The sequence below is a fragment of the Cynoglossus semilaevis genome, chromosome Z (assembly GCF_000523025.1).
Source record: "Cynoglossus semilaevis isolate Cse_v1.0 chromosome Z, Cse_v1.0, whole genome shotgun sequence".
In the NCBI taxonomy this organism is placed as follows: Eukaryota; Metazoa; Chordata; class Actinopteri; order Pleuronectiformes; family Cynoglossidae; genus Cynoglossus; species Cynoglossus semilaevis.
In genome coordinates, this window is record NC_024328.1 from 19925830 (window position 1) to 19997918 (window position 72089).

General features: G+C 40.9%; 2 protein-coding genes across 2 annotated transcripts; one reads left to right on the top strand and one right to left on the bottom strand.

The window, feature by feature from the left end:
• Positions 1-12306: 12306 nt before the first annotated feature.
• setbp1 (SET binding protein 1) lies at positions 12307-55868 on the bottom strand. Its single transcript, XM_017043100.2, has 7 exons — positions 54866-55868; positions 42969-43562; positions 26546-26955; positions 24341-26332; positions 24046-24250; positions 22906-23965; positions 12307-17950 (listed from the first exon to the last, which is right to left on the bottom strand). Exons 2-7 carry the CDS (start codon positions 43401-43403, stop codon positions 17445-17447), a joined length of 4608 nt encoding a protein of 1535 aa, XP_016898589.1. The 5' UTR covers positions 43404-43562; positions 54866-55868; the 3' UTR covers positions 12307-17444.
• An 8270-nt stretch (positions 55869-64138) lies between these two features.
• On the top strand, positions 64139-71574 carry cdk7 (cyclin-dependent kinase 7). The gene is made up of 12 exons (XM_008336836.3): positions 64139-64271; positions 64425-64484; positions 64577-64610; positions 65978-66045; positions 66210-66278; positions 67491-67601; positions 68115-68233; positions 68448-68547; positions 68647-68733; positions 68819-68968; positions 69088-69229; positions 70643-71574. Exons 1-12 carry the CDS (start codon positions 64206-64208, stop codon positions 70669-70671), a joined length of 1035 nt encoding a protein of 344 aa, XP_008335058.1. The 5' UTR covers positions 64139-64205; the 3' UTR covers positions 70672-71574.
• The last annotated feature ends 515 nt before the right edge of the window (positions 71575-72089 follow it).

Sequence of the window (72089 nt, forward strand, 5' to 3'; positions counted from 1 at the left end):
ACTATCCTTACTCTGTTCATCACCCTGTACACACATCATAGGTTTATTGTATTGCCTGAGTTGTATTTTGAAGTTTACTGAAAAAAATGAAAAAAGAAAAAAATTGACAGCTGGGCTCCTTAGGTGGCTTAGTGGTTAAGGAAGCGCGCTTGGGTCCGGAAGGTTTCAGGTTTGAATCCACCAGCTGCCAAGTTACCACTGAGGTGCTCTGAGCATGGCACCGTCCCCACTCACTGCTCCCTGGGCACTTATAAGCTGCCCACTGTTCACTTTGGTGATGGGTTAAAAGCAGAGGTCACATTTGGTTGTGTGTCACAATTACAAGTAGTTCACTTTCCACTTTAATTTGGCTAAATTATGATTAATAAGTCATATTTATAGTCACTATATCTGTAAACACAAATATGCTTTGGGGCTGACAGTATTAACTTTTGAAAAATGTAAATGTTTAATATGAGTGCAAAGGCCCAAATAAAAAACAGGCAAAGAATGCCAACAGGAAGACACTGACTCGAGTCTTTTGGCCCAGGAGCTATTGCTATTAAAATGCTTTTAAACTTAAACAAAATAAAACATGCTGTCTTAGATTATTTGTAAATAATGTTAATGCATAGATCAGCAGCAAAGTTTAATGTTGCCTGTCATGCTAAGAAGCAGATAAAGATAAATCTGTACTGGTTATGGTTTATTTTTTATGACGATGGCACAACAAACAGTAGAATAACACAGTCATTGGATCACTGTTAGTTTTCTCTCCAGAGGGAACTTGGTGAAACTGAACAACAGCCCTGTGTGTGGGAAAATGCTGCACTTCTCCTTTAAACTGCCTGGAGCCTGTAGTAATTATAATTTCTCTGCTCTATGACATCGTACACACACAAACACAGTGACGATGTGAACATTGAAAAGGCAGAGATAGCTCAAAACCACTGGGGTCTGTGTGTGTGTGTACCACCACAATAATTCCTCTCCATCTGCTCTCAGTTTACATAAATTAATGAGGTGAGTTGGTTTCTCTCCCTTTTCTTTTCTGCCCCCTCACTGCTCCACTGTGCTGTGAGTCTCTGAAGCTTTGCTGATTCCTGTGTCTGCGGTGACTGCACATCCTGACCTGGGTTTAAATTAATTAATGAAGAAGGTCATAGCACATTCTTCGTCATATGAACAACATCGTTTACGTGTCCCGCCTGGATTTGTGGGTTTTTCATCCATAGTGGCCACTGACTCCCATCCTCAGCTCATACAGTATCAGTATCCAGAGGGAACACTGCTCTGTCTCCTACAGTGTGTATGTGTGTGTCTGTGTGCATGTGCCTGTGTGTGTGTGTGTATGTGTGAACCAGGGCCCGTGTGTAAGTACCAGAGGGTTAAATTCACTCTTCAAGCATGCACATTTACAGATAGAGTGTGTCTGTTAAAGGCAGCACTCCTCCCCAGGCTATGTGCATGTACCTGCCAGTGACTGCAGCTCGTCCTGCAGGACGCACCTCTGCTCTCCCAGGCTTTTAAAATGTTCCCCTGGAAGCACGGAGGAGTACGGCTCCTTTTTATTAATGCTACACCTTTGATTAATCTGAGCAAATCTGTTCTCCATCCAATGGCTGACAGCTCTGGGGCTAAGGCAGAGACCCCAAAACACACACACACACACAGCCTCGGTGAGTGTTGACACAGTCCAGATGTTGGCAGCTCTGCTCCAAATGAAAGCAGGGCAGCCGGCCAACAACCTGAACTACTCTCCCCATCAAATGATATGTTTACAATAACACTGTTCTGAGACTCACATATGCACGTGTGCACACACAGACACACACACACATTGCAAAGTGCATGTAGACACGCAGACATGTAGCACGCAAGCATTTTTTTTTAGAGCAAGAGAAATGAACTAATGGAAAGTGAGCAGATCACCACATTTGGTGCAGAAATGATCTAAGGCGAGAGTCGCGTGAGCAGAGACAGGGAGGGAGAGACGAAGGGAAAGGTAGAAAAGGAGATAGACGGTGTGTGATAAATGGACTGATCAAAAATAAAAAGCCGGGCCATTATCATTGCCTTGTTTGGACCTGTCTTTATCCTGTTGTCACAAAGAGGTGCAGTACAGGGGAGAATAAGAATGTCGTTATGTAATGTTCCACTGAAGGGCTGAAGAACAGTGGCAGTGGTTCCACAGTGAGGTGCAGCAGGGGTCAGACTGTACCTGTAAACAGCCACTTCTAGCACCTTAACCTCAACAACCAACATGACCTACTTCTGCAGGACATTACGTTGTTTTATTATTATATAATAACTGGAATAACTGATGCTCTGTCGCTCTGCCATGAAACGTATCAACATCCAAAACAGTATTTTTAGATTTGCTTCTAGCATCTGTAATGCCAACACTGTACTAATGAGCAATACTTTGATCCATAACCAGCTAGTGCCTTTGTCCTGTCCGGGGTGAAGGTTCATACTACAGGGTGATGAAAAGATTTTTATTTAACCGTGACTCCCACTCTGGCTGCAGAACATGCCATAGTTCTTTCCTCTCTGTCCTCCTTTTTCCATCCCCTTGTGGTCAAGCGTGACTGTAAGTGGCAGGTTGGTGAAGAGGGTGTGGTCCATCCTAATTCTACAGCTGCCGGTGGTGCTGCACACCTAAAGCCAATTCCTGATAAAACCCTGCTGCACAAATACAGCGCTGCCACACACGTCTGCTGCTGAGGTTTAAATGTCCATGTTATTTTTATTTTCTGCTGACTTCTTAACCTGGTCTACCAGCCTGTAGGTTTCCAGAAATATTTAAAAAAGCCTTAAGTGTTGAATTTTCTGTTGACGCAGCCATGACTTTGTGACCCTGTAGCCTTTCTTTCACCTTTTCTGACTGTGTCTGTAGCTCAGTAGGTAGTAGAGGTAGAAAAGCAGTCTGTAAGTGCAGTTTAGTCAAGCTGATGTTACACATTGACTCTGGCAGTGTTAACAAAACCATAAAAGAATAATTTCACTTAAATTTGTACGTGATACATCGCTAAAATAGACAGCCAGATGTCTCCTTTCAGCTAATATTGGGCCCTTTACTGTTGAGGTACTAGCAGTTAGCAAGATGGCTAGCTAGAAATAAGCCACTGTCTTATAGTTTGTGCTGTGACATTCATAATGGTTTTGCAGCTAGACGCATGATATGCTTTATGTTTAAGTCAAAGCACTTTCAAGGTGTTTGAATAAAGTTTTTTTTTTTAATTCTGGGGGATGTTAAATCAAGTTGATTACATTTGTTTTTTCAATTTCATTTGTTTAGCCCAAATTTAAAAAAAACATCTCTTAATGGTCTTCACAGTATTAGATTGGTAAAATAATTAAAATGATGCACCTAGAAAGGCCACATCAGTTTTTCTAGGTTACAACCTGCTTCTTTGTCTTGTCTAAGAATTAAAATCCAGTTTGCTTAAAATGTTCTTTCAGGTTTTGGAAAGAGAAACAATTTGGGCAAAGCTATCTTAAACCACGATGCAAAGCTTTAACAAGTGTCTGTTCAAGTTTGATTAAAAAATATGATGTTTGATCTGATGTTTTTTAATTATCATAATATATAAATAGTATAACCAGACATTAAAATATTCAATTTGGACACCTTACATACCTTATAACATTGTCATAAACGCTTTACTTTTGAACTACAAATAACAAACTAAATATTTTTGCAGCATGTAATATTAAATCTATACACATATACATATGTGTTGATAGATATGTGTCATTAGGTCTGTTCCAGTTCACTGTATTATTATTCTATATATTATTTTTTTATCAAACATCCTTGACAAGTTTGACTGAACCTGTTTTAAATGCTTTTAAATATATAATCTTAGGATTATTTTTTCATTGACACAGTTGAGCTAACTAACTAACTCTAATACTAAGTAAGTTATTAAAATTTGTGACCCCAAAACTCTTATCATTAGATAACTTGCATTGCATTGTAGAACACAAGTCCTGAAAGTTCATGCTACCAGAGTCAAATCATTGACAGTAATTCTTAGTCCAGTGGTCATTACCTTTTACATATTTTTCCACCTTAGGTGCAACTGCATTAGGCTGCAGTCCGTAAAATAGAACACACCCTATAGATACTTGTCTGAGGGTTGTTTGCAGCCATGTCTTGCTGGGATGGTACACTCCAAATCGGAGTGCTTTCTATAAACAATGCACCTGAGTCATTCAGCATCTGTCAAAAACACGACCTGAAAACCTGTGTTTGTTGCATTCTTCACTCTCTGCTGTAAAATCATTTGACAAACATCAAAGCCGCCTGAGGGCTGGAAATTAGATTTTCGTCTCTATTCATATTTTACTGAGCTAGTGTTTACTCTCATATGTTGACATGTACCACAGTGTTTGTGTCTAATGAGTGCCTGTAAAATGTTTCTATAGGTTTCCCTGGCACACACTTCTAATGAGCAGCCACTCAGTTGTTTCTGTTCAGTGGTTTTGATCAGTGTGTGTTGTCAGTCTGTCACACGGCGTCAACCCTACGACAGCACCTGTCTGACGGTCCACAGCTTAACTTGGACACGTCTACCAAAAGGATACAATACGCACAGAGGCATGTGCACCAGGCCCGCTTCACATAAATAACTAAAAACACCTGCATGCACAGACACACAGGTGACAACGGTATAGATATCACATTACATTTGTTACTCTGCCCGCAGCAGTGGAAATCTGATAATACCGCCATGTCGTCAGCCAAAGAAAACATGTTACTTTCCAATTACACTGTCAAAACTCTGTCACCGTACAACACTGTCAGAAATATCTTAATCCAAGCATCTGCTCCTGCAAGACGAGAGGTGATGGCAACTCTGTTAATTCAAAAGTCTCGGGTTGCACTCGGTGCACCAGGTGATACAGTGGTCGTCGTCACAGTGGCCTTGTTATAGCTCCCCTTTACTTAATGTTTAATTAAAGCCCTTAGAAATATATTACTCTGTACAACAGCGGTAGTAATATTCAATAATCTGTTTACTGTGAAACAGAATATATTGCTATATGTTTAATGAACCACTGAGAACGGGCATATAATGAAAATGCAACAATTCATGAATATGTAAATGTGGAAAAAGTGAAGGATGGGGGCTGCGGGTGACTCCTCTACTATCCTTCAAGCTAAATGTCTGCTGGTGTGTGATCTGCATAAGGTTAGAAGATCCACAATTTAACACATCAAAGCAGCAGTCAGCAGTATCCTTGTGGAAAATAGTTAAATTGTTAATTTTCCATTTGCAGGTTGTTAAAATATTCATGTTTGGGGATTTTAGCTCTTTGTCCTGACTTCCTTTCATTTGATGTGCAGGAACAGATGTATTCAGATACTCTATGTTTCTACCCGTATATGAACTGACCTGGTTCATGTTGAATATTCAAATCCAGTCCAGAAGATATATTTGTACTCAGTACTGGTGTATTTTATTGTTATCAAATGTCGTACATTCTTTTGTGTAGAAAGTGTTGTTTCCTCATCTGCCCTCATCAAAGTGCAAAAGCTGGCGTTAAGCTTTTTGAACATTTTAAATAGCTATACTGTTTTGTTAAATTATATTGCAGTTCTTGAAGTTTGCAAAAAATGTATAATTGCACCCAAAGCTTCCTGTTCCCATACCTTGGATTGTTCAAGTCTGAGTTTAGTTCCCGCTCTGATGCTGTAGTAGAAATAAAGATGAAACAAGTCATTTGAGTTTAAACATAAATAGCAAATAATTAACAATAAAGTGCCAGAAGTGATAGCAAATTAACAAAGATAACTGGAGAACTTAGTTAAACTGACTTCTTATAAATTCGTTTGTAATAATTCTTGCAGTTGATGATGCATTAAATCTTTTGCCGTCTCTTTTGTCTGTTGTTTTTAAACCAACATACAAATCTTGCTAAGTTTAGAACTCGTGACCAGCCACAACACAGGCTAACCTGCATGGACACAGCCTTTGGTGGATGCTCCTTTTATACCTCTTCTTACCTTTTCAAAGTTTGTTTTAAATATATTTTAAAATTTACAGCTAGATTTGTTTGTCTCAAGTTCAAGTTTTTTTTGGCGAATACACAGGAATATTCACCTTTGTCCTTCTGCTGAATAAAGGTTACATACAGGACTAGGCTTTTAGGGTTTTATGGCTTTTTTTAGTGAGTGTACTAACTTTCCTGGAAATGGGGTTTGTAGTTCATCACTGAAGCAATATAGTATTAGAGTAAATTAGTTTTGGAGGAGTACGCTTGACCGCAGAACTATAAATGCCTGGCACGGCTGAAACATATGGAATGAATTATCAGTACAGCACCGAAGCAGAAAGAGAGAGGGGGAGTTAGAGTGGACTTTTTGGGGTAGAGAGGGGTGCGGGGGGAGGGTGTAGGTGAGAAGAATATTTCCACCAAATGTATAACTCCATAATTGAACGTTGTCTTTATTTTTGCTGTTTGCAGCCTTTTGAAGATGCATGGTTGTGCACTATCAGCATGCTGATGGAAGTGTAATGAAGTGTGCAGAAACAGTGCCAAAATCCAGCTAAAAAAATCATGCATCTCTGCCTTCAGCTTTCAGGACTAACAATGGCGCAAGTCCTTTCAGACCGTCAGTAGTGCACAGTGTGCATCCCATAATCTCATCCACTGAGGTGTGCGTGTGTTCGCTGCAGGGGTCCATTAATAAAATATGACTGTATCATATAATAGACTCATCTGCCAAATTACAGGAGACAGAGAGACAGCTTATTAGGAGAATTGAGGGGGAGGTGTGAGTGTGCATGTGTGAGTGAGTGTGTGTGTGTGAGAGAGAGGGAGCTTGAATAAAAAGATTAAGTGGCCCACTCTCATTGAAAGGCACATTACCTCAGTGTTGGCATCAGTAACAGGACACAGGCTGAGCCAATCTGCTAACAAAGGCTCCAACAGTGACAAAAAGAGACACAGAAAAGGGTTTCTTATACATTTCTACTTTTCTTTACACACTCACACAAATAAATACACACTCACACATCTTCCACTTCATTAGGCACATCCTGCAAGTGTGATGTTCCTTTGCCTTCAGAACTGCCTTAAAGGTTTGTGGTATGGATTCAAGAAAAGGTAGGTCTGTCTGCTGTATAGTTACCAGCACGTTCCAAAGGTGCTGAACTGGTTGGAGATCTGTGATTGTTTCAGCCAACTGCAGTGGCCCTCAGCTCATTTGAGTATGAGACCTCTGATCTAGAGGAAGGTCACAGCACCTCAATTACACATTCATTATTTTTCTATAATTTCCCCAAAACATTTCTCCCAACTGAGTCTGGAAAAGACGACAGTACAGTGTACAAGAAAAGACAGGGCAGCGTTACAGTGTTTACTATAATCAGCAGTCATAATATCTTCAATGTCAATAAGAATCCCTTAAGACAGACTGATCCTTTTTAGGACGTTTTGTAGGTCATTCCAGGTCATAGTCATGGTCGTAGCATTTACCATCTGCTCAGCTGGTGCTATAGGAAGAGGGGGAAGTTTACTGCAACATCACAGAACAGACCAGGTGAAGTTTCTCCATCCTTCTGGACGGACAGTTTTGTTGAACACTTTCCTGTTGGCAGATGATCTTCTGCTTCAGTCTTAAATATGTTGTGCATTCAACATTGATCTTGTGAATTCTTCAATTTAAGTCATTTGTAAAATGAATTTTAGGATAAACTCCCACAATACAGTTGGTCTCAAATCTCAGATTGAGCTACCTTAGGAGGGAAAACTATCACCTAAACCATTATTTGTCTTTTGTTGTTGTTGTTGTTTTTTGGGTTTTTTTTTGGGGGGGGGGGCAGGGGGGGTTCAGGGCATTTTTATGTAAATCATAGAGATAATCATGCAGGAAAATCCAAGCAGATCCATAGTTTTTAGATGATTTTATGCCTCAATGCTTTAAGTTGTAACCATGTGATATGAGAAGGAATCAGAAAGAAGTATTCACTTTTTCACATTTTCTGGTACATTCTCACATATCCTTGATTCACAGACTGATTATACTGACACAAAAAGGGTCCACTGCTGAAATTCCCACTCAGACTGCCATGAGTCACACTGTCACCGTGGCAACAGTGGCTGCTCCATGCAGAACACATTCTGTCACATAACTTTTTTTTACGTTTTATTTTCTCTCACTCCCTCATCCGCTCTGCCACACACACACACGCGCGCGCGCGCGCACACACACACACAAGCAACTTTCATCTGTATCAGTGAATACAGAACTGGAGTTGCACCTTTGACAGTTTTTTTTTAACCAAATCCAATGTAAAAACGTATACTTTTAAAAAAACTGCATCCGTCATTCAGTCGTTTTGAGACCAGTGAGATGAGATACGCTGTCAACTGTGGCAGCACTGACACCTTTGACCACCAGGTGGAGTCTCCCATCAGTACCATTACACTGTAGAGGAGAAACAGGGGAGGAGGAGGTGTGGAAGGAGGTGGTGGGGGAAGCCTTTCCTTGTTGCCTGCTCTATCCATCTCCATAAACACAAGCAATAGTCATTCTGTAAAAAACACCAGCAAAGATAAATGGAGGAGCTGCCTGGTTACTCTGCAGGCTCCCTGGTTAGTCGCCCTGGACTGGAGCACCAGCTGCTGTGAATTTATGACTCTGTCTGAAGCTGCTGGTCTGTCTGATTTTGTACATCACGTCTGTTACTAAAGATGGACTCTTGCATTTGATCAGCACATCAGTACTCAGAATGAAGTGAAAAGTACACATGTTGATTGAAATGGTACACAAAAGGATCTGTATAAGTATTTTCAATTCATATTCAGTCATATTTGTTTTTCATTAACACGTACTGCAGCACTTCATAAAACCAGAGATGGCTCTAAAGAGTTGTGGTACGTGGTAAGTGTTCCCTGGTAACATGTTTGTGTGTTGTTTTTTTAACAATTTAATGCAGCCTTAAAAAATTAAATGCAAAAGTCAAGCTTTTAAGGGAGATGTCAGGCTGAGTTTAACACAGTTCAACACAAATTCATTCCTAAGTCTCATTTCTGGCATTGGCTCTAACCAGACGAGCCTGGAATTGAACCCCAGACTTTGTGATTGAAAGACATCTGACTTCAACTGAAAAGCTTTATTACCTGTTAAAAATCTTTAGCAAAACCATTTCTTACAAAGCTGACATAGATTCCTTTTTAAAGACGTGGGATTTGTGATTAAAACAGTAAACTTCTACCATTTAAACCATTAGAATCAATTTGGACTTGTTATTTGCACAGAAATTAAACTATTGGTTTTACAAGTCGTTAAAATTAAACAATTATTCAGTTATTTATTAACAATTAAACAGAGCTTTTGAGTATGCGCTGTTTGTTTTTATGCGGCTGCTGAATGAATTGGTCTGGTCTGTTAATCATTTCTGCGGTGTTTGGGAATTAATTCAGGAGTTACATTAGGGCTTGACTTCAACTGTGTCTGAATTCATTGCAGCATTTATCAACAAAGGGACAGAAGTGAACTCTTCACTTCATTTACAAGATAATAGTGTAACAGAATAGACACCATCCTGGACAGACCCCTAGAGCGGTCTCAGGGTTCCACACAGGGTTGTTATAGCGTTGTTGTGTACAATCAGACTTCTATTGGGTGGTGATGTTGTATTAAATACCACAGAGTGTGTGTACAATTCTAATGACTGTGAGCATTATTTACAAACTGTCTGTGAGTTCTACTGTAAATGACCCCACACCTGAAATTTAGACCATATATATATTTGAGACTAGTGTTCACCCAAGGTTTGTTTTGTACACATTCTCGGGTCATTACCATGAGTGTAAAGTATTTTGGAGATTTGTTTAGACATCAACAATTATCTTCAGTTAACTCACAGCTTCTGTGATTAATGTGCAAATATTTCTGAAAGGTTGGCTTTGAAATTGTTGGTTGTTGTTTGGAACGTGGAACATTTTCCTTTTCCTAACCTCCCTGAAGTCCTTCACAAACCACAGAAGACTGATACTCGTGGAAATTAAATAAGGAAAATCCTCACCCTATCCCTAGGATAATTTTTTTTTAATAACAGGTTTGTTTGTCTTGTGTGCTGAACAAGTGTTTGATAAAATTAATATTTTCTCCATATTAAAACAGACACACGTGTGGACTGCTGCACTCACACACCCTGGTTTATCTCACAGTAGGTGAAATGAGATGATGTTAAATGTATACACAAAAACAAACAAATATAACAATGCATTTAAAATTACTGGGATTATGACTGTTATTGTGTGCACATTTCAGTAGCCAGTACCGTTCATATTGTGATTCTGTGTTGTGGTTATCATTGCTGGAGGTCTATGTGCCTGAGACTGAAGCAAACCGACATATGTTGGGAAAAGTACAGAGAAAGTCCATGCATTGCTCATGAGATTGATGATTCGGTTTTCCTCCCTGTAAGTGTACTGGCTGTGGCACAACAACACATCCCTCACTGCTGATGGGTTACTCTTCCACTGTGCTGCCTCAGACCTGGTGATGTATCTCAGCCTCACTGGGTGCATAAGGTGGAGTGGAGCCATGTGGAGTCACTGTTAGGCATCAGTGGAGTGCAATTTGGTGCAGCCCCCACTGCAGCTCTCACTTCTGTCAGAGGGGAGAATTTTTCCTTATTTTTCCAGCAACATCGATGTGTGAATAGTTCTATCAGCACCACTACATACTCACAGACACATTTGGGCAGCTCACCCTGCAACCATGGTAACAGAAGAATTTTACTAGTTGGCAGCAACCAATAGTGGGACAATTTTCACTCTGCGTTATCCAATAAGAGTGCAGCCTGCAGCCCAGCCCACCTACAACTGACAAGGATGGGCTATAGGACAGGGAGGATTTAGACAGGGGCTTGGCTAATGAAGAAGTACTAGAGTAACAGTGTGCAGATGTGCAGTGTGTGTGTGTGTGTGTGTGTCAGTGTGAGTGAAGTCAAGTTGATCTGATCACAGAGGGCTACCTCTCTTTCAGAACATTGCAGAGTGTTACACTCATTCACTGAGACCCTCTGACATTCAGTAGCCACAGTGCAGCCAAAGCCCTCTGTCATCTTACTCCCACACACTTCGCACACTCACTCACTCACTTGCACACATGCGATGGCCCTGCTGGCTCTTATCATGGATTAACTTGTAGGCTTGGTCGTGTGACAAAGCAAAGCAGTTTTCAGTTCTTAGTTCAGAACTAGGTTACAAGGGGCATCACTGGTAATCTGACCAGATCTGAACCTTCAACATTGACGTTAGTTCTATTCCATTCAATCATTGCTAATCTATGTCTTACAGCTCTGCCTTAAAAAAGAGAATGCAGGCATTTACTAATACTTTCTAATTATGACATTTGTCAGAATCAGCTCATGTGAAAAAAGCTGTTGTTTTAATGCAGGGTTCTCATATCAATGGCTATTATGTTGCAAGGTTCAATACACAAAACTGTATACAGATTAGCAGGTGAAGTTTAATTACTATTTACCAAGGTCAACTGGGTACAACTGTGATTAATCAACATCTCTTAGCTGTCTTTCATAACGTCGCTCTAGATCTACCTTAGATCTACCTTTTTAGCCTAAAAGGTAGATCAGGATCTACCAGTAGATCTCAAAGAATCCTGAGCACTTACATTTACAGAAACAAGAACTAAATAAAAATGATGGATTTAATTCTATTTTAAGATGCTAATCACTAGGTCTCAAGTAAGGACCATAGAGGTATTGAGTCAGACGGTATTGTGCCATACAACTACAGCCATTTAATCAAAGTAGTAAATATATATATTTATAGTTTTTAAATGTAGGTAGATCACTTTACCCCAGTCATTTGAAAAGTAGCTCCCAAGCCGAAAAAAAGTGTGGGCACCCCTGCTCTAGAAGATGCTCGCACAGTAGTTTTGATTTTACTGAAACAGGAATGTTGTACCTGTTGTGGCCTGCTAACTAAGGTCAGGGAACATGATGTCCACAGCACCCCCTATAGGGGGGGAAGAGATAGATGGTTGGCGCAGTGGTAGCTTGGTGGTTAAGGAAGCGGACTTAGATCTGGAAGATTTCTGCTCCCCGGGCGCTTAAAGCTGTCCACTGTTGACTTTGGTGATGGGTTAAAGCAGAGATCACATTTGGTTGTGTGCTGTGTCACAGTGACAATAATAATTCACTTTAGATGGAGCTACGAGCTCTGTTCAAAAAACACTCTTACTCCAACAAGTATAAGGACAAAGATTAAGAATTTCTTTGTACGACTAGGTGCAGTAGGACTTACACACAAGTGACTATCAAACGTGCCACATTCAGCTGTCAATAAAGTCATTTATTATTTCACACAATGGATAACATGAACAACTTCAACTGTAGTTCTTCTTAATAAGTGCTCAACGTAGCCAGCCAACAGAAGGTTAGCAACCGAATGAGCTTTTCTTTCAGAGAAAAGAAATAATAATAATAATAATAATAATAAAAAAACAATAAACAAAAAAAAAAAATAAAAATAAACCTACAAGATCATGGCAGAAAAACATGACCTAAAGCATGCCAGCGGACATGGATATACATATATATTGCATGTATATATGTGCTTAAGACATATATCTGTAATTTTAAATACAAAATATATGTGTACATTGACACATACATACCGTGAAGGATATATGCATATGCATGCACATCTAGTATTTACTCTATATGTCAAATATTTGCATTTTTTTTAATATTCATACAATGTACAAAAATGCTTCATGAATTAAAAAATTCATTACAAAAAGAAACATATCAAACAATATACAAGTCTTGCTCCAAATCCAATTGAAATTCAACTTTTTTTTGTGTCTAAAATATTTATGCATACAGTCAAGTTGAACATGCAGATAAAGGAAACCCACTGTAGAAAAAGGTTCAAATACACTATGTATACAAACTAAAATATGCCCACACTGTTAGAAGAGCTCACTTTGTGCTCTGTAAAAGTACATTTATTGGTTTTCTTAATGCAATGTTTCATATGCACTTGTCAGCTGTGAACAACATTATAGCTTATAAGTGTAAAATACGCTGCTAGGATGACTGCATGTACATTTATGAGACCGTCTTACACACACCGCCTCTCACATCATTTGTAGGACATCTCATACATTATAGAATGCTACAAAGAATCAGAGGAAGGTGATCGAACCTTAGGTGCCATAACATCTCATCCTTGGTGCTGTGGGAACTGGTCTGGTTTAGGGTCAAACACTGCTGCACTGCTCTTGAAGCTGGCACCAGAAGCAACGTAAACAATCCCTACATCAGTGTTTGGAGGGGCCTCCTGTGGCCGCTGGTCCAGATTGGCTGCTAAATACAATGCATTACAACAGTGACCTTGAACCCCAACCACAGCCACATTCTCTGTGCAGTCTCTGTGTAAAATGAAAGCTCTGGATTTGGACAATACTTGTCAGTGTTAAAAGGCACCGGAGCATTGGCTGGTAGGAGAGACAGACAGGACACAAAACACCTGGGCTCTTGAACTTATACATCAGAGACCACTGACCAACCACAGTATGAAGGAGTAAGCTGCCAAGTGTTTAGTTTCTCGACACCTTATGTATCACATACCTAAACCTGGTTTTTCACTACAACAGACTGCAGACCTGCTCAAGGTCACCTGCCGAAAAAAGGTAAACCACATTAGCATTAGGACGACTGTATTTTTGGCTGTTTCCTCAGAGAACTCCCCAAACACCGCACACACAACCTTCTGCTTCTTGTTATTCACGTTACTGTATTGGCTGCAGGCAAAACTGCTGCAAGTCAGTAGAGATTTTTCTATTTTTGGTCGAATGCACTTCAGTGGGGTTTGTAAAATCAAAAATTGTGAAAAGGTGGGGTAAGGCAAATTATTTCCGCTTCCTGTATTATTAAACAGAGTGGAATTCATAGAAACAATGTGCTGTAGAATCTGGTGGGTTTTCTTGGGTCTTGAGCAGTCTTTACAGAAAGACAGGGTCCGCTGTGGTTTTTAGGAGACAGTCCCAGCATTGATGAGGCCCAACTGGTAATCCATGCAGGATGGACATTCTAACACTATTTACAACAAACACGTTAATACTGTTGTTTTACATCTGGTTAAGGCTGTACTGCAAAAAAACTGCAGTAACTATAGTTTTTGATGAAATGATAGTCACTTTCTGCACAAACTTATTACAAATTATTACTGGTATTATTCACAATTCTTGTTACATGAATTCTTCTTTTTTTTTTTTTTTTCAGAAAAAAAGACCACTTATTTTTGTCTTTGTTGAAGGGTGGACTCAGGACAGAAATTCCTTTTAAGGTCATTGCCAGGCGTGGCCTGATGCATAGCAAACAACAATGGAGGATAATGTGGTTCCCATGCTGAGCTCCTCTGATCCAGAACCTGTTCAAATGATGTATTTAAGTGGTTCTACCCCAGGCAGAGTAAGAGATCTTCAATTATACAGTGTATCTAGGACATGATCAATACAGCTGGATGGTTATTATATTGATACAGTGGCCATTTGTGTTTCCTACTACTGTGGTGAAGCAGCATGTAGGCAGTGTATGATGTGTGTCTAACACAGTACTGTCTTAGTAAAGCCCAGCCCTTTCATTTAGTTAGAATGATAAAAACATTAGCCGAGTGAACTGATCAGTGCCCAGTGACAGAGGATGCTGACTATGGAAAAAAACATAAGGGTGTCCCGATCCTGAAGGTTTCTTCAAATTTTTCATCTATGAATTGTCCAAAAATATGAATGTTTTGACACCAACTGCTCTAAACACAATACGTAATCTAAGCATGCTGTCAGTTTCAATATAGGGAATTATATATAGCGCATTTTATAGTGGACTCATCGGTCAAATGAAAAACGGTTCCGGCGCAGAGTTAAATACGCAATTAATGTCGAACAATTCAAAACGGACAGATGTTCCTCTCTGTGCGATGTCGTCACGACTGCATTAAATGATGGGATATATTGCTAAGTACATCCAAAGATTTTGCTGTGCATTGTGGGATTTATTGAGTGACCTATATAGTGGACGACTTCACTCACTATACATTTGGACACCACTATACAATGGTGTGTCCTCTATATAATGCGCTATGTAGAATGTAGGGAGCAGTTTCGGACACAGACTATATGACATAGTCATAAATTGTTCACAGCTGAGGTTTGGGGATTGTTTTTTTCCTTTTGCCTCTAATAATGCTCGAAACATGATAACAAGTGCTATGCAACGTAAACTGGCCCATTAGGAGACACCAGACATGGGGGCAGCAGGAGTTATTTTAACTGCAGTGTGGTACAATATTAGGGACAGAGGAGCAGCAGGAGAGCAGAGTGGCGTGGCACAACACACCTCAGTAATATTTGTAAGAGAATAAAGTTGTAGGTTTCAGTTACTGCCTTCTTCCTGTAGAACCTGACAAGATATGAAGTGGTTGGTTTTACTGGTTTTAAATGTTTGAATTACAGAGTTTAACTGGGACCCTGAATAATCTGATCGAGACGTCCCTCTGAAAGGGAAAAGGATTCAGGATTCAGGATTGTGTAGACAGACACATGGGTCATATGAACAATCATGGGCTTTGAAATATGGTTCAAATTTCTAAGGCAGACTTTGCCATTTGATATTTCTCTGGTTAACTGTAAATTGGTGAGAGAAACATAAGGCACAAATTTAACTGCTGTAAATGAGAGTCTGAATCGACTTAAAAAAACTGAAACTCCTAAAAAGAAAAAAAAGCTGATCCATTGCTTATGTTCCAAAACACTTGTTTGAGAAAATACAGACCAAAGCCACATATACTGGAGACAAGAGTTCAACAAATGTTTAACATATAAACAGAATGATTCAGAGACAGCTACACATAGGAATTGTTTTTGTAGAATCCAATGTAGAGTTTGTCAAAGTTAGATTCAGAATATTTCAAATGAGACATCAGTACACTTAATACTCTGACTTTGGTTTCTACACCGTAATACTGGAGTTATGCCCTGAAAATGTTTCCAGGCAAATGTTAAATCTATGTTACAGGAATGGACTGGGATCAGCTTTAAAAAAAAAAACTGACTGAGAGCCCACTTCTGCTGAATGGTTCAATTAAGATTCAGACTGGGACTTGGGTTTGACGCGTTTGGCTGCGCAGCCTGCATATACAAATTGATTAAAATGATGCATGCTCACTGGAATGGATATCCACACCATCAAAGGCCAAAAAATAAGGCTGGAACAAGCATGTAAGTGCTGCATTTGATTGATGCAAGTGTTATGTTTTGTTTTTTTTGTTTTTTTCATAGTGCATTAAAACCAATTTTAAGGTTTTTCAAAAATACACCTGATATTTCTTCTCTATGCAATGCTTCCTGCATATAAAAAAATAATGACTTTAACAATGAATGAATGAATACATGTGGTTCTTTCTGTCTGAAAACAACCTTGTCTTGAGTCACACCCACCTCTCTTTTTGGTAATAAAATAATACACAACTTTCATTGTCTATGGTACAACAATTCTACTTCCACATACTGTGCGTCAGTAGATGTCTATGAGCTGCTTCTTCAATGTACAGGCAGGCAGGCAACAGTGGAACTTGTTTCCTATGTACAGTCTGGGACAGTCTCATCCACAGTATTGCCTTTTTGTAACTGCCCAAAACAAGCCTAAGCAGGCAGGGGAAAAAAACACAAGACAGCAGGGAACACAAGCAATGGGAGATGTAAAACATGATTGGTAGAAGAAGATGAGACAAAGGAAGATGGAGGTGAGCTGCGGGAGCCAGGGACGGCTAAAGAGTTGGTGAAAGAATTGGTGAAAGTCAAGCAGGGACAAGGATCAGGGGAGTTGGGAACTGCCAGGATCTATGAAAGGGCTCTGAGCAGGAGAACAGGGTAGGAAAAACAACGAGGGCAAGTAATTAGGTAAGGTGGCTTGAATACTGCTGTATTTTTCCACATCTTTGACAGGGTTCCCCAGAAAGGCAAAAAATAAACAGAGCTGCACAGTTTTATATCAATCATTTCCCATCCCCTTGCTGGTAAATACGTGGCTAGAGCCACATTGTAGATACAGTATGAAAGTAAAGTACCGTACACATCACTGTATCAGATACGTAAAGAGTCACATATTACCCTACACTATTAGAAGTACCACGTACTTTTATCAAATAGTACTGTATAGTGCCATTTAGATCAAAGTCTACTAAACCCTAGAAAGGCTCATCCTCTGGTGGGGAAATCCAATAGACTAATGCCCCTTTAAGTGTTCCCTCCTTCTACTTCAGCTCCAACTGAGCCACTACAGTCTTTCCAACACATCAGAGAGAAGAAACAAGTCCAAAGTGCTCAGATGTGTCACAATTAAGGGCACTGCATCTTGTAGGCCTGCAGCAGCACTGGTTTTGTTCACAGCACTGCTGCTCTCTTGCGACTACTGACTGGAGGGGGCCCATAACTCGTCCATGCTGTGGCCCCTGCCTCTGCGTTTCCCTCCTTTGGCCAGTGGAGTCACCGACCGTGCCTGATGCACAACTTTCTCAATGGTTGCCGAGATAGAATCGTGATTGGACAAATCCAAAGACTCGCGGGCCAGGTTCGGCCTGAGGGTCTGCAGTCCTGACAGGTCATCACACCTCTCCAGGACAGGCATCCCCAGAGTCCTTCCATCGCCTCTCTTACTGGCCAACATGTCCAAACTCAGGCCTTCAACATGAGCCTCCTCCCTCTTGTTTGTTGGCTCTGACTCCTCTAAGGGTTGTTTCCGGGGCCGCCCGGGTCGTCTCTTAATGACGTTATTTCCCGTTTTAGCTTGTCGCTGGAGTCGCTTGGTGCGCAGGATCTTCTGCACGTGCTCGAAGTTCAGTGAATGCATCCTCCTGACATCCTTCTGAATCTGTTCCACCTCCCGACGTTTGAACCTCCGTTTGCTTGGTTCACCTAGGAGATAAGAGTGCACAAGCGTAAGTGTGGCTGGTCATAGCGAGGTAAAAAAGGAGCAGTCAATGAACAGAAAGGAGTTTTCGTGAAAAATGAGGAACCTTGAAAAATCTACAAAAGACATCGTGCCAATTAGGCTCATGCAGAGAATCTTTTTTTTGCTTCAAGAGCTTCCTGCTAATTTTGACATATTCATGTAAACCTCTTAAAGCCCAGCTGAGCCAGAAGAACATATCCTGTCCTGTAATTGTCTCTGAGAAAGGAGAGAAGGAGATCCCATTCTCCTGGCAGGAAACCCACAAAAATGTCTCCTTTAACCATTTAATATGGTGCCACACAATAACAACCCTGTGCATCTGCAGCCCAGGCTGCTAAAATGCCAAACACACACACACACAAGAACACACATGTATACATTCACATGCACATTGCACAACATGCACAAATAATGGATTTGGCAGTCCAGAGAGACTGAGTGTAAGAAACTAGAGCCACATTGTTTCATTCACAGTGGTTAACTGGCACTTTGCCCTTTGCCTGCTGTCCCGTCCTTTCTTTTTCACCTCTTTCTCCATCACACTCCTTCTATCTTCCCTCTCTCCTCTTCATGGGTGGGAGAATGCTACTCTCTATTTTTCAATTAAACTAGTATTACTTCACCACCTTTTTCCTTCTCCATTTCAGAACTCTCTTCCTGGTCTTGGTTTGTCTCTGTCATTAATTTTGTTTCCCATCTCTGTCCCATTTCTAGGCCCTGCAGCCCCCTCCTCTCTGCCTGGGCACCGTTCCCAGAGCTAAGACTCAGCCACTGCCAAAATGGAGGAAAAGCACAATCAGCCACCAGTCCCTAGGCGGTGTGCATACAACATGCTTGGTCTCCTTTTTCCAGCTTTAACTCCTATTTCTGGATTCCCCCTCCATTTTCTTTATTTTCTCCAGATTCCTGCTAATGGAGTGCAGCGGTTCACTTCAATGGGAGTGTTAAAGCACAACAGCTCTGAGTTTTAGCTACCTGACACAATTATGAGTAATGCATCCAAATTGATGCACACATTTTAAATCCAAAAATAACAGATTCAGCCTTAAGTATGCCATTTCTATACACTTAGGGATAATCTATAATTTTACTCCAGTAAATCTTCAGAAATTTGCAATGATTTGCATTAATGATGATATTTGTTCACGGCTCTGAAAATATGTGGACCTTAAGCAGCACATATTCAACATAGCTCATGCATCTTGACAGTTTATTATAATGAGATTCATTATTCAACACTCTCTTACTTCAGTTTTTCAATCTAAGGGGATCATCAACACAAGCTTTCACAATTTGTCATTTATTCCTCCCTGACAGTTTAAGTGAAATATTTTTCTGGCTTTAAAAGACAAAGGCAAACTTTTCCAACACTTTCAATGTTATTCTGTACTAAAACTAGTTTAATACGACCTATTTTAAAAATCTGAAATCAAATTGGAAATAAGCTGAAGAAGCACAAACGAAGGTACTTGTACTTGCAGCAGCTTGGATAGGGGTGGTAAAATTCTAAAAACTTCCTTTGAAGGAACATTGATGTCTGCATCAAACCATACAGAAGTCAGTAAAATAGTTTTAAACAAATAAAAAGTCAGCTAAAACTGAAGTTTTAAACATATGACCCATGGGCTTACTAAAGAAACAGTTGCTTGTGATTGCTTTCACCATTTGCAATCACATCATAATGAAAATCTGTTCTGCATAACCATAATCTTACCACAATCCACATGAATCATTCCTGTCTGTATTTATTTGGTTTGGTTGGTCAAAAAAAAAAACTTCAGTAGGTGATGCTTCCACTGTCCTAGGTAAAAGTTGTAATTCACACTTTTTCCACACTATGTTAGTGTCTCTTGATAGCTGGAGCCAATCACAGCAAGGGAGGGGTAAACCCTGGACAGTTATACACCTGTGGTCAACTTAGTGTGTCCACCTGAGCTAATCCTGCAAGTTTGGACTGGAGAGAGAAAACCATCAGCTACCACCAGGTCCCAAATTGGTGATCTTGTTGTAAAGCAAGCACACTAACCACCTGTGCACCATGTGGCTACCTGGCACTGGGATATAGAAATCAAACAGTAAATAGTTTATGCTGAGACATTTTAACAGTTCGATTTTTTAGTTTGATGTTTTTTAATGCTGCAGTTGTACAGCCCTCTTCATCGTTACTGGATAAATCGGGGTCTGACTACCTTCTCTCTCAAACCCAGGGAGTAACTTCCTCCATTGTTGCTCTGGTATTCAAGGCAGACATTCAAATTAGTCTAATGCGGAACCCGCTAAGTAGCAGTAGTTTATGAGCTGAACAAAAGTGCACACAAGAACACTCATGCGCACACACTTGTGCCTACACACACATACACACTACAAAGTAACAGAAATTTATGAGCTGCACACACAGAACATAAAACCGATGACCTTCAGCAGTGTGAGGGGCTGTATAGCACCGAGGACCTGTTCCTCAGGGGAATAGGAAGTCGCTGTACAACGAACAAATACATGCTCACTTCTGCACTGCCACTGCAGAGAAGTCACCCCTAATGTGTATCATTTGGTGGTAGTGTTTATCAGCATTAAGGAGTGTATGGGGAATGTTTGGACAAGTCATGACAGAAAGAAAACAAAAATGTAAAAAATAGATGTATAAAGATACACTTAGTCTCTTACACAAAAAATAATCAATAATGTGGTATTTCTATTAGTTGGTAGATTAGTGTGTGCCTCTGTGTTTATGTATTTCTGTATATCCGTGCTCATTAGCGTGTGTCAATGCTGCCATGTGACTGCATATGCAGGGATAGTGCAGGGTTCTGCAGCATGCATGTGTGCCGATGTTTTAATTGGACTAAAGCCGTGAAGTGAAGCAGTAAGTCATGCTAGAGGAGGGAGCAGAGGGAGTGGGGGAGGGAGGGGAGAACTGGGGAAAACGAGGGGGAGGGGAGTCAAAGCAGAAAAGAGAAATGGGAAGACGGGAAAAGAGATAGTGAGAAGGGGGAGGGGAGGCAGGGGTGAGGGGATCAGGGAAGTGTGCACACGGATGGATGCTGTGGGAGACAGCAAAAGCAAGGGAAGCAATGGCAAAAACTGCAGAAGCAGCACATGGGGGAGAGGGAAGGACGCTGTAGGTAGCAAAGGTATGACAGTCCTAGAGGGAGAGAGTGGAAGGCAGGATTGTGAGAAGGCTTGGGGGGCGGAGGGTAGGTGTGGGGGTGAGATTGTGTATATGAGTCATCCCTCCTGGATCCCATGGGGTGGCGGTAGTGTTTGGGGGGGCGGGGGCAAAGGGAGATTCGAACTGAGCCCCTGGCTTCTCCACCCCGCCAGTGGACTAGGCCCCAGTCATTAAACGCCTGGCTGCCAGCCAACTCTTTTAACACAGGCAAGGGCCTTTTATGGCATGTCTGTAGAAAATAAATCACACTGTGTGAATAATATATCTCTGGCAAAGGCATTGGCAGGAGAGGAGGAAGTGAGGGAGAGGGGGAAGAGGGAGGGAGAGAAAGAGAGAGATTGGTGAATTATAGTCGTCTCCATCCATGCATTACGTTCTCTCTATCCCCCCAGCCAGATGTGCTCAGAGACAGCAGAATACAAAATGTACCAAAATATTCACATTCAACATTCATTTGGTGCAAAAACCTTGGCTTTACTTTTTTATTTTTAAATTTTGTTCTGGATAATATACTGGATAACAACTTTATTAAAAACATTTGAATACTCTACGCAGGTAAAAATTAAACCCACCAAAACTGAAAAGACCAATTAAAAACTCTGTTTCCAAAAAGTATGTACTTTTTTCTTAACAAAACATTAACACTTAGTGTTTTTATTTTTCAGTTTTGTTCCACCTACTAATTGAACCTGCTGCACCATCCAAATGTGTTTTCACATTCTACTAGTAAGTAAGATTTTAATTGACGCCTTTTATTCAAATGAACAATTTTTGCAGGTTTTAACCCATTCTTGTTGTATAAAAGATCTGAGAAACTTAAACAATAGTCGATATTGTCGAGTTAATAGTCACTGCCTCTGACTCTCCTTACATGAGACCTTTCAGACCTTGACAGTCAGAACCTACAACAGATCTTGACAGTCAGAACCACCAGACCATCTACAAAGTTAGAATTTGTACAGAACGAGGCCAGGCATTGTCCTGCTGTGAGAGAAACCACATTTTTTAAACGTGTCAAAGATCTTTCCAATATTGTTTTTTTTTTTTTTTTCTCTTCTGTTTGGTGGACATTGCTTCTGGTTTTGGCTTTATCTCTTTATACAAAACGTTCCTCTTCCTGTTTTTACATTATTTTACAGTAAATGACTGTTTGGCAATCAAAGCTAATGTACCAGAAGATCAACTTCTGTTAATGATGACAGAAAACTTCCTGCTTGTGGTTACAGTAATTAGCTTTCAACAGGTGAACTGCGTTTTGCCTTTACTGTTCTGACTATAGTAAATCTTCCCTTCAATCAGTACTTCTCAAATAGTGGGGCTGGCTCCCCCGGGGTGGTTGCGATGAGGTGCTGGGTGGGGCATGAGGGGATTCCAATGGAATATGGCACGCTAGGCATAAGTGTACGACTGCTGTAATGCTTGAATAATAACAAGTTTCCAGTCACTAGGTGGCAGCAACTCATGCAGTGGTTTGTACAGATAAAAGTATACATGTTATTGGGTTCTCAAAAGTCTTTCAATTTGCCACTGCCTTAAGTACACTGTTAATGTCAAAACAAGGATGGAACAGGTGCTGGTCCATTTTGGACAATCTCCAATTCTTTTCCACATCATCCAAATATGCAGTGTTTTATCATGCTGCTGTTCAGGGAAAAAAAATCTCACTGTCATGGTTAAAGGAAAGAGATAAACTTGTAAATACAAAGGGTTAAAGGTTAAACAGGTAATCCTATTGTTAGAGGTTCTTACCAGTAAGGGGGGGGCTGGAGCACCGGTTCATCTGTCCTGGCTCCTGCCTAGTAGTTTGGAATGACATCAAGCCCTGATCTCCAAACACAGCGAGCCTCGTTTTCCTGCCTCTTCCACTACACTCGTCCTCTTGTGACCCCAAAAGGGGATCTGGAGCTGACTCCAACTGCTGTGATTGGCTAGCATAGCCACTCATTAAGCTGTTTATAGGCTGTACAGTCTGTCTTGTGTGTAACTGGCTGTCAGAGAGAGAGTGTGTGGACAGCTGGTCTGGCTCAAACATCTCTATGCTGGATCCTAGGCTTGAGCCTCTTCCAATGCCTCTTTGCTTCTCCAGATGTTTTGAAGGGCCCTGACTGGACAATTCCCTCCTGTCGCTCAACATACTGAGACGAGCAATGGTCTTGGCCCCACTGAAGAGCCCACCCAAGTCCTTTCTGTCCACTGCTGAAAGGAGAGGTTCATCTTTGTGCTTGTGTTTGTGCTTATGCTTCCTCTTATGAAGGTGTACCCCTGCAATCCCACCTACACTGCTCATTGAGCCAAGGCCCTCTCCTCTCACGGAGGGTCCCTGGAGTGATCCACTAGCGGTCCGAAGCTTTGGCCCTGCCTGGAGCTTGGAGTGTCCACTGGAGTGGAAAGATTTGGGAGGAGGGACAGCTGGCCTCATGAAGGGAGATGGAGGTGCAGGTCCTAGGGAGTGGTGGGGCAGGTAAAATGGAGGAGCAGGAGGGAAGTAGCCCAGACTCAGTGGAGATGCATAAGGCATCGCATAGGGTGATGCATAGAAATTTCCTCCTGCCAGTGGATAACTAAATCCTTGAACAAAAGGCAGCTTCGATGTTATTGGCTCGTTGGCTTTGGCTGGACGACCACGTCTCCTCTTAGCTTTTAGCTCGGCACTCCTGCGTAGGTATGAGCCAGAGTTACAAGCATAGGAGTCATAGGTAACTGGGTAGTAATGGTGGAAGTTGAGGCGGAAAATGGAGGGATATAGGTGCTGGGGGTAACATGCTGGTCGTCTGTGGGACACTCGTAGCTGCTTGAACTTCACAACGACCTAGAGTGAAGTTAAAGAAAGGAAATGTTAAGGCCAAGGTTACTCAGTTAATCTCTAAAATTTCTTGTATCGTTTCTTACCTCTTCAAACTCAACAAGAAAGTGGAGATGATCCCGTGTCTGTAGGCACTTCCTCTTCCGCCGATGATGCTTTTGTCTTTTCTCCAGTGACAACAAGTTGTCAACTGCAGTGACCTGTCGTTCACAGCGGGCTTTAGTGCTCCTATTTGACGTGTCTAGAGGCGCTGCCTCCACGGCCTCGAACCCACATGGATCAAAGGAATACCTGCAGGACAACAGCATCAAATATTACATTCACAATCCACTTTTGTAAACACTTACAAACCTACAGAGGTGTGGTGGTAATTTGCTATACCTGCGCCGAGAGGCTGGACCCTTCTCAGTTTGGTCTGAGGTGCTGTTATTGTCTGTTCCAATCCCACTGTCACTGGGAATTGTTTCCTCACTGTGGGACTCACTGATGGGAGACAGGGTTACCTCCTTTACTGACGCCACCTCAGATAGGTGAGAAGGTGAGTTTGCCAGGAGGCGAGGAGGAGACAGTTTCCACCCTCCAGAGAGGAAACCTCTGCTTGCTGGCTTAGAAGGCAGGGCTGAGATGGGTTGCAAACTGGGCATAGTGGAGTCAGAGTGTGTGGTTCTTACAGATGGAGCCATAGAGCTAGGAGACAAGGTGTTAGAAGGCACTACAGGGCTCTCATACAGACTGGCTGATGAGACGGACATGGTTTTGTTGCAGCTTTGGGTTTCTGCTCTTGGTTTTCGCCCTCTCTTCTTACCAATGTAGATTGTTCCTCTCTTGCTAACATTTATCTGTTTTCCCAGCCGTGCCTCAATGGTAGAGGCCATGGCACTCATCGCTGAAGTGACTGGGGCTGACGGGGACTTCAGAGGCAGACTGCCATTCTGACTAGAACTTGAGAGGATCTCATTTAGGATGCTCTGCATTTTTCCAAGCCTTATCTTATTGACTGGCCGGGAACAGCCTCGACCCTGCTTTAGTTTCAGACTGTTTGAATTTGCACTGGTGGGTGTGGATGCCATTTGTGCTAGGGTGTGTGTTTTTGTCCTGCTGTTTAGTTCTGCTGATGTTTCTTGTGAAAGAGGGCTTGGTGGAGATGTTGAGGTGCCCTCGTGGATGGTCTCCACAGTTAGCAGTGGCTGCTTCTTGGGTCGTCCCCGTTTTCTCTTAATGGGTGTGTGGACAGTCAGGCTGTCAGTGTTGGTGTAGAGAGGGCTTGAGGGGGTGATGGGAAAGGCTGAAGGTGGGTCTGTTAGGGTGGATGGGCTACTCCGGTTTTCTCTCTGGAGTGATGTGAGACTGGCATAGCTTTTAGCTTTCAGGTAGGACCACCTGTCAAAGGCCTTGGATGGTCTGCTGCAACTTGCTGTAGAGCTAGTGCTGTGGCTGGAACTTGGACTTAGGGCTAGTCTAGGTTTAGGGCTCAGACTAGGGCTGATGTTTATTCTGGATTTAGGGCTTGGACTAGGGCTGACATTAACTCTTGGACTTGGGCTAAGGGTAAACCTAGACTTAGGACTGGGACTCGGGCTTATGTTAACTCTGGATTTTGGGCTGAGGCTAGGACTGATGTTGCCCTTCAAGCTGGGATTGGGACTAGGGAGTCTGGGGTTCGCATTAAGCGTGGGTTTGTTAATCAAGTTGTGTGAAGCTTCTTTGTGTTTAAAGATTTCTGTGCTGACTTTAGGTCGACCCACCGGCTTCTTTTTTATTCTGTTAGCACTCACAGCTGTCTCAGAGTCAGGTCTGTTTGTAACCACCTCTTCTCGTTCAGCCCTGTCTGCCCTCTCCCCCTTTTCTCTTTTATCACATTTGTCTACTTTTTCTGCCCTTGCTCTACTAATATTAAATTGACTTGTGTGATCATTTTTGTAAGATTCCATCTTATGTGCTACTTTGAGTTCTGGGGGCCGTGGCTGCTGTTGTTCTGTGGTGTCAGATTCTTGTCGTAGCTGCGATTCCTCATCAACAGAAAATGACTCATCAAAAGAAGGCCGTCTTCGCCTCTTTCTTCCTTTTAGCTCCTCTGTAATCGTGTGCATTCCCCGGTCTTCTTCATCTACTCTCTTCACAGAAATCGCTTGATCTCCTTCCTCTTTTTTTCTTTCCTCTCTTTCTTCATGAAACTGTTCCGTGGTCTCCTCGTGCCTGTACTTCTGCCTCTCCTCTAAATTTGATGGGCTCTCTGGTCCTTTCTCTGCCTGTCTACCCCATGGTGAATCAGCACAGTGGGGGTTGCTGAGCATCCTCTGGGAGTCCTTCCTGCCATACTTCCTCTTGATGTTCCCAAAAAGCTGTTCGCTGACCTCTTGTAAACCTCTACCCCTGTAGAGTTGTATAAAACATGAAAAAGGAGTATTAAAACAAAGCTAGTGCTAATATTTGCTATTCATGTGTTCATTAAGATATACTTAAGTAAATGGAAAAAGTATTTTTTGTTATTTTAATTATTTTATAAGGCATTTATTTATCTCATTATTGCATGCAATATTTGCAGGACTTCTTTGACACATGAAAGAAAGAGTAAATGAACAGTACCTGCTCAGAGAGGTCAGGTTAAGAATACTGGCATCGGTAACCACTGGCAACTGCAGGTCTGGAGTTAAGGATCGCTGAGGTGAGGGGCTTTGTGATGCAGTTCGTAAGAAAGGTTGAGTGGAATCAAGCAAACTTTTCTTACTCGTCCCTGACCGTTCTCTGGATGCCTTGAAATCTGCTGGATTTGCTGCGGTTGCAGATGGTGCTGCAGTTGTAATCCGGTCTGAAGTGATTTGGTGTTGTTGCTGGAATGGTTGCATGAGAGCTTGTTGTGTTTGCTGTGTGAGAGAGAGCGTGTGTGCGGGAAGGAGGGAGCCACGAAGCTGGTGTTTGGGTGGAGTGTGATCTCCCAGTAGTTGCAGCAGGCCTCCTTCTTTCTGCTCAGGCATTCTGTACTGGCGCTCGTATGTCTAGAGAGAAGAGAAAAAAAGAGACTGATTACTAAACACACCCCACAATCACAAGACAAGCATTATATAGCTGCAGCGATAGATAAATGATATGATAATGTGGTCATTACACTATGAATCTATGACTATTCCATTTCCTGTCTACACTGTATCCTAAGTCAGTCGGTCCTTTCATGGAGATAATACATATGCAGCACTGCGTCCAGGTCTGCATGCAGCTTTTTTCCTGTCAGTCCACATTAAATCAGTGATTTGTTGTGTTCTGAAATGACATTCTTCTGCTTTCACGACAGGACTGAGGCTTTTATTACATTTTGTGTGCATGAGCAAACAGTACAGAACAAAACAAAAGGCTTGTTTACAGAGCAATTAAATTCCTGTGGCAAGGATGTTGCACGCTGTGAGAGCTGGGGGGATGGAGTCAGGGGTGGCTGACTGCACACAGTATTAAACAACACAGCTTAGTCCAGTTATATATGCATAACACTGACATATGTTATACAATATACATCACATTCTAAAATTCATACTCCAAGTTCTTTAAATTTCCCCAGTAAAAAGCCACAGCATGAAGTCAACCCTTAATCAGTTTCATGTTTACATTTGTCCAGAAAAAAAAAACAAAAACACACAAGCTCGATGTACTGTTCATCAACATCACAACATAAACCCGCTTAATGCATCACTGCTGCTTAATCACTGTACTGCTCGAGGATGAGAAATAGAGCAGCGGATGGCCTTTGTGGTTTAGCCTGTTATTAACAGACTCAGTGTGACGCAACAAGACACTGTTCTGCTGCGCTGCAGGGAGATGTAACCTAACCACAGGCTTGCCTCTCAGCATGTACACATAGGAATGTGAGCGCACACACTCATAAATACACATTGGAGACGCTGCCATTTCTGAAGTGTTAAGAAATCCCACCATCACATGTAACAGCACAATATGTTTATATATGTGCATACACGTATCATCACAAGATTGAATGCACTGAATCACCTTGTCCTACTTTCAAAAAGTTGAGTTCAAAGTCAGTCTGGGATTCGTTGCTAATTTAAATAAACCTTTATTTATTAGCTTCTGACCAGAATTTTTTTATCATCTGAAAACTGATAATAATTACTGCAACTTTCCATGTTTAACTTACTTCGTTATTGTAGATGTGTGAAAAACCTTAGCTACTTAACAGTCCATCGTCACCATAGCCTGTTTCCACTCCTGATGATGCACCAGGCATTTTTAAAGGAACAGATCTGGATCACACAAAAAACCCCAAAAAGGCACAGGCATATGTTTCTATAGGCATACATTTCTACATTGGTTAATGTCCGCTAAATAGACTAACAACCCACTTCTGTTGTTATTTAGTGTGTTGATGAAAGCAACAAAATCCTCTCATTTTGCTCAATGTAAAGGTTTAGGTGTGTCATCAAACTTTGTTTTGCATTTGTAGGTCGTGTTCTTACTTTCTTGGGAATTGGGTTTTGAATTTTAAATCACAAATACTTTTTTCTGTCATTTCTATCTGCTTTCAATCTGCTTCCTAACCGGCCTCGCTTCATCCTTTCTGCTGCCCCATCTGTAGCCAACGGTATTGTGCTTTCACACTGGCAGCAGAAGCCATTCATCAGCCTGACACAAGTCTCACGTGCTCACGAGCACAAAAACACACATGAATGCTGAGTAACACAGAGATGGAAACATGCACTCAGACAAACACTGGAGTAACTTAAATGATGAACATGAACAGAAAATAAAGGTGTTTATTAACATCAGCGAGATGTAATTTATTTTCAAAAAGCAGTCATAATGGCGTGTGTGTGTGTGTTCTTCTGTGTGCACATGCAGTGACACCAGAAAAGAAACAACGTAAGTCTTCAGAGGGATAAGATGACAGAAATCTGACACACACCTGCTTTCTCATTTAACCTGTCCTAGAATACCTGCTGTTCCAGGTTAAAGGAGGGCATAGAGACAAATATATAAAACGTATCCTCCCCACTTGCCACAAAGCAACCGCAAAGAGGTAATACAGAAAAGACGCATAGACAGTACAGCGACAGAAAAGAAAAAAGAAAGAAGAACAGAGATAGGGAGCTCACTGCCCCCCCGCCCCTTTCCGGGTTGAGGTTGGGTTATTGGCAACAGTTCAGCTTTTTGTTCGTAGTTTCCTCCCTTCTACCACCCTCTCCTCTCCTCTCCCTTTCTCGATGCCTCTCACATTCCAGGGGTTGTACACTCACTGTCTGATATTCACATAAACAGAATGGCCAAAGTTTTAACACAATAAAACCACTAGGCATAGTTTAAAATAGGGTTACATGATAAATCCTTTTGCCTTTTCAGAACACAAAAAAGAGCAGTGTTCACCCACCCTGTTTGACAACTAGTGATGTAAACTTTATGATGTAAACAGTGCATTTAGCTACTGTCGTGGATGTGATCATCATCATTTTTACTTAAAACTAAACTGTGAATCTTTGCAGAAATTCCCAGGTGCTTTGACACAAAGTCAAAGCTCTAGGGAATCCATACCGACATTGTCAGCATTGGCTCCTTAATTGGGAAAATTACTTTATTTTACTCTGCAAAGCAAAACAAAATAACTGCAAAAAAAGGAAAATACCTGTTAAAACGATAAAAACTCCTGCTCCTAAACGCCAGCAGTGGCCTGTTTTCTGCTAAATAACAAACTTCGGTAATTCAGAGAAGTTTTGGAAGAGTTTCAGGCAAAGTCTTCTGATGAATTCTAGACCATTTGGATTTGGAAAATCATTTAACTACTCTTGATTGGATAACCAGCATAACCTGGTCTTCGGTTTGCTCCTAAGATTCTCTTTGGGATTTTAGTCATGACCTTTCACATGTCAACTTCTTTTGTTTTTGCTTTGTTTCAAATAGAACACAAATCAATTTTACTCTAGTGCTACTGCTCACATACTGCAATTTTCCTGTACTCCTGCTGCCCTGCAGCAGGGGGCAGTGGTTGGGAGATCCACTCCATCAGGGACTCTACCCCAGGAGCAACCAGCAAGCACAAAAGCTGTGACAAATCTTTTTAACACTGGCCTCAGTCCTTTCACATCAAATATAGATAAGAGTCACAGAACAAATCCAAAGATGGTTTAGCCCTCAACCCATTTGATTCAGATCAGTTCCCCTGAGGCATTGAGGGCTCTATTCTGAGGTTAATGGTCGAGCTCTACAACTCAGTCAACACCAATTTCTTGGATGTCTTCCTCTCAGCCAGCCACTGTAACAACATAGACTTGTCCCAGTCACTTACCCAAAGGCTTCTCCACAGGCAGATATGGAGCTGCACATTCCATTCCCCTGATGATGTAACCACCAGATAAGGTCACAGAACAGCAGAGGGGGTCATGGGTAATATGTGACTAAGTGCTGCAACCACCAGCTGAAATAAACTTGGCTGGGGTGAGTCAGCATATATACAGTATTCATGGCAAAATGTGTGTCTGAACATGACATTTACTCCCACCAGGGTGGTTTAAATCTAGATTTGGAAGTCAACAGTTTTACTCCTCAGTTCGTCAGGGGTGATGAGGTATATGATGGCTTTTCATTTTTCCACCGTTGAATAAACGGAGGCTCAGAGAGTGGAACATCTCCCCCACACTCACATAGGCATGTACTGAGCACCCTGGCTGTACCATTACACTAGAAAAGAACACCCTACAAAGGCACACCCAAATCTCACAACCCAGTGTACATGTACACACACACACATGCTAAAACACACGCAGACGCACAAAAACATGCTGCCCTTCAAACAGTTTTTCGCAGCCTTTTATTGGCAGCACGCCCAGTGGTTAGAGCGTTTCATTTTTCCCTGTGTATGGAACTGGGCAGCTGTCCAGGCAGACACACAAAGAAAGAGAGAAAGACTGGGAGAAAGAGAGACAGCGAGGGGGTGGAGGGGTTACTGAGAGAATGAGAGCAGCAGAGAAGGAGGGAAGAAGAGGACCAACAGGAAAACAAGAAGAGAATTGCCTAGACCCGTTTACAACTACCTCCCTCCGAAACGTTATGACTAACTGATATGATCCTCACTCGCTCTCTCTCTCTTACGCACACAAACACACACACTTGTTCTTGGCTTGACACCATGTTGTCCTGTGGCCTCACTTTCAACAACAACCTCCCCCATCTGCATCCTATCTCTCCCTTTTCTTCTTCTTCTTTTCTCTTTTTGGGAGCTGACCATTCCCCCCCTGTGGGAACTACCACCATCACCACCACCACCTCCTTCTCCTCTTTACTCCCCTCTCCCCCGGCCCGCTTCTCTCAAGCTCTATTCAGAGTGAGTGCTGCTTCTTCTCTGTGATGTTTCTGACAGCTTCGCATACACACACACAGAGAGAGACATACACACACACGTAGACACACATAGCTCCTCTGCAAACAAACACCATGAATACTAACATTGCTTTGTGTCCACTACACTTAAGGAGGGGTGGAGGGGGTGCAGAGAAAAGGAGGGAAAAGCGGTAGAGGAGAAAAGAGGAGCTGTGGAACCGTGTTGATCTTGTAGCCAGTCACACACTCAGCCACCCCCCTCCAACACTGGGCCACCTCCCACCCTCCTCCTTCCTTCCCTGTTCCTCGTTCTCTCGTTCTTCTTCCCACCAGTTCTCCCGGGAATAAAGACTTCCATTCATGCGCCTGTGGAGACCCACAGCAGGGGAGAGAAAAGTGGGAGGAGAGAGAGAGAGGGTGGAAAAGGAGCCAGAGGGGTGTCAAGGTGGGACTGCTTGTGGATCAGGCCTGCGGCTTAGAACTGTGTGTACAAGTATGTCTGTTTTCACTCAGCCAGGGCTTCACTATCTCAGATATAATGGCATTCGTGCCAGCCACAGCATCTTCTGGGAAAGTTTGGAAAAAAGGCCCCTAATCAAACTTCACTTCTTGGAGCCTGTGACCACAGTTTAGATATAGTTTGACAGTACCAGACAGAATGCCACTTTTCTGCAGCAACATTCATTTGATCTGCACAAAAAATGAATTCGTGATTTACAAATGCAAGTCTGAAAAATGTTCTTTTAGAACACATGTTCACTGTATTAATCCTTCGGACTGAAGTGAACCTAAAGATGCACAGCGGAACACATGAGTCACACCCCCTTCAGACACACTTGGTTGTAGATGACTCAATCTGAACAAAAGCCTTTGATTGGCTGAGTTGAAGCATGTCATTATGCTGGGCAGTAATGACAGACATATTTACATGCCACACAAAGTATACATCTAATCCTGGTTATTAGCATTAGTGATGTGTGTGTATGTGTGTGTGCATCAGGGTACAGTTTTTTTCACTGTTTCACAGCTATTACTGTTCCTTTCAGTGGACGCAGCTGTAACGCCAGTGACGGCATTATACTCTGAAACCACATTATATGCTACACGTAAGGAAATGTAAGCCGTCATCACACCGTACCGACACACTCCCTCACAAACACACACCGTGGGGACAAAACTATTTTGACAAAAACTTGATCGGGGACAAAATTATTTTGACAAAAACTTGATCCACATAGAGCCACATTGTTACTGAAAGGATAGGATTCTTAAAGTTCTCCAGCTTAAGTGACCATAGGTTTCTCTATATGTGTTCTGTGGTGGGGTGGTGTACTTTGATAATGTGCCCAGCCCTCACCTGATGACTGCAGGGATATGTCCGATTCCGTGACCCTAAATAAGCCACAGTGCTGGAAAATGAATGACTGCAATGCAAATGTTACCAGTCAATCATCATAAGAGTATGACAAAGAAGTGTTGCACCTGCACTGTTATTGATTTACTGACATAACAAGGGTCATTTTTTTACTGCAAACACATTAAACACAATATTGATTTTCTATTTTAAAGTTCACACAACCTTCTGTACATTGTCTGAATCTTACATTAATTTTACCGTCTCTTTCTAGACACGTGAATATTTTTAGTATAATTAAGTGATCACATCTGCATTTAAAGTTAAACTGGTTTAATTAGCTCAAGATGGATAACCAGAGCATTACACTCCCCTGGGTGAATTCACCTCAGTAACATGGAAAGATTTGTGTCAACTCTGCACAACTGACACACCAAAAAATGGTTCAGAAAATAAGGTGTGAATTTGTGGGTTTTTGATAATTGCTACACCTTCGGCATATACTTAAGCTTTCCAAAATAGTTACATAGAGGGGAACTGGACAGGGTAGGTTTTTTTGAAGACATTTCACCACTCATCCAAGAGGCTTCTTAAGCTTTGTTCAGTCAAGCTATCCATTGCATTGGTAAGGAGAGTAAAAATTGATATAACTTGTATTTTTCCATAGGCTACATAGGCAAAAAATTGTTTTGTGTTGAGGTGTGTTTGTACAGTAGTTGACATCGTTTGGTTTGCACCAAAGAACAGAGTGAAAGAGTTTTCTAAATGCCATCATTCAAATTATGTACAGTATTTCCTTTGATCTGTCTGTTTCAGTGTCACAACTTGGACATAAACACAGTTTTGTTTCTGTGGGTATAACTAGTGCACAATGAGCTGTAAATGATAGTTCACAAATATTCATGTGAAATACATTAATGGAGCAACTGTACCAGATTAACAGGCATTAGCTGCTAACCGGTAACTGCTCACATTTACCACCAGAAGCATACGTAACGTGTTTCATAATAAATAATAATATTTGAATACATTGTAACTATATATATATTGACCTAAACGTCATCATCATTATCTGCCCTAAATTACCATCAACACCATTACAAGTTACAAAATAAGAACAGAGAGTAGTGACCATGTTAGCATTATCAATCATTAGCGTGTCTTACTCTTTAGGTAGGTGCCATTGAGGCTTTGACCCAAAAGGAATTTAGGAAGCAGACTCTAACCATGCTTACAATTTATTAAATAATTAGAATTTTTATTTTCAGTAACAGCATTCTCAAAAACGATATTGTGTATTTGACATGAAGACATGGATTGGACAGTACATATAAAATATTTGCAGTTGTGAAGAAAATGTTATTGCTAATAGCTAATTCAAATGCTAATCTGACTAACAGCTAGAATGGCAAGCTAAAGAGAAATCCCAAGCCCCCTACTTTGTAGAAGAATGACTTACAGCTTCAAATTAATTTAGTCACTTCACGTACATGGAAACCAAGGCAAGATATTATGGATAGTTGGCCACTAAAAATTCCTCCGTTTTAATGGCCAAATTTCTATTCATCACAGACATCAGCACTTTGGGAATCAATAGATGCAGTTTCATCAACCCTTATTTTTGGACGTGGGGGTAAAAACTCCACAGTCCACATATAATGTGAACAACAAACAGCAGAAAACTGCAAAGTAAAAATGTGCAATCCATTGTACTCTGTGCACCATATGACCCAATCGTGCCACTTATGTACAACAGGAAACAATTAACATCCAATGAGCTGCTCTAAATCCTAAGGGATGACTTCCTGTGTGGAATGATGGGTAATTCAAGACAGAAGCTGTGCTGAGATTAAACACTTCCTCTTCATTAAACTGTGGACTGCAACAATGAAGCTACACTCTAATGAATCCTTGCCTAGTTAAAGAGGCAGTAACACGTCCGAGGCTTTTATCAGAGATTTGGGAGACAGAGAGATAATACGGATGATTTATTTATATATTATTTATTTTTTATTGTTTTTTGTACTAACAAATGGATTAACAACCCCAAATATATACAGTACAAATGATAATTGGTCCATTGGGTAAAAATCTTCATGGAAATAGATTTCATTGATATATTTAACATCCTGAAGCTGTTTCAGCAGGGATTATATGAAGTCAAGGAACCTCCTTAAGTCCTTGTATTTGCAGTGGAAATGAACATGGTTCCTGGTATTGTGCCTCAATTTCCTGGTGTCCTTGTTACAGCACTGGACTAAAACTATAGTTAAAATCAACCAGGTCATTTTTTTTTCTTTACATTTGTGAACCTGTTTTACTGTTGTTTTTTTTTTTTTTTTAAAAAACATTTAAATTAATTAAACAGGGTTAAAATTGTAATTAAAACATAAATATTTAGGTAGCATTTGGGCCAGGAATTAGTGTCAACAGAAATGATGACAAGCCCATTTCTGATTTTAACTGTGTTAGGACTTAAGCTGTAATGTTTTCACACATATGACACATCACTGCTGACTCCTAGCTCTCAGTGATAGAAAGAATGGACAAAGTGAGACACAATAGTCTTAACCAATCAGACTGTCCACCTTCCCTTAGGCCTGTTCTTACCAACAGTAACGCCTTTGTGTGAGGCTGCACTTCACTCTTGCGTTCACACACACCCACACCCACACACCTTCTCAGACTGTCACAAAGAGGCAGGAGATTCTGAGCTTTATAACCAGAACTGCTCCAGTGCCTGTGAAACTATACTGCATTTGGATGTCTGAGCACCAGTGTACATCTGTGTGTTTCCTTGCATGCTGGGGGACATGACTGCAGCTGCCCCTTGCTCCCTCTTTCTAAACCAGCACCCCTCCTTGCTGTGGGTGAGAGGTCACATGGAGTAGCATTCCTCTCGGTCTGAGAGCGGGCTACAGTGAGTGGGTAGGGAGCAGTGGGGCAGATGCAAGGGCAACAGAACGGGGAGGCACAAATGCCACACAGGGCAGGTAAAAGATGAGGTGTACAGGAGTGTGTGTGTTTGTGTGGTGAGTGAGAGGGTGTATGGGCTAAAATGGACCACAGAACAGCCCTCTTGTGGCTCTTTCCTAGTTCATAAACACAGTTGTTTGTTTAGTCTGGCCTGACCCGTGGGACGGACACACAGGCTGAGGGACAGACCTACATATTTATATCATTTGTCCATGTGTGCATCCATGGTTAACAAACAAAGACCAGTAGTAAAGACAGGATTGCATATTTTCAATGTTTTGCATCCACTACACTTGCCCAAACTCACAGCATATTAGGGGAAAGTATTTTTAACTATGCTGTCAGAATAGACATGTAAGTTGTTAGCAAGCTAGCTAACAAGAAGCAATAAGTCTAACACATTTAAATTACTGCTTACTGCTGAAAATACCTCCAACCTTTAGGTTCATACAAACAGAATCAATTTATTTACTGAATAAATCTGTCTGGAATTGGCTGTTAGCAAGTTGATCGCAAATTATCCCATTCTTACAACAGCTATAAACTCTAAACTTTACAGCTTTCTATGAATTGTACATTTGAAGTAGAACACAAGCTATCCTTTTTGCCTATGCTGTTATTTGGTGGCAGACTACATTTGACTTTGGGATGTTTTTAAAACCTAAAATCTGTTTTGATGTTTGAAGACCCATATAACGATGGAATGTGCTTCTTTAGAAAAGTTCACTGACACTACTTCTCACTTGATTTTTAATACCTGTCTGTTTACCATTCTATTATCGCAATGTGTTGATTCTTTTGTAATTCAAGTGAAATTTTCCTCTCCTTTCTTCTTTTGCAAGACACTCTTAAGGCAACAGAAAGAGGCTTTTACACACACACACACCCACAAACGCACACACACCTTCTGTCAAGCACGTCCTAGACAGCTGATGGGGCCATCAGATTTCACTGACAAACACACTTACGCTTCAAGTGAGACACAGTGAAAGTCAATACTCTGCGCCTGCTTCTCCTCCAACTCCCATCGTCCCAGTGTCCTCCCCTCCCTGTACCAAACATCACTGCTGGACCTCCTCTCAAAACCACAGGATACACTCCTCAACACACACACGTACCCACAGATGCACAAGCAAACCACAGAGGCATGATGGAGCCATACTAATAAAGCAGCCACCAGAAACACATGATGCAGTGACTCAACATCATTTGTGACCACAAAGGACATCAAACATATCTGCCTTCCAGACAATCCCACAAATATGCAAGTCAAAGTAAAGTGCTGTCCAGAATCCAACACAGGCCTGTATGTATTTATATCAAACAGTAGATACACAGATGTAATGATGAGGCCATGGTTAAACCATCACTGCTCCCTGCCTTTAAATGGCTTTAAAGACACAGGGTCTGTTTATTATTATTATTGTATTTCTTTTGAAGAATTAAGAGTGCTGTGGTGGAGGCCCTTCGTGTTCACTGCTAAGTGCTCCATGACTGAGAGAAACTGCCCCAGGTCTTTATTACTGACTGTCATCGTCTGCTCGCATCTGGTTGAAGAGAAACAGCAACCCGCTGGGAGTGGACACAATAGTGAATGAATGGGTCTTGACCTTTTAGAACGGATTGAGAAGATGGTATGTGTGTGTCTGATTGAGAAATTAGCTACAGTTCCTACCAAATGGTCAACACAAACACACACAGACACACAGACACACACACACACACACACACACATAGACAAGAGACACCAAATCCAGGCCTAGGGGTAAGAAAGCAAAGGCCAGACTCCAGTTGTCTCAACCCTGACCTGCTCGCACCAACAAATGCAGAGCACATACACATACTCACACACACACACACACAGAGAGGTAGACTCAGAGGCTTACACAACTGTGTAGTCTAACTATTACCTCCACTTTTGAATGTCCAGCAGGGTCAAAGTTCACCTCTTCTTCTACCAGCGGCCAGCTTTCTTTGTGCTTCTATGTGTGTCTGCTTGTGTATGAACGCTCACTGAGAATGACCTTCCAGAATCATTCAGTGTGGATGCACTGCAGCACTAGTGCATCCACACATGTTTGTGTCTATCTATGTGTGTGTGTGTTTGTGTGTGTGTGTGTGTGTGCGTATTCTTCTTTTTGTGCCATTCTGGCACATACACTGACCTTCTCAAGACCAGTGGTCCTCATGGGAACTTAAAACCTGGCTCTAATGAGGCTGTAGTTCATGTCTGCAGTTCTGGTTAAAATGAGTTTTTGAGATGTGAATTGTTGTTGGGTTTAGGTTGTGACTAGACTTACTGTTCCAGACATATGCTGTTGTTATTCGGAAAAGTTCTGTCAACAAAATGGAACTCAAAGTAGAGTCCATTCAAGATCAGCTCTGTAAACCTCTGTGTGTGTGAGAGAGAGTGTGAGTTTGTGTATACCTTTGTGTGCAGTATGAGAGGAAGGCTAAAAACAGATTGTGTTTTGTCTGGACTTCCTTAAGGTTTGAGATACACTTAAGAGATGATCAGAGGAGTTGTGTGTGTTTGTGAGGATTTGTGTGTGTACGTGTGTGTCAGTAGAGGTGCCAGTGTGTGTTTCCAATGTGTACAGGGTGTGTATAGGGGTCAGACACAGATGGACAGCTGGTGTTTCAGCAGTGCTAAATTACTCACCCCTCCCCAGCATGCAGGCGCCCATGCACACACATACACACACACACGAACACACAGACGCTCCCACATACACATGAACACATATAGGCATACACATGTCCCTTCCCCCATCAACCACAGGGAAACGCCCCTTAAAGCATTCCCAGCTCTTACTCTGAAAGAGCACACTAAACATACACACAGACACATGCGCCAAAGCAAAAGCTGAAAAGTGTCTAGTAGAAAAGTTAAGTCAGAGCGTATAAAAGATGATCATTTCATGTTCATGCACATCCGTAAATCAGTCAAGGATTACTTCATACACAATCTAACTCGCACTCACACAATCCCACGAATGCACACACTCACACACTCTACACTAGTTTATGAGCTCATCAAGTCCCTCAGGTCACCAACCGTCATCGCAGCCAGATATAAAAAATCCACATCAAAAGGTTACACATTTCACACTGCAGACACACATGTGCATGGGATGCAATCAACCATACGCTCGATGTGACAACTCTGGCAGCATTAATTTCCTCCTGAATGCACTTGACTAACATAATAATCACAAACATTGCTGGGAGACCATCAAGCTACAACATACACACACACACGTAACACACAGCCAGGGGGACCACCAAGCAGAGGGGCTGTCGGGATAAGATAAGTGTGTGTCTATAGCTTCACTCATGGACTAATACAAATACATGTGCTCACACAGCAACACAAACAAACACACACACACACACACACACACACACACACACTTAGAGCTTGGCCTGGGCTCCTGGAAAAAGCTATGGCTTATCTCTTTCCACAGATAGTGAAATGGATTAAGAGCCACATTTGGCATGTCCTAAGAACTGGACAGATAACCAGGAAAACACTCTCTCTAACTGCAATCACTGCTCAAAATGAGTTGTGTGGGTGTGTTTGTGTGCCGGGAATCCACAGGAGTGTAAAAAAGACAGAGAGAGTCAAAGAGAAATAGACAGAGAGAGAGAGAGAGAGAGAGAGAGAGAGATGGGAAAAGAGAAATTATGTTTTTTAGCTCATGCACGCTTTCACCATTTGTAGGCATTGGACTAGTAACTGTCTGTGTGTGTGGGTTGCTTGTGTGTCTGCAGGAGTAACGCGATGGTTGAGCCAGAATCCGATCGGTTGAAACATACACATTTATCTTATGAGCAGACGCGGCATGGCTCAAACATAGAGCTGTGCGTGAGAGGACGTTCAGCATGTGTGTGATGTCAGCTGCAGACAGAGAAGGGAAGCCCATCATATCCCATTTATGCATGTATGTGGGTCCGTCCCCTGACACTGTCTGCTCGCTGACCCCCTGGTTATAGACGCCTGCTACAGAGGTGACAGGATCAAGAGACTTCAGTTGTTCTGGTTCACTGTAGAGTCTGCAGTTAACTAGAGCAGTTAGAGTGCTTTATGGACAATTAATCAGACAGTTACTATTTCAATTAATCCACCAGTCATTTGTGACCATGGACTGGAAATATGACATAATGAGTGTGTCCTCAAATGTTTCCTGTCATAAATAAACACAATATGTACACATATATTTACAATTCACTGGCTGACATCATCTAAAATTGCTGGTTTATTATGCAGTCAGCAGGTCAGTGATTAATCAAACAATCATTACAGCCCTATAGTAAACAGTAATTGCAGAGTTTCCATTATTATTCATTATTATTATTATATCCTCACTGACTGTTATAAAGTTTCAATAACTATTTAAAGAAAAAATAGATTGTTAATTCTTCGCATTCATATGTTTAATGAAATTTGGTTCTAAAAATGCCATGTTTACTGGCACCTCAGTTTCTCACATTCATCACAAAAACTTGAACTGTACCTGGCAAAGCAAAGCTTTATCAGAGGTAAGCCGTGTGATATTTAGCAACATCCTGTAGTGAAGCTAATAATTTTGACCTTATACTGTAATGTCTGTTTAAGCATGAAGGAAAACCATATGGTTGCGTTTAGTAAATACATAAAATATTTAGATTGTTTACTTGGAACTAATGAAAAAACATGGCCGCCTCTATAGAAAACCTTTGCTTAACCTTTGCCTTTGCTTATTAATACTTATGGGTGGGTTTAGATCTTTACATTTCTGATAATAAAAATTAAATAAATCACAATTTATTTAATGTTTTATATTATCTGCTCTTTCCCAGAAAAAGGAATTCTGTGTTTGCTTATTTATTTGTCTGTCCGTCTGTCTTTCTGTCTCTCCCCTTCTCTGTCTATTAGAGTCAAATCTCTGTCTTAATGGGAAGCTATTGTATCCTGCCCCTCTGTCCCTATTCAACACACTACCACACGCACACACACTCCCTCTGAGGGGGCCCCTTAACCAGGCTCTCCATATGCCTGACCCCCACCTCTTTTCTCCACCTCCTTCTCTTTCCACAACCCCCTTCTCCTCTCCCCCATCTCTTGCTTACACTATGGCTTCTGCTCTCTTGCTGCTGCTGCCCCACACTGCCATCTGCTACAAGACAACAGAGGGTAAAAAGAGGGAGAAGGAGGAAAAAAGGTCTGGAGTGATGGAAAAAAATTAGGGAGTGAAGGGAGGAAGACGAGAGGATAAAAAGGGAGCTAAAGGGGAAAAGCAGAGAAAAGAGAGGCAGATAAAAGATTAAGACAGAAAGAAGGAAAAGAGTAGGTTTGGACACAATACAAGCAGGAGTGGAGAGGCTGTCCATCTGCTCCCCCTCCTCGCCTCTCATCCCCTCCTGACACACAGCCTCACACACACCACAAAGAGAGTATTTAACCTTATGACGCGCGCACACACATACACACACACACAAACGAGGTAGACAGAAAGTGGCTCAGGCTCTCTTTTTAACCCGTTCCTCTCCAGTGAGTCTGCCTGTATTACACCCTTGGGGTAGCAGGTGATGGGGAGATGGAGGGAAAGACTGTAGGAGAGGAGGGAGGACGGGGAGGTGGATGGGGTAGTGTGATTGAGGGACAGGGTGAATGGCTGAAACTGATCTGAATCAACACTAACACATCCTTCACTCCTCCTCCTCCCAACTCCCATCTCCCTAAACCTCAATGGAGACCAGCTTGCTCCCCCCGTCACTATGACAACATGTCAATCATCATGTAGCAGTTTCCTCCAAATGGATTGATGGAACTGGATCAGGACTGGATACCTAAACATCAGAGTGCAATGATGATAGTCATGTATCCAAAGTACTTTTTGGCAGTAACTCAGGAAGAAAGTTAGATTTACAATTATGGCAGAGAGGTCGTCCAGACATTGGGCCAAAGCTGGGGCTAAGGAAAATACTATAATAACAAAGATACATTTTATTTTAGACTCACTTCCCAGATGTTGGAGTTGGCCACTGATTACAACTTTTCTATTTGTCACGGTTTCTATTAGTCATTACAGACTAAATATGTATAACTGAAATATGAGTTATAAAAAAGAAAAGAACAATTACAGTATGGAATGGGAAATAGAACAAACCACCATTACAGTACAGCTCATCAATTGAAAAACACCATAGAATATATGTATACTTTGATGTCTTACAATTGAAAAACTGGTATTTTTAAGTTAGAACTACATTTATGTAATAGCACAACTAAAATTCAGTTCTCCTAGTTTAGATTAAGTATTAAAAACTGATAAAAAATTATAACATGCAAAGACTTGTAATTACTCATGTATCTTACACTTGTGTATGATACTCAGCAAAGATTTCTCTTAATCATTTATTAGTCCAGTCACACTCCTTAAAGACCAAATTGTGAACTGAAAGACTGAAAGTGCATTGTTTATAATTAAAATTTTTGCAGCCATTAAAGCATAAGTGTTCCATGCTTATGCAGATTTAGCAGCATGTGACCCCAACAACTATTGATTTTTTTAAAAAGGAGTGAAATATTTCCATAGCATTAATATATGTAGATGTTGACAGGTGTATCATAGTTGATGTTTTTTTCATTCCTGCAGGCACAAACAGCTCTGTAAAATCCAGTCATGGTGATGCTCCTTAATACTCAATCTGCTTTCAACATGACAAAACACAGCCCCCAGCATCATGTTGACAACATGATGCTTTCACTCCTGCTGGGTCTGTTCAGCTCACTGACATCAAGAAGCCTGTCAGCTTCGGGGACACACTCCAGCATGTAGGTCAACACACAATGCAAACACTCGATTCCCCCAAGGACCTGTACGTACACAGTGTCTCACACACACACACCAAACACTAGCGCAAAGGGTGTGTTGGAGGGAGGGCATAGAGAGGCGTTACCCATGAGAGGTGATATTAGAGCAGAGGAGAGGGAAAACATGAAAAGTGTCTGTGTATATGACCACAAATGGAAAGAGTCGACACCAGCTGTCACTTGCTTATGTCAGCTCTATTCTCAGTTCCTATGTTAGAGTGTGTGTGTGTGTCGTGTGCCTGTGTATGTGTATGTGTATGTGTGTGTCACTGTGTGCTCTCAACTGGCCATGACTGGTTTCAATTACGCAGCAAACTTTGACTCTGTGTAACCATGCAAGGAGAGGAGCTACTGGCAGTAAGAGTGGTACAAAGGTAAATGAGGTACAAAGATGCTGAGATAAAAAGTCATGTGGTGCAAAGTCCAAGCTCAAACCTAGACAGAACAGACAGTACACCAATTGTCAGACATCAAAATGAAAAAAATAACTGAACTGATGGAATTACCCTTTTTTTTGTCAGGCCTCGTTCTTCGTCCTTTTGAGCCCGCCCTGCTCCTGCCCCCCTTCCTGACCGTCCCTGCCTCCCAGTTTTGCCCTCTCCAAAAGAAGGCCGGATGGTCATCCTGATCTCCGGTGGGCAAATATAGTTCTCAAGATTCTTGGGGGGCTTCTTGGTGCGTTTGGTGGTCTGGATCTTTAACTTCAGACTTCCTTCCTGGAAACTTGCTTCCTTGATGGAGAACTCCTGTTCCTCCAGAAGCCCCTCCCCTTGCTCCTCAAGCCCCTCCCCTTCACTGAGGCCGCCGATGATCACATCATCACTGCACACTAAACCGATGTCTTGTGCTCCTTCCTGGTCTTCCTCATTTGGCCCCACCCTGCCCCCCTGTAACTCCACCTCTTTGGGACGGGCCGTGCCAACCAGATCCCTAGACTCCATCCACACTCCAGCCAGAGCTAGTCCGGATGGGGGGAAGCTGTGGCAGCCAGCCAAAAGGATGCAAGAGAACAGTAGTCTGTCCAACTGGTTGGTTGATATAAATCAGCTACTGAGGTTGGGTTGGTTGTCCCACAGGAACGCAACAAAGCCAGGGACTGTCTGCAGAAAAAGAAAATAATACCATTAGAGAAAGATGGGCAACAAAAGGTGATCATTACAGATAATAAAACAGGTACCACTCAACTCTATATGGAATTGACTGTTTTTGCTATACAAAATGGAACGCTAAGGAAATAATTGTGGTAAAAATAAGCTGAAACGTGTGGGCACCAGATAGACACCAGGCTTCACCGAGAACTGTCCAAGACCATCTCCTGAAGACGGATCAGCAAAAAACTCTTTTTATTCAAGACTACAATTGGAGTCAAACATTAATATTGACCAGAACAAACCACACAGACGTGGCAAATGTTCAGAATCAGACTAAACGCTCATCTTCATTTTCAAGACTTCCTTTTGGCGCACCATCCAACGAAACAGGTTTTAACAGTCTATATTCACCTCTGCCGTTCTCATTGGATATATACCTGATGGAATCCCATGAAGAAAGACATGGTTGTTGTTTTAAAGTCTGTGTTTTTCTTCAAATTAAAAAAGTGCCAGCTGCATTTTCAAACTTCTCTGCAATTGAGACTCAGACGTTTAGAGTTTCGAGACATATTTGGAGCAGAATTTGTTTCATACCAAAATTGGAAGGAATGTTTCAGTTCGTACTCTGCCTAGACAAAATTTCTGTAGACACACAACAAATATTCACCTTACTTTTTTTCTTCTAATTCATTTCTCTACACAGTCTCTGCTAATCCTTTTTCTCTCCCCTCACCTCTATTAAACTTTAAAAAAAATGTTGGTGTACACTAAACCCAGATTAGTGAGTCAACACTAGGGCCTCAATGCGCTGTCCAGAGTGCTGGAAAATAGTCTACTATTCACTTTTTAGGCCTGGAACTTGATGCAGTTACAGAACCATGGTTCTAATTATTTTCCTCCTGAATACTGGTGCTAAACAGATAGCTCCATAACAGGTCAAGCATGCTTTATCAATACAAGAAAATAACAACATTGGAAAATATTTTTTTTGTTTCCTGGACATTTTTTGGAAATTTAATTGTATTTAAAAAATTGCATAATAAAAGTACAGATGGATGTGAAATGGAGAAAAAGAAGAAAAAAGAAATAACATAGTAGCAGAAAGGTTCCAGTGAGCCTAGTTAAGCTGTTGTTGGTGGGGTGCAGACAGAAAGCGGGACAGATAATGTGTTGCAGCAAAAACCATCTCAGAATTTATGGCTGTCAGGAGTTGGACAAACTCTACTCTAGTCAATAAATCAATTCTCTTCCCACGGTTTTAAACTGAGACAGCGACTGCTGTTCAATTACACAGTGGTAATAATTTTACTTGGCTTACTTTTAGCTACATATAATTGTACTTAACAGAGCATGTTAAACTACTAAGTGACACATCTGAAACCAAGTTGTATAGATACTAAAGTGTTCTGTGGAAAAATAATAAATCCCTCTTATTTTCCCTGAACTCTGGCTGAAGTCAAAGACAGAATCAAAAATGAAAGAAGCTGACTGTTTTTTTAACCAGAGTTGAGAAGAAGGGGAGAAATCACACAAGAGAAAAAAAGGGGGAAGGCAGTAGAGAAAGAATCTAAATTCTTTCCCCAGATGTGGTTTACGAGCTGGTCTGGTGAAACCAGCATCTGAACTGTTCTACACACGCATGCAGTGGCACCGCTACATCTGCGCATCAAAAAACTCTCCACATAACGACACACATATACACATCTACACATCATGTAGAGACCATGATGGTATGGCAGACTACATTACTGAGTCCTTCTCGGTCTGTAGAGTTAAATTCTGCAGCAGTCATTCCTCTAAGAATTCACAACTCCATTTTTTGGATCATTGCCCATGCAGATGATGCAGACCCAAATGTAAATTATACACCCACCCAAATTTACATACACATATATGCACTCAGTCACAGGTGTAAAAACAGAGGGCAACCAAAACAAACATTGGACTACACTTCTCACTACGGCTCCAGGGAATCCCATCAGTCAATGACATAAGGCATGACTGAGCTGGAAGTGGGGAATGCTGTCTCACACACTAGGCTCAGACTGACACCACTTACACTGATGTGAACCCAGGCTACCTGTGTACATTTCTGCACTGAAGGCTTACTCCAGACTGCAGACGCACAGTGACCTGAGTGAACAAAAAGTCTTTTAAAGCAAACACTGAACATTATCTCCCTCTAACACGCTCACTGACAGGGTTCCTGTAGGCACTTTAGATTATCTATGTGTGTGCGCAAGTGTGTATATGCTACTGTACCAGCAGCTGATCCCAGTCATAACACCCAACAGGCCTCACAGCACATGTCAGTGTGATTGAATAATCATATTCCACAAAAGTGCTTCAACATACTTCTCTGTATAAATCCTGCATACAAACACCATTAAAACAATGAGGTCAGAGTCAATATTTTCTTTGTATGGATTAAGTTAAAATGAAAAAGCTGGGTTCTAAAAAGCACAAAATAACTTTAAACATAAGGTTTTCCATAGAGGAAGTGGTATTTAAAAGCTGGATATTGATATACACTGTGGCGACTTTGTGGTCCTGAGAAAAAGACTAAAAGCACCACAAATGTAGTTGTGTTTATCTTTAGTGTTTATACTTGCCAGCATTTTCCTAAACACATAAATACATTTTTGGATTTAATTTCCTGTCTCTCTTAGACTTGTGATTTTGTCAATGATTAGTTCACCGAGTGAAGTGGGAGAAAAGTCTTACTGAATTGAAGCTACTTGAGGCAAGCAATTCATCATCCAGAAAAAAAAGAACTTCTGTTTCATCACTGCATTTATTGCATTTCTTAGAAGAGGCTGCTTTCAAAACAATACCAAGAAGAGATTTATCTTCCAAATCAGGCGCATTATTCTTTTTCTTATTATTGCTTGTCATTTCACTTAGGATACAAAACAACCAAGGTTATACCGACATCCTTGTCCCAAATACATTTACACAAACGTACAAAAAGCAAATTATGGTATTAGTCTGCCTGAAACTAGACTTATAGAATACATGCACAAATTCCACTGTCATACTGAAGTGATATATTCCGACCAAAGTAACAGCAGGGTCTAATTAAATTTCTTGGTAAAAAGAAAATTACTTCACCAAACAAAAATTGCTTGCACCAGCAAAATTACTGAGTGAGGCAAACAAAATATTTTATACCTTTTGTTGTGGTAAACTCACAAAAAAATCACAAAAACAAAGACATTGTACATGTAAAAATGTTAATGACAAAAAAATGTTGTTGGTATTTAAACAGATGCAAACATGACAGTGTATCACTATCGCTTTACTAGGATAGAGTTTTCCGATGGCGTCGCGCTACTACCTATAGTTCCGTAGTCCGCCATCTTGTGTGGCAAAAGAGCGTATAGATAGATATTAAATACAGAAAAGAACACCGTTAATGGTAAATACTTGTGTTGCGTGGGCTTCTACCAACCGATCTGGGAATGGAAATCGCAAGATGAAGATTTTGACATTAAGCGATCTGTTACCGAGGGAAGCTGACGGATGATATTTTGACACAAAGAAGGATGCTATGGCTTTAACCATGCTAATTTCAACCCAGATCCAAGCAAAACGCATTACCAAGACTGTTCTGAACACTTTATTTCAGGTAATTACATTCTACTTTTATTTAATTCATATGTTCAATATCAATAAAATTAAAGTATATCAAAATGTACTTTGCATACATGAGAAATGCACACAGTGCAAACGTAAAGCCTCAGCTGACCACAGTTCATATCATTATCAGTATTGTCTATGTACATGTACAATCAAACTATTTTTATTTAATGAAGAATGTAAAAAATACATATTTTTTGTGATTTGGGAGAAAGGTACAATCTAATCAATAGTAAAACATGATTTTTCATGTAAACTGTTATTCTAATGATGTTCATAAAAGACATGTCACTGTGATTTTTACATTAACACACTGTATTATTTGGGTGTTAATAAATACCGTATTATATACATTGTCTGGCCAACTTTCAATGTCCGCCCGTTTCCACTCAGCTTTGTTGACTCTGAATGGGTCTTTTCCATCGATTATTTTCAACTTGTCCAAGTACCTTGCCTTTCTAATTGTGTCTAGTGAATCTCTATACAACAATTTCGTCTGATCTCCCAATGGCGATTTAATATTCTTGTTGTCATTATCGATTGTTTACGTCTACCTATTCACGTCTTTTGCCACACAACATGGCTGATGGTGCGCATACAAAGCATACAAAGCACTCCTAGTAACAATACCAAAAAGATTCTCCTCAGTTTCACACAACAAAGAGGCAGGTGACTGAAACCGTTCTGATGGGGACCACAACGACCCATCAGACTCTTAACGACTGTTTACACTTGGGTCACAGTTGACCCCTAGGCCCCACCTAACAGGGTAAAGCTGTAGTAGCTATATTCTTTCTCACCGAGAGTATATATTTGCTGTACTCCCCACCACCAGTTAGAACTGAAGAAGCCTCTTGGATTAGACATGAAACATTTTCTTTTAGAAAATTCACTTCCAGTTGCCTAACAGAACTTTTCAACCATGGGTAATTACGATTATCGGAAAACCATCTATTCCCAAGGCGGCATGCCCCACCGAATCACGTGCACACTGTAATTGATACCGGTACATCTGAAAGCAACCCTTTGAAAAAAAGGCCGGTCTACATTTTGTGCCCGGCTGCCCAAGACTTTCTTGGACAGCGGTGGATTGAATGGAATTCCCGAAGGTCTCCGACTTTTGGCGACCTCCATGCAAGTTCAGCTTTTATTTGGGGTACCGAACAGATAATTTGTGTCACATGGTCATCAGAAAATTATCAGGGAGGAGAGAAACTTGTTCCTAGGAAAAGTTTCATAATACAAGGAAGTGAAAAAAACACCCCACGCACCGCATCGGTTGATTCTGGGTTACCAAGGACGTTTAATACTTAAGAAGGAAGAAAACCATAATACACTGGAAACTATCTACCGGTGGTACCAGTAGAAAAAGCTGCTTGCACTGGTGCAAGTTAGGTACCAAATTATGTGCAATGGTCCAATTTTACGTGCACAAACTGGTGCATGCACGTGGTAATTCAAGCCCTGAACAGTATAGTCACTTTAACTTTCGCTGTCTTTCTCTCATATAAATATTTTGACCATAGCTCAGTGGTTTCTACAATAGAGGACAGGTCAATCTTCCAAAAGGAATCACAGGTGACTTTGTCTTTCTCTGTGAACCATATTCTCATTAATGTTTGTGTGTTAAGCAAATCTGGAGAGAAGTTGATGGAGAAAGTACAGGAAAATGGCTAATAAAGAAGTTTTCTATTTCATAAGGCAACATTTAATGTATGTGAAAATTTGAATGTTCTGGGCATTTCTGGAAAGCGGGACGAAAAGGCAAGCTGTTGATCTGCAGTGACACACACTACTGATGTCAGACTGTGGAACACTTGTTCCGTTTTACTGGTGCAAACACAAATTCTGTTCCTAAGAGCAAAATGTTCTAATCAAAGCCAGGGCATAAACTGGATCAATGCCAGTAGCTGGCAGCGTGATAAACTTTCACTGAACCTCCACCAAGGTTGCTCAGTTGTAGACATGTGTCCACACACCCTCTACACACCTTGCAACATCAACGGTTTAAATAAAATCCTAGATCCATAGCGAAATCACCAATTACATCTTCCCTGGTCCATAACTTACCTTCCCATTTAAATTTGTCCTTACTTTTTGAGTTATGTCTCTCACAGCTAGACCGACGAACAGTTTTACACAGCCAAAATACATAACGCTGTTTGGCAAAAACTGATCATCTCACAAAAGTCTGTGGAAGGTGATTTAGCACCCCATTAAAATGAATAATACATCTTGCTTCCTGGAAGATGTGAAATTAGACCAGAAAGTTAAGGTATGCTTTGTAAAGTGGTCAGCAGTAATGTACAGTAGAGACAATTTGTACTTAATGGGCTGAAACATGCAGAACCACCGCTGCATGCAGCCATTGAATAACTTAAGTTTTATGGCTCTGAGCGAAGGACTTGCACTCAGGCTGGACTGACTCAGTGCCCACATGGCCTGCTGGGTCCTCCCAGTGTCTAATGTCTGCCTGATGACTCACCCCAATGGCATGTGTGAAAACCACCCTGTCTACCATGTGACTCAGGACAATGACAGGAAAACAGGGCAGTTGCCAAACACAACATCACACCAACACGTGCATCACAAAGAAACTTCTCTTCCCCTGGGAGGTGCTGTTAAGACTTAGTGCCCTCTCACAACTGCAGCCCAATATGACAAGAAAATGGCATCATACATCAGTGCAATCATCACTGAGGGCCACTGTTGTGTAAACTACTTAGCTGGGTCATGACCATTCCTCATTACTCCCTGCCTGGTGCCCTAAGCTGTGTTAGTTCTCTGTTATTGGCAGACAGGCAGAGAGTTTATGTAAGACTGACCCCTTCTTGGGCCTCCTTTGCTGAGCTAGGCTGAGCCTCCTTTTCCCTCTCTCTTTAACTCGTTTTTTTTACTCTCTTTTCTATTTCACAAACACACACCTCCACTAGCCTCAGACAGCAGCATGATTGTAAGTTGCCAGACACGCTGCATAAATAGCTTTATTATGTTCTCAAAACTGCACAGCACTAACGAACTTTCCTCTTAAATACCAAGGGTCATTCGCTGAGCTGGATGTGGGCGTCGGAGGCTAAGATACTCCACTAACATACAGCCCCGTCTTTCGAAAAAACAATTACAACAAAGCATTGATAATGGAGTACAGATGGGCAGAAAAGAGATGGCGAATTATACAAACATGCAGACAAAACAGAGACAGAGTCTGACAGAGAGAGGGAGAAAGAGAGACAGGGCGAGAGAGTGAGAGAGAGAGAGGTGGCAGCAGAAACACAACCATTTAAGGCTGCATACCCAGCAGCACACAGCCTGAGGTGGACTCACAAATAGCTCACATGAATGCACATACTTGTGTGCACACACACCGATCACTCTGGTGATTGCATAAGGTGTACTGTGTTTTTTCCCTATTCTTTGATGTGAGAGCATAATAAAAGCTTGTCCTTCCCCGGCTGGAGATGAGTATCTTACAATAATGATAAAGATTGTCTGTTTGCCATTTTCTGATTTTATTTATCTCTTTCTCACTTTTATTTCCATGCCGTCGAGTGATGGGAACTCATATAAACCAGTTTTTGACAAAGGATCCAATCTTTAGTTGGAGAAATATCAAACACAGTGGTTTCAGCTCTGTATAGCTCCAATAACAGTAGAGGTATGAGTGGTAGACCTGAATATCCTGGCATTAGTAGTGGGCAGAATAGAGGAAGCCATGTTTAAGGTTGGACCTGTGACAAATCCAAATGTAATTTTCAATGTGTAATGATAAAATAAAATCCATACACAGTTAAAGATTAAAATGACAGAATTCCTCTGGTCCTGTATCTGGTCCCCTTCATCATGTTACTGCTACTTGTAGCATCATCAGCTGTGGTGACAAGTCATGTTAATTACCATTGAAAAAACATAACGCCCTCTAATCATCTATCTTAACAAAATTCTCATTTAAAGTTACAAACAATTGTTTTGTCTGATTTTAGACCAAAACACACATTTACTTCACTGGAGTTAGCACAAGCTCCACGGTTGCCTCCCCAGGCTTTGCCATAAAAGTAACAAAAAGCAGCATGTGCTAGCACTTCAAGAAGACAGCCGTTTTCCCTTTAAATAACACTTTTTCAAAACATGAAAATTGTCACTTTTTCAAGAAGCTACAACACTGACTTATTTTTAATAATAGCAAGCATGTTTACCATAAACAGCTGATCAGTAGGCTAAAAAGGGGCATACTGCAACCTAATTGAAGTAAATTAGAGGAACTGGGGGATAAAAAAAATTATATCCAGTGTTTGTAAACTAGGACAAGAACAATAGTCCTATTTAATAACTTAGTGGAGCACTGCCTCTAACTGAGCATCACCACTGCCAACAGGTATAGTCATATACTGGAGCATCATATTAACAGCAGCCATGATGGAAAATAATGTATTGGTGGGTGCCGTGTGCAGTCCTGCAGGCACATACTCCTCCGGGTAAACCATATGCCAGGTAGCATTATAAAACCATCTTCACCTAACTACCCCGCTGAAGCAGATGAACGTTAAACCATTTTAACTGCAGCAGAAGCCACAAAATGGCTGTCAGCAAAAACACATTCCCTATGCCCTAACTATCTTCTCCCTTTTCCTCACCCACTCACCCATCCTCTTTTTCTCCCTTTTCTCTGAGCTGCCCCCCCCCCCCCCCCCCCCCCCCAAAGCCTCCACCACCTCCTCCTTTCCTACTGCTCCCTTTCTCCTTTACTGTGTGATCTGCCAAAACGTGCTCCAGTGCTGATATTCTCTGAAGAGAGCCTGCCAACGGTTAGATTTGTCCTTGGATCCCATTCACATCCCCTCACCTCCCCGCCACCCCTCCCCCGCCTCTGTGATCTTACTTCAACTTGAAGTATCCTGCTCAGAAGGGGATACACCTAATCGATTTCTCATGCTTTAATTTAAAAACGCATCATGGGCATCCTATTACCTAACACTAGCCTTAATAGCATGATTCATACTGAAACACCACAAAAACGTTGCTGGAATTTAAACTCTCCCAAATCTGGCAACAAGACACAAGACACAATCAATGGTTTCATCGCACTCTGAATCACCTCTATTATCTGTCCCTTAACCCCCTGTCTCTCCATCTAGTCACACACTTCGTCCTCAAGTGCCTCTCCTCTCATGCACTTGTTCTTCTGCTTAATCCAAAATTCATGTCCACAATTTCATTGTCTAAAATTCCACACTCTATTAAATAAACATTTTCCATTTTACTTGTTGTTAAGCTTGGCTTAACTAAACTTAGCCACAGAATTTTCCAGAAACTACTATCGCTCATGTTTACATACTGTCCCACGCATTGTGGAACACATTTTCTATTTATTTGAATGGCTGCTGACTATAGAAGTAATGTGAGGAGTCACTTGGCAACTCATAACGAATTAAGCCAGTTCAATGAACTCTAACACCACATCTTTCCAATAACAAAAATATTCAAAATAAAGATATAAGCCTGTCGCTCAAATACCAACAATCAGTTCTATTTTGAAAAACCATTGGATTAAAAAGGTTTTATGAAAAACAGAGTCCATGTATACTGACAAATCATGCCATTCAGAGTCTAGAGTGTGAATTGCAAACAAGTTAAGTTAAATGTTCTTTTCTAGAAGGTAGGCTAGGTAAATCCTAAAACAAACAAATGTGGCCATGCCCTAAAATAGATCATGGTTGCTGGGCTTATTTATTTACCTTAATGTTGCACCACTCTCAACATTGGTTGTAAGGACTTTTTGAAATATTTGAAGTACTCTGAGGCTTAGGACTTAGGACTTTCACAGTTGATCTACAGAAATATTCATACAAAACTTTGAACAAGCAACAAATAAACCTCTGGTCAATCTGTTCTAGAAAACAGCAATACTATATTGTTTTGACCATTTTCAAAGGTGACATCATAGCATCTAAAATTGTCCTACAAAACTTAAAATATGAATTTCTTTGTCTTTGTTCCACCGCCTAATAACCATAATATAACATATTGTTCTTAATGTTTTATTGTTTTTTAATGCTGTGTTGTTATCTTTGTATCCACTGTAAGGTGTCCTTGGGTGACAGAAAGGCGCCTATGAAATAAAATGTATTATTATTTATTATTATTATAAAATGTGTTGGTGCCTGTGCAATGGGACAATTACATATTTACTGAAATTTTACATTGAAGGGGCATCAGAAAACATGAAGGGAGATAAAAAGCAAGACACAAATGTTGGACCCTCAACCTAAGATGATATGTCGTCTTACAATTCGGAACTACAACTGGCAGATGGCTATCAAAACAGCCAAGGTGACCCCAACACCGGAGGTGAATTCATGCAACCTGGTGCCACGGTATTTCCCCTCTATAACATTTCCTGACTCATATGAACACTGGCATCAAAAGAGAGAGAGAGAGACAATCTCTCTGAAGCTGACTTAGTCACAGCCCGACACACTGGTGGAAAATGAGTAGAGTGAGGTTCCCTAGATCTGTCAAATTAGCACATTTATATCTGTGAATCCCTGCAACTTCTGCTAATTGGGCAGCCCATAACTGCCCAGTTATTGGGTTGTGTCTGGCCTTACCCTGTGTTATTAAAATGCTCATACTTCTGGATAAGAATTAGCTTGGACTAAGCGTACTTTATTTTGCTCCAGTTGGTTTATTAAAGTTGACTGTTTTGCTTGGAGACCGGGGCTCTGCTGCTTTATGAATGCCTTGTTTGTTTCTTTTGTTTACACAAGGCAATATGTGCTATTTTATGAGGATGGATGTTGCAATACGATTTATTAGAATAAAAAATTCACTGTTGAGAAAAGATGTTCTCCCCTGCATGTGTTTGTCATCCGATAATTCAAAACTGTATCTATTAATTGCTAACTAGTTAAATTACTGTATTATACATAAATTAAAATATCTGGTGGCACTGTAATAAATATTCTATTGGGCTGTGTTGCGAGTTTGTCTTTTGTGGTATTCCACTGAATCAAATCAATCTGCTGAATTTCAAATGAAATTGAAACAAGACGCAAAACTCAGTGTGCTTCAACCTGCAACCTTAAAGCACCAAGCTTCTCCCAGAAGTATCAGAAACACCACATTCAAGCAAAGATGACTTTTCAAGGTATTTTACAGCAAAATAGACAAACACAAAAACAGCAACACAACCTGAAGCAGACAGGAGGAGAAATAAGCCTCCTGACACCGACTCTAGTGCTGTGTGACAACCTTATCAATGACAGGGCATGAGGAAAAGGAGAAGGAGAAGCAGGAGGTCCAGCAGAGTGGGAAAACATTTGAAGTGAGAGTGTGAACAGCAGTGCTGAGCTGCAGCTCCTTCATCACTGAGGAGAGGACACTTCATCCCATTGACCCAATTAGCTGTTTTATGTCACTGCCACCCAATTACTAAGCATAACAGGGGACAACAGGGGAGTAAGGAAAGTGATTGTCACAGTAATGACGGCAGCGCTGGCATGTGACTACAGGAAAACACGTATTTCATGCAAGGAATTCAAATTGGCCCGAAGGGCAGAAAGATGAAGAGGAACCATGGAAGTCAAGCAACAGAACATCAATATACAGTCAAGAAGACATGCACAGCAGAGGTGTATTCAGGTGTGGAATGTGACCAGTCAGCCGGAGCGACTTACCCATGTCTAATGTTGTCACAGGCTCGGCTCTAACCTGTAAATATTTTATCACGATCGTTTACAATCCATTTAGACGCATTTTACACCAGCCACGGGATGGGATGACAGCATCCCGGGGAGCTGTCACACGGAGCCAAAACAGTATATGTATGTCAATATCTCTCACAGAAAATCCGGTGAAAAAAATGGCGTCAACTGTGCCTTGGACAAGCAGGAGAAGGAGGGAAAAAAAGGGCGAAAATAGGGTTTGCAGTCGATGCGATGACAGTGGAAGATAGAAACACGGGGAGTGTGTGAGGTGGAATCCAATTGGAAACTTGGCGCTTATGTCCCAATTCCTCAGAGAAATCAGTTCCACCGAGGCTCCTGCAGGTCGACGCGTGTGTCGGCAGAAGCGGCGGCGGTGGTGCTGGAACCGCGGAGGTGCGCGCTGAGTCTCTGGAGCGGCACCAGGATCGCCGGTCACTGGGCTAAAAGCTCTCTGCAAATCCGCTGCTTGGTTTGATAGACGAGAGGCAAGAGGTGTATACGCGGTAGTGGGGGCTTAGTTGGTAGCACTGTTACTGCAGTTAAAACAACAAGCCCAAATCCAGCGGGGAAATGTCAGACGAGAGCGCGCTGGGAGCCGTTGGCACAGAGGATAGAGGAGTCCGGCCTGGACGGGGTGCGCTGCGGCGGTGTGCGGTATGGGTTGGGTCGCTGCCTTTCTGTCGCCGGTTGCATGGGATCAGCAGACGTTCCTCCCTTATCTCTGCTTCACAGATCGGTGAATGTCAAGTCCCAGAGCCTGGTGTCTGGTAATGATCTCACCCAGCAGACTGAGAGCTGTGGCTTGAACAGAGCAGGGAGCAGAGGAGGAGCGACATCGCCTCCATCTGGCAGCAGGAGCGCACGCAGCCTTAGAGAGCGCCTCCTTTTTTAGACACACGCACACCCTTCTTCGTGTGCGTGTGCGTGTGTGTTCGTGTCACTCGTCCTTTGTGTTGGCTCTTACAGACGTGTTATTTTAATGTAATGTAAAGAAGGAAAGAAACATCTGGCTAATAGGTTGGTGTTTTGACTGAGTCTACTCTGTTTTTCTACTTTTTTCTACAAATCATATACAGCCTTATATATTTTAATGTTATCTAATATATCCATCTATCTGGATATAAATAATAATAATAATATTTTATCTATCTATCCATCAATCAATCTATTCTGTTCTGTGTTTGTGGACAAGATGGTAGGTGACATGTTCTCTTTCAGACGCTCAAAGTGCTAGTACCATAAGTATTTGAATAAGTAGTTGAGTGAATGCAGGTTAAGTTATCTTTACCTACGCCTTTTTCATTTTATTGTGGCTGCTTGTAACCCAGCCTCAGTGCTAATTAGAAATGTTCAAGAAATAATAAATATTTGAGATAATAAGACAGTATAGCATAACCCAATAGCAGCATTGCAATCCCATTGAAAATAAAGGTCCTTGGCTAAATCATCACAATCATCAAAAAGTTTTTTGTCACTAACAATGTACATTAATACAAAATCTTAATTTAATAAATACTGTACTATAAATGAACTAACACATTCACACTTACATTTTAAATCTAAAAATTACTTTTAAAGAACGATGCAGAGTTGTCTTTTTCCATTAGTCTGAGATGAAGAGATTATGATCAGTGTGAACTCACTAATCTCTTAATCTTAATCTAGACTCTCCTCATTACCAGCAAATGAAAACTTCTTAGTCACAGCTAAACACATAAATTTCATCTGACATTTTTCCGTAATACACATTCCCGTGGGAGTTTTGAAACATCGCATGAAACAATTTGCGAACCTGTGGGCAAGGCTATAAATACATTTGATCACCTCATACTTAATAGGAAATAGTTTGCTCATAAACCACGGCTACAGGAAAGACCAGGGTTTATGTTAGGTAACTGGCACAGAATAATTAAATGCACTTTAACAGAGTGGGCGCAGAGAGATAAACCTGTGAGTGAGACTCTACAACACATTTTCTTCAGAGTAAGTGGGAGATGAATGATGACAGATTAAAGTACAGGTCAGTGTGAGTCTGCCTGTGTGGACATGCTGGTGCTCTCCCTTTAATATGTCAGATTACAGCGGGGGAAACAACAAGCCACAGTTGTTCCATGAATTCATCCGTGGCAGAGGTGGTGTTTGTTTTACATCTCCATGAAAATCTTGAACTCTTACTTCTATGGAAAACCTTTAACACCAGCAGAAAATGCTAATGATGTCAGATGACCTTTCTTTCACAGATAGTAACTGCTACTCATTCCTAGCATGTGTGTGGGTTGGGTAGGTGTGTGTGTGTGGTATGTGTACAAAACACACACTATGAGAGGTATTTTATAAACCTGGGTGTTTGTTTTTTCCGATTGTGCAGGGACACATTAAAAGTCAGCACAGTTTCAAATGTGTAGTTAAAACCCTGCGGAGCCAGCAATAGTTTCTGGGTGTTGTGCTGTTTCACTTCCCCCTGACATTTGTTGTTTTTTGTGTTTTTCACTGCCTATCAGAGACAATCGATTCCATATATAGTGTATAAGAAAGAATTGCTGAAAATAACTTTACTTATCGAAAGTCACTTAGATGGATGGATGGATAAATGGATAGCTAGCTAGATAGATGTCTTTATTCCATACTTATATCTAATTTTCACCACCCTCAAGTTCTCATCTGCTACTCCTGATTCAAACATTTCCACTATTCGTTTTGGAATTTAAAATTCTCACTTAATGTGAAAAAAACTGATTCTTCATTTTGTGACACTGACATAAGATATACTTGATAAACTAACTTGTACGTGTGTTTTTATACAGTCTCTTTTTTAGATGCAGCAGGTATTGTTATGTAAACACATTAGCTATGTTTTCATAACAATGCCACAACATGTCTTACATATTTATTTCTCCACCAATTGGCACAGGGCCATTGTTGTGTCACTGCAGTGTGTATTTTACATTTAAATGTTTTATGTCAAGTGTTTCAGCAGTAATGGTGGATTTAAATCTTGAGCTACTTAGGACTCAGAGCTATCGGATGATAAAAGTTTATTTTAGGTTCATGCATTACATTTGTGGTCATAGGTATAGTAGTCCTACCAATAAACTCACGTTTATTTGGGGATTGATCATCAAAGTGTAAAGCAGACTGGGATGTCTTTAAAATTAGACCTTAGAAGTTAAGAATCACTACAGTGTGTGTGTTTGTGTGTGTGTGTGTGTGTGTGTGTGTGAGCGTGTGTGTGTTCACATTAATGTGTCCATTGATTTGAGATGTGTGCAAGAATACAAAGAGACCCCTGAGAGTGAAGGGTCAACAGCTGCTCCCCAACAACCAATCAATTGCAGTGTATCCGTAAACATCACACACAGACACACACACACGTGTTCACACACACACAAACACACACACACAGAAGGTACTCTGTTCTCCTTCTTGAATCTGTTGCCATGGATACCAGATATGGGCAGCCAAGAGGGAGCAGTTTTCCGGCTTAAACTGTAAATATTGAATTATGATGGTGAGGAAAGAGACAGCAGTGCAGCGCAGCACTCCTGCCTGAATGATATAAATATCTAGATCATCTTTTCATCTCTTTTTACTGCTGCAGAGAAACTGGAGCATGATTCATCAAGTTCAACAGAAAAAGACCAATCTGTCTTTCTCACCCAGCCGTTTATCTAACTCTGACTAAAGGTTGCCCCTGCTTCTTCATCTCCTCCTGCCTTTTTGTCTGGAACATCTTCATTCCCTCAAGTGGCTGCCAAACTTAGTGCTTCCTCGTGGCTGATTTGCAGCGCATAAAGAGAATTTCAATCAGGCAACTTGAGCAAATACCAAGGCTTAACAGTACGTCTTTAGTTTCACCAGTGAAAAGACAGAGCTGATTGACACCACCAGTTTAAGAAAGAGAGGGGAAAAAATGACTTGTCAATTAATAAAAGCTGTGGCAGGAGCAAAGAACTGAAAAACTAAAAAAAGACGCAGATGTGAGTAATGTCAGGGCATCGACTTCTTTATGAATAATAGAAGCAGTGAAGTCAGCAGAGCTAGAATAACAAGAACACGCTGGTATTTATAACAAAGCTGCAGCACTTGATTGTCCTTGAGATGACATTGTGAGTTTGAGAGCCTCACGTTCAATCGATGAAGGGCTTTTCTCAGGGAGTCCACTAATCTCATAGGGTATCAGAGGGTTCAACAGAGCTGAGGGACCCAGGGGACTGACTGAGGTAATGGGGTTAACTGAGGCTGTCTGTGTGTGTGTGTGTTAACAGTTCCTCGCCTGTGAAGAGATATACACTGAAAGCCACCAGGAATATTGAGCTGAGGGTGAGAACACACTGCCAATTTACAGTATGACTATGACATAAGTGTGTGCGTGTTTGCTCTCGGGTGTGTGTGTGGTGTTACAGGGAGCGAGTGAATGAGAAGTTAATGGAACGTGTGACAAGGTTGATTACTAAGGCCTCATTGATGTGGCTGGGTTAATGAAGTAAATGACTCCTTTGAAAACACACCACCAGGGTGATCTTCAGCTCCTGATACACTCAGATAAACCAGAATGTCTTTCTCTTCTCCCTCATTTACTCTACAGAGACAATTGGCCTGGACACCATGCTGTCTTAGTTATTGGAGACACATGGCAAAACAAAACCTAGAGTCTTTCCAGACTGCTATTACTGGTAAGATGACATTTAACTTTTAATGGTGACGGTAGATAAGTATGTGAAGGTTTAAAAGAATACTGCTTGGTGTAGTGCTAGTGGTCTCAAGCATATGGTTAAATGTCTAGGAAAGACCTATTCAACCGGAGGGCAGAGAAATACTTAAGGGTGGTGCAGGACTTGAACTACATAGATTGATTGACATAGGTCGTCAGAGGTCAGACTGGAGTTTTAATTAACAAATATTATTACAGATGATTTTTTTGTGATGGAGGATGTAAGTCAGTGAAAGCAATGAAGTGAAGTGGGTGGAGAGCTGGAGTTCTGAGGTTGTAAAGGTCAATGTTTATTTTTACAATACCTGCTTTGATGCAATGGAAAGTCTGGAGCAGCAAGAATTGAGTCAAACTTTAAGACAGAAAAGGTGAGACTTCCTGTGATTAATGGCACTAACTGGATCACAGAAGGCTGAGCTGGAGTTGGTAGATAAAAAAAAAAAAATCTTAAAATTTTCCTTTGAACTGATCAGGATGGACAGAATTAGAAACCAGCATATCAGAGACTCAGATAAAGCTGACTACTCTAATCCTTAAGAGGCATCGTGTTGACAGTTTGGACGTGTTGACAGGAGAGAGTGGATATGTTGGATAAATGGCAAGAGGAGAGAGGAAAACCCGAGGGAAGATGCATAAACTCACTGAAGGAAGACATAAGAATGGTTGCTGCAACACCAGAAGAGGCAGGTGATCTGTGCAGTGACCCCTGAAGAAGAAGATGACTAAATTCACAGTGCCTTCCAACAGTGTATGGTCTCTGCTAAGGAGAAAAACCTGCAGTTTGCACTCACTTAACAGTCGTACAAAGAAGAAGTGGGTATTGTTGCAAACTTTGTTTCCCATTTAGCAACAAAGTAAGAGATTCTACTAATGGGAACCGTAATGATGCCTTGGAGAAAATGCAGAGCGGAACAAAACATCAACGCGGGATGGAAGCTAAGACAACAAAGACTAGTCTAAATGCATTTTACAGCGGACTCCCTGCTGCTTGTGTATGTGATGAGATGACACCGTTCTCATCCCCCTGCTACTGATAGGAACATTATCATAATGTTTCCTCAGTATGAGGTGATGCTATCAAGTGATGTCCTTCAAGTGGCCTGGTGCAGCGGAGCTGCCGCTTCACATGCTGAAAGGAAAAGAGTGGTAAACAAGAGAAAATCTGTCCGTATGTTTACACAAACAGACAGGGTTGGTATCTAACTATGTAGCCGTGCACTGACAGCATCAATCTCATGAATCTCTGCATTTGTTGTAAACAACCAGCAGCAAGAGAGATAACGATAGTCCTTCTGTTTGTCCTTCTGCTTCTGCATTGTTCTGTCACTACAGACATATGTGTAGAATAAATAGGAAGCAACCAAATGAAGGATGTGGAAGGACTGATGTCTTGATGTCGGTACAACGTGAGAGATTTGGATTTCTGCTGCGACAAAATAAGAGACAGAAAAAAGAAAAAAAAAAACAAAAGCCACAAATTATTTTAATGATGAAAAAAACTAGTACTGAGAAAAATATTGTTTGTCATCCACATCCACCCTGCGACATCCTGTTGTGTTCAAAACCCAATGTGCATGTGGTCAGATTCAGCTGCGTTGTGTGTGTGTATCTCTTGACGACAGAACACACCACTTCCCTTGAGTCTCCGAGTACAGTGAAGACAAAGGTCTACAGCAGGTGTGTTTTGCAGCCCAGACTGTCATTATGCTGAATCATTCATCACTTACACATTGAGACAGAGCTTCAAAGTTTCCTTTTAAACCTTATCTTTCCAACATAATGATTTAATGGAGGTGATAAAATTAGTGAGTAAGAAAGTAACCATTAAGTCTGCAGTATTTACGTTTTCTGATTCATTTTTGTGGAGGGAGTTGGAGGGAATTTTAACTGACAGCAGGGGAAAGGACAAATTTGACCATGCAAGACAGGTTGATAATTTCAGTCTGTAGATCAACACATATGAATGAATTTAAGGAATTAAACGGTTTTATTATGGACTCACATTTAAAGATGCAGTGTGTTAATCATCTGACTGAATATCCCTCAGCTCTCCATTCCTGGCCAGTGTTTATATTTCAGCTTAGCAATCAACTATAGTTGATAGTGATAGTTTAATAATAATAAATTAAATAATAATAATAAATAGATAAAATAATTTTAAAAAAGATCTGGTGTAATGGAATATACTGGGGTTCATTATGAAGGTGAGCTATGGAAAACAGTGTCAGATCAACTCAAAGAACAATTATTTCATTAATTTTGTTGTGGACTTCATTGAGTTGGACATTTGTAACACAGGATGTGCTGCAAATCTGCATGTATGTTTGCTAATGTGATGTGCAGGAGATGGCATCTTTCTTATTTAGGCTGTTTCCTGTGTTTGGGAAATAACCTGGCTGCATGGTCATCCTGAACTCTACAACATACACAGTTCCAAAAAGACCATGTGGAACAATGGATTTGTAAATATGTCAAAGTACGAAGGCATTACCAAATAACACCATGCCATTAGGCTTTAACGACATAGTGTGTGTGCTTAATTGTCCTTCTTGCATTCCAGATCTGTCACCTAGAAAAGGACAATCATACGGTGATGACCATGGACTTTAAAGCAGCTTGGGCCTTTAATACAGGAACAATTTAGAACTACCAATTGCATGTGTACAAAACTTTCTGAAAATAGATCAAATCTGAATAAAATGTGTAGTGGTATAACTTTTATCAGTCTTAAAGGTTTGTGGTTTTTCATGAGAATTTTGGTTATGTTATTGAGACGTTTATTTAATGTATTTTCTTTTCCAACAATACTTTGTTTTTTTGCAGTCTTTTACACTGGTTTTTACAAAAGAAAGGTTTAAATTGTTTGTACTGTACTGACTGTGTGTTTGATACAGAAATAAATAAATAAACACACATCAGAAAGCACATTTTCTGGGTCATTCACACACTACTTCCAACTCCCATTACTTTGAAAGTGGCCATTAATGTTGGAGCTGTATCAGTCTCCAGTATCTCTGAGGAAGGATAAAGTGACCACAAAATACCACATTTCACACACATGCAAAACACACACACAGAAAAAAGACACCTGGCTTGCATTTGTTGTTTACTGTACATTGAGTGAACGCCAGTCCTGTCTTAAGCAGCAGGATGTGGTGACGGTGACAAGTCCTCGCTCAACAACACCCACTTCCTATGAGTTTGATAAACAGCTTTGTGGTTTCAACCTCCTGCTGCCAGTCACGCAGTAACACACACAAAACAGCTCAACAGCATCACCATCTGCTAATGTGACATCTCACCAAAGCGAGTTATCATGTGTGGTGTTCGCAGTGCTGCTGTGAGATTTACTGTAACAGACTGCACAGAAATTTATAACTCAGCTGTCACTCTGCTCCTCACAAATGCCCTCAAATCATAGAGGAGGACATAAATATGTCATAATTTCTGTGGAGTGAGTGATAAAGGTGGGCTTGAAGTAGGCCAGCCTGGAGAGATATGACCAGGTATGTTGTTCATACACAATATTATGTCAGTTCTCCCCCTACATCCTCTCCTTCTATCCTCTGCTCCCCTGTCCTTTCTTCTCTTCTCCTCTGTTCTCCTCTAATATCCACTCTATTCCTCTCCTATATCCTCTTCTTTTCTTTCTGATTTGTTCTCCTTCCCTCTTGTTTAATCTCATTTCCTCTTGTCTTCTTTCCATGACTATTTTCTCTTCTTCTCTGCTTTGCCCCTCCGCCCTCCACCCTTTTTTTCCCCTCTGCATGGTTGCAGGGCCACATACTATACTGCCACTCTGTGAGCTGTCAGGATATGAATGTGCATACATCTAAAAGAAGAAGGGGTTTCACACCCCTCTTGTGGAACTTTACATAAAAATGAAAATCTATCTTTCTGTTCTGTTCTCGCTCTCTCTCTCTCCCTCTCTCTTTCTCTCTCTCTCTCTCTCTCTCTCTGTGTGTGTGTGTGTGTGTTTGATGGAGAGAGGAGGGTCAAGGGAGAAGAGCCATGCCTAATCCTGTGGGATTGAGGGTATCTACTGTGTATGGAGATAAGATGAAGAGATGTGTTCAGTGGGGCATGGACCTCAAAACCCTCCTAACTGACAGAAGAGACTCTCAGGAGACCAATGTCAAACTGCTAACTGCAAAAATATACTATAAATAAATAAATGACACAGGCAAAGTTTGGGGTAAAACCATTGTGCATCACAGCTGTGAAATACATTGTGAAAGACTGGAATGGTTACTATTGTGTATTTGTGGACTGACCTGTTTTTTGTTTGTTTGTTTGTTTGTTTTTTGTAAAACAACACATGGAAATGTTTTTTTTACTTCATAATAGGCACTCCAGGCTTGTAAATATATACAGTATAGAATAGAATAGAACAGAACAGAACAGAATAGAATAGAATAGAATAGAATAGAATAGAATAGAATCGTTCCTTTCATTTAGGAACAGAATAGAACGACATTATTAAAAGTACCGCCAGATGGCGGTGTTGGCCAGAATACAAGTTTTTTTTTTAACCCGGAAACAGTCATTGCGGACCTTTAAAAGGAAGTGTGTGGTGTAGAGAAAGCTGCCGCTATTACCATGGCGCTTGATGTGAAACCCAGAGCAAAACGCTATGAGAAGCTGGATTTCCTCGGAGAGGGTCAGGTAGGCAGAGAAACCGCCCGCAAAGTTTGTTTTTACGTCTGACTCTGCTGCCCAGCAGCAGCCTTGCGGGTGGTTGTTTAGAAAGCATGTTTGGATGCTAACAAAGGATAGCCGTCTGTTTCATTGAACATTATCTTTTTCTCTTTTTTTCAGTTTGCCACAGTTTACAAAGCTAGGGACAAAACCACAAATACCATAGTCGCTATTAAAAAGGTAGAAAAACACGCCTAACTTTGATGTCATATTAGCTTTTCGAATGGCTCTTCTGATATTTAATAACGGTTTAATGTGTTGTTTTCTGGCAGATAAAGGTCGGTCACAGGACTGAAGCTAGAGATGGTGAGTGCTATTATGCATTGTTGCTTACTGTTTACATCCATAACCCCCCTCCCTCCACTGCAGGGGGTGCTATGTTTGCAATTCTAATGCCTTTGTCCATGTATGCACTACCCAATGTCGTTGATTTGTTATACTGGAATGGCCACAATGGCAATAATGAGATATGTTATCTTAAAATGGGCTAGCTTCAAAGTTTGTACATTAGCCAGTTAGCTTAGGTTTAATGAGAAAATATACCCATTGACGTTTTTCTTTAGGCCAGAAATTTAGTTATCAAGTACTTCATCCAATGCCAAATTGATCCTTGAATTTTCAGACGTTTTTAAAGAAATCTGTCTTTGAATGTTCGTGGCTGATCTTTGATGTCTGCTGAGGCTTCTTTGCAAATGTTTCAGGTCACAGTATCCTGAGTTAGTCCAGACGTTATCACACGATGAGAATAAAAGACAATGAAAGCAGTAATGGTGGTTTCTTACAGGACAGCCACACAGCCAGTCTGTTCGTTTGTACCAGAACATTTTAAAAGAAAGACTTATCTGCCCCGTAGTTTGAAGCTAACCTTTTAGCTCCAGCGTTGGTTTTTCATCACTTATCATCTTCTTTTTGGACCGGAAATCCAGTTTTGAGAAGTATTTCCGCCTTGAAATACAATCCATAGTGAGTTGGATCAGGCAGAGCATAAAACAACGCAGTTCTTCACCTATTACTGGCTCTAGCTTGGCGGCGACTTTCAGTTCACGTACGACCCCTTGAGGTGAGGCAGGGTACTGTTGCCCCCCCTGCTGACTTTTCTCTGCACTGTATTAGCTGGAACAGAAACGGGTCCGCGTCATGTGACCCAGTTTGTATTGGATCGCGCAGTCAGAAGTGAGGCACAGCTTGTCGCTGCCTCACCCGGGATTGCTGCCCTGTATTTGAATGCAAAATACTCGAACTCGGCGATTTTTACTTAAGAAAATATCAAAAATGTGTAGAGTCATACTGAAAATGCATCTCTAATACAGATTAGTGGGAAATATTTATTTTATTTAGTTTCTTTTTTTTATCATGATGGCGGGTGAGGCACTGCCTCCCCTGACCATACGTGTCTGTGTTACCCATCAGTAAATATCTAACCTGGAAACTTTCTTTCCGGAGGAGATCCAGGGCATTACAGCACTCCTGTGGAGAAGTACAGCAGCTCATGCTGAAATGAATATTCTTCATTTGATATGCCTTGTGATTAATTTTAAATGACCTGTTACCATCAAAATGATTAAGCTGTTGAAGATAATTATAAAATCATCTGTGTATATGTTGTTAATTTTGGCATTATGTGTCTTGCTCATAGCATGGTTAATGCTATATCACTGCTACCGTTTGAACAGGTATTAACAGGACTGCACTGCGAGAAATTAAACTGCTACAGGAGCTTCATCATCCAAACATTATTGGAGTAAGTCAACATCTAAAGTTTATGTATGTCTTCAAATATAATTAGAAGCATTGTATCTATTTATTTGGTCTGGTGCTATGGCCCATTTTCACATGTGATTTATGAGGTCATTTGTGATAACTCTTATTCTTTTTAACTAACTTAAAAAAAATGTTTTGCCTCAGCTCCTGGATGCTTTTGGACACAAATCTAACATCAGTCTGGTGTTTGACTTCATGGAAACAGATCTGGAGGTGAGTCTTTTTCTATCTCTGTTTATCAATAGAAATGCAACACTTGTTTGGTGAACCTCTCACTATTGTGATGGAAAGTTAGGAAGTTTGTATTATGCTGACAAGTTGTCCATTAAGGATTATGGGTTGCTCTCACACCAGTGTCTTATCTCCTGCAACTTCACATCCTCTGAAGACACTGTGTTTTCCCACTTTGTCTTCACATTAATTATATATAATGTAGTAGATTAAAGAACTTAGAGCAGCCTGTATAGCATTCAGTTGAACACACATTGAACCCACCAAATCGTCCAGTCCTGGATTCTAAAAAAATGTCAAATAATAATATTAGACAAAAATGTTAATTTTATTTTTATTTCATTTGAGAGTTTGGCCGCCAAAGTGTGTTTCCAGAAGAATCCTGGCCCTGCGACAAATATAGTCAGTGACCCCTGCTTTAACTTTTTCACTAATGTGGGATGTGTCAGCACATAAGACTACAGATCAGCACCTACCACCAGTGCATCTGACTTAAACATGATGCTGTTAAATAAAATAGATACAATGCACATTGAAAGGAATCAATATGCTCTTAGCTTTCACGTTGAATTAATGCCATTAGCTACTGAGAGGCAGAAAAAAGCAGGTGTAATATGATGCTCATCCTATTATTGATGCTGAAATGTTATACAGGACTCAGTTTTAGCACTGATTGCAAGACCCCAGCAGCAATTGATGCTTTGATTGTTACATTTGGTCTAGGACACCAGAGCAGGTGCAGACTGCACACTCCATATGAAGGTCTGATTCTTCACCAAGATGACATTTTAAGTTTGAACCCATAACCTGTTAGTGTGTTTTCCTCAGTTTTTTTTTTTCTTGTTTTGTCAGTCAGGACAACACAGATAAGGTTTGGAGAAAAAGCTAGATTGAGATGGTTTGGACATGTGCACAGGAGAGACAGTGGATACATTGGTAGAAGAATGTTAGAGATGGAGCTACCAGGTAGGAGAAAGAGAGGAAGGCCAAAGAGGAGATATATGGATGCAGTGAGGGAGGACATGGAGATAGTTGGAGTCAGAGTAGAAGATGCAGAGAACAGGGAGAGATGGAAATCAATGATTCGCTGTGGCAACCCCTGGAAAAAAAAAGGGACAACGCCACAAGGAAAAGAAGAAGCCTGTGTGTTTTCCTCAGTAGTGGCATGATTGGCTTTTTCTTCTGTTGTTCCAGGTGATCATCAAAGATACCAGCCTTGTCCTGACTCCTGCCAACATCAAAGCCTACATCCTAATGACTTTACAGGGATTGGAGTATTTACACCAGCACTGGGTCCTTCACAGAGTAAGAGTATCCAACACCTTTTAACACGCATCATTTCTCAAACAGCTGAATATGTTAGTGGAACATTGTGACATTGTGTTCACTGGTATTGTTTCTTTGCAATTCAAAATATCTGTTGGGGAATATTTTAGTGACATAATGTATACTTTTTAATCATTTGTACAATATGGTAAAATTCCAATTCCATTCCAATTTTCTTTTTAAATGTTTAAAAAAAATCTTCAGGGTCCAGTTGCCTACTTTTAAAACTGTTTTTGAGAATGTAAACTGAACATGTTTTTTTAATTAAAACTTTATTTTTATTATAAAGAATATCTTTCAATGCTAGGTATTATTAGGGCCAGATATTTTTTTTATTTTTTCAATAAAAGGATACTTTGATATTTCACTACTGTATAATTTGAAGATAGACAAACATTTTATTTTATATTCAGCAAAGATATAAAAACAACAAAGCACCAGACTGTACATTATAGTGCACAGTCTCTCATGCATATCATTTTTCATATTCAGGATCTGAAGCCCAACAATCTTCTGTTGGACAACAGTGGAGTGTTGAAGTTGGCTGATTTTGGTTTGGCCAAATCTTTTGGCAGTCCCAACAGAGTCTACACCCATCAAGTTGTGACCAGGTCTGTGCTGACACAACACAAAGTCAATGTCTGTTCATTAGTTTATAGCTGGATTAGCCTTGGGTAATTAACAGAGCATTTGACAGATTAACAGATGAGAAATGCTAAAAAGACCAGTGGAAAGTAGTGATGCTTTAATGTGTGGCTAAGTTATGGTTTAATAAGATCCTGGTTTATAAAACAAGACTGTCTTGCTTTATTATTCTTCATCCAGATGGTACCGCTCTCCTGAGCTGCTTTTTGGTGCCAGGATGTACGGTGTGGGAGTTGACATGTGGGCAGTGGGATGTATCCTGGCAGAGTTGCTGCTTCGGGTATGTCAACCTTAAAAATATATCCCTGCAGTAACAATGGAAACTCTTATGAAATGTGTTATAGTTGTTAAATTCTCTGCATGATGTTCTCTGCTATAGATACCATTCCTTGCTGGAGATTCAGATCTGGACCAGCTGACCAAGATCTTTGAGGCTCTGGGGACGCCCACAGAAGAGTCATGGCCTGTTAGTGTCCATTTTTGTTTAAAGTTTCTCTGTTAGTATTTGTTTCTGCCTGTTATCACAAACACTTGTTTTGTCAATGTTGCAGGGGTTGAGTAGTCTACCTGATTATGTGTCCTTCAAAATCCTTCCCGGCACACCTTTGGAACATATATTTAGTGCAGCAGGAGATGACTTATTAGAGCTTCTGCAAGGACTGTTTACCTTTAACCCCTCAGTAAGAACCACAGCGACACAGGTGAGAAGTAAAAAGGAAGAAATGTTGGCTTAATAGTGTAAATGATCACAACGTGCTCATATCACGTTTATAACATGTTTATAATCCCCTGCATACACACTAACACTGTTGTTGTACAGGCACTGAACATGAGCTATTTCAGTAATCGTCCTGCTCCCACTTCTGGGCCTTCACTTCCTCGACCCAACTGTGCACCTGAGGCTCTGAGAGAGAAGGAATTAAATGGAGGACTAAAGAGGACAATAGAAACCCTGGAGAAAAGTAAGGGACATTAATATTCTAAATATAAACTTGGTCTGTGGTAGGGGTGCATAGGGTTTTGACCACCACTGTGTTACTGGTTATAACATGAAAGAGTTTAATAGTCACTCAAACTAAAAGGCTAAAGGTCAACAATGGTCCAGGGATGTGTGTTTGGGTGGGTCTGTATATGTACATGACCTGACCAAACCAGACTACACTCAGTGAATGAAAAGAAAAAAAGCCTTACATATTCAGCTCACCGGCCTGCGAATAGGTGGCTCGCAGGCCAGATGTAAGTCGTCAACTCAGGGCTGCTAGACAATTTATTTATTTTTTTTTTATATCAGATATTATTTTCAGATATAGGTTTTCAATCTATATAAGGAGTTGAAAGCACTGGTTTGTTTTATCTTAAAATGAGTTTCTTTTGAAAATTCCCTGTACCAGTTGTCTAAAGATTCATTTTCTGATTACCGCTTAAACAAGCACAAAAATTATGCACCACAATACATTTGTATTACTTTTCGTAAGTCATATTCAGTGCTACACTATGATCAAATAGTTGTAATTCTGCACTGTAGTGTTTCCCTCATCATGGTTAGTCAAGAATTTAAAATATAATAGAGTGGCTTTTTGAATAGTAGACAAAATAAGAGTTGCATCACTGAAACAGGGAGCAAAGACAAAAGGCTGGGTATGTAAAACAGACTGGACAGCAGGTCACTAAGCAAAGGTCTGATGTAGGTATATATTAAACATTTTGACTTTTTTCTTTTCCTAACTGCTGTCATTAGTTGTGGGAAATGGTACATCAGGTACTGCCTGGAACATGTGGTGAAACAATGTCAATCCATTGGCATATATATATATATATCTGTGGGTGTATACATATGTAATCATATGTATGTATGTATGTATACACACACATGTATACATGTGTGTGTATATGTGTATACATATTTACATGTGTGTGTGTGTGTGTGTATTTCTGTTACCTGTTTATGTCTCAATGTGAAAACTTTCAACAAGCTTATAAATTTAGAGTACCTGAATTAAACCTGCCATTTCAGAGGGTGTTGGCTGCACATTTAACTGCAGTGAAATGGTCAGACTACAGTCAAAGAAAACACATATGCAGTGTGCAGCTAAGTGAGTTATGGGAGTTTTTTTTTATGCTGGAGTAGGACCTTGCTGCTGTAGGGAGGTTCAAAGTCATCCCTGTTAATGGTATGGTTTGTAAATAATGTGGGCTGACTATAAGCTGTGTGCTACCGTATATTACAGGGTGGCTTCCCACACGCTTACAGGGGATGGAAACTCCACTGGCAGCAGAGTGCTCATTATGGGCTTGTTTTAATTCCACATACAGTCTAGATACACGTAGACCAAGTGTAAACGGAATGTAATATAACAATGTTTTGTTATTTTCAGTTGGGATGAAGAGGAAGCTTATTTTCTGAAACTTCTAAAAGGCTCTTCCTCCTACATTGCTCAGGATTTCCCTCTGGGGGAAAACAAATATTTTCCATATGAACACAGGGAGATGGCAGACAACAGAGACGATATGATTGATGTAAGGACATTAATGATAATACAGTGCCTCAGGTTAGCTATATCCAAGATGTTTTGGACTGTTTAGTCTGCACCGATGCCTGAACTACAAGTCCTCGATGAATCATGTCTAATTTATGTGAACTCGAAAAAGCTAGCAATAAATTGTGCATTTGAACATAGGAATTGTGTTGAAATTCTTATGTTGGGTAGAAAATATGAAAGTTTAAAATACCTAATGTTGTATTTATAATAAACTTAAATAATGGTGATGTTTTCTTTGATAGAAATGACATGCTTGTGTAGACCTTATTTTTCTTTTTTTTAAAGGGACAGTATGCTGGAGTTAATAAATGAAATATCCAAGTCATTTTTTTCATTTATTTTAAATGGGCACATTGAGTGTTGTCTTGTCTCTAGGGATGTTGCCCTCTGCCTGTATTTTATCTCATTTGTTTCCTTCCCAAGCTGTCAAAACATTTTTAATATGAAATAATCATCATAAGAACTTACATCGAGTACATTGCAGTAATTTACCCTGCAGAAATGGCGAAAGCCTGATCACAGCCAATACTACTGTATACTCTCAATTTCCACTCTGTATAGGAGACCAAACCTTTTCTTCATATGCTTCAATGTGACAAGACGTCATGCATCTCTTTGCTTTCCTTCTATGTTAATTGTGATCCAAGGCACCCTGAGATGCCATTGGGCCTGACAGACTGCTTCTCACATAAATCATTTTTCTTTGCATTTTTTGCTGCTACAGGACTGTTTATTGAAACAAAAAATAAAATAATAAAACATTCTTATATCCTGACCTTTTCTGACAAAAGTTTCCCCCCGATACTTGCTAACAGTGCCACTCTGTTTCAATCATACCACACTATGCAGTGTTGAGAACAATGACTTTTTTTTTTTTTTGCAGTGGGTGAATGGGTCAGATGACAGATTTGGTAAATAGTACAGTCACAATGGGTTAGGGTGGCAGCCTTTTTGGTTTGAGCGTATTTGAAACTACTTTTCAGGCCATTAAAGCCACCATTGGGTTCAGCTGCCCATAGAACACGTGGACATGGTGATACACAGTCATAGTCATACATTTTAGTGAGGCGATCTGCGGTACTGTGTAAAAACAAAACTGACAAAGGGATGGGATACAGCCTGGTGCTGTATGTGGTTTGAGAATTAATGAGAATTTATCCAAATGTCAAACAGCTAATGTTTTACTACTCCTCATGTGATGATGGTGATTTAACCACTCACTTTGTAGGTAAAATGTCTTTGGATAAATGTTGATTTAAAAAAGCTAGCAACAACTAAACGT

Coding starts and splice junctions, on each gene's coding strand:
- cdk7 (XM_008336836.3), top strand. CDS start 64,206: ATGGCGCTTGATGTGAAACCCAGAGCAAAACGCTATGAGAAGCTGGAT. Junction 66,279..67,490: donor TCATGGAAACAGATCTGGAG/GTGAGTCTTTTT, acceptor CTGTTGTTCCAG/GTGATCATCAAAGATACCAG. Junction 67,602..68,114: donor AGCACTGGGTCCTTCACAGA/GTAAGAGTATCC, acceptor TTTCATATTCAG/GATCTGAAGCCCAACAATCT.
- setbp1 (XM_017043100.2), bottom strand. CDS start 43,403: ATGGAGTCTAGGGATCTGGTTGGCACGGCCCGTCCCAAAGAGGTGGAG. Junction 26,956..42,968: donor GAGGCCTGACAAAAAAAAGG/GTAATTCCATCA, acceptor TCTTCTCTCTAG/ACATACGAGCGCCAGTACAG. Junction 26,333..26,545: donor AACCTGACCTCTCTGAGCAG/GTACTGTTCATT, acceptor ACAACTCTACAG/GGGTAGAGGTTTACAAGAGG.